The 72,089-nt window shown below is 45.7% G+C and overlaps 1 long non-coding RNA gene across 2 annotated transcripts; it reads right to left on the bottom strand.

Annotated features, from left to right (window-relative positions):
• Positions 1 to 41,893: 41,893 nt before the first annotated feature.
• On the bottom strand, positions 41,894 to 66,565 carry LOC139255447 (uncharacterized). Of its 2 annotated transcripts, XR_011592049.1 has the most exons (4): positions 66,232 to 66,565; positions 63,932 to 64,020; positions 52,349 to 52,495; positions 41,894 to 41,978 (listed from the first exon to the last, which is right to left on the bottom strand). It is a non-coding gene; the product is annotated as an uncharacterized lncRNA (long non-coding RNA). The 2 variants fall into 2 exon arrangements; XR_011592048.1 differs by lacking the exon at positions 41,894 to 41,978 and having other exon boundaries at positions 52,026 to 52,495.
• Between the last annotated feature and the right edge of the window lie 5,524 nt (positions 66,566 to 72,089).

Here is a 72,089-nt window from a genome sequence, read left to right as displayed (position 1 = left end):
TGATCTGGCCGAGGACTCAGCTCCACGGACTCGCCCGCTCCCCGTAACCGCTAATTCCCTTATTAGTTAAAAATGTATCTATCTGTGATTTGAATACATTCAATGAGCTAACCTCAACTGCTTCCTTGGGCAGAGAAGTGCACAGATTCACAACCCTTTGGGAGAACAAATTCCTTCTCAACTCGGTTTTAAATTGGCTCCCCCTTATTTTGAGGCTGTGCCCCTAGTTCTAGTCTCCCCGACCAGTGGAAACAACCTTTCTGCCTCTATCTTGTCTCTCCCTTTCATTCGTTTAAATGTTTCTTTCAGATCACCCCTCATCCTTCTGAACTCCAACGAATAAAGACCCAGTCTACGCAATCTATCATAATAAGATAACCCCCTCATCTCCGGAATCAGCCTATTAAATCTTCTCTGTACCCACTTCAAAGCAAGTATAGCCTTCCTAAGACAAGGTGATCAAAATTGCACGGAGTACTCCAGGTGCGTCCTGAACAATGCCCTATACAGTTGCAGCAGGACCTCCCTGCTTTTCTACTCCATCCCTCTCGCAATGAAGGCCAACATTCCATTCGCCTTCCTGATTACTTGCTGCACGTGCAAACTAACATTTTGGGATTCATGCACAAGGACCCCCAGGACCCTCTGCACCTCAGCATGTTGTAATTTCTCCCCATTCAAATAATATTCCTTTTTACTCTTGTTTTTCCCCAAGGTGGATGACCTCACATTTTCTGACATTGTGTTCCATCTGCCAAACCTTAGCCCATTCGCTTAACCGATCTAAATCTCTTTGCAGCCTCTCTGTGTCCTCTACACAATCCTCTTTCCCACTAATCTTTGTGTCATCTGCAAATTTTGTTGCACGACACTCTGTCCCCTCTTCCAGGTCATCTATGTATATTGTAAACAGTTGTGGTCCCAGCACCGATCCCTGTGGCACACCACTAACCACCGAATTCCAACCCGAAAAGGAGCCATTTATCTGGACTTTCTGCTTTCTGTTCGTTAGCCAATTCTCTATCCCTGCTAATAGATTTCCTATGACTTCAGGTATCTTTATCTTCTGCAGTAACCTTTTGTGTGGCACCTTTTCGAAAGCCTTTTGGAAATCTAAATACACCACATCCATCGGTACACCTCTATCCACCATGCCCGTTATATCCTCAAAGAATTCCAGTAAATTATTTAAACATGCTTTCCCCTTCCTGAATCCAAGTTGCGTCTGCTTGATTGCACTATTCCTATCTAGGTTCCCGCTATTTTTTCCTTCATGATAGCTTCAAACATTTTCCCCACTACAGATGTTAAACTAACTGGCCGAAAGTTACCTGCCTTTTGTCTGCCCCCTTTTTTAAACAGAGGCGTTACATTTGCTGCTTTTTAATTCACTGGTACCTCCCTAGAGTCCAGAGAATTTTGGTAGATTATAACGAATGCATCTGCTAGAACGTCCGCCATCTCTTTTAATACCCTGGGTTGAATTTCATCAGAATCAGGGGACTTGTCGACCTTGAGTCCGATTAGCCTGTCCAGCACTAGCCCCCGAGTGATAGTGATTATCTCAAGGTCCTTCCTTCCCACATTCCCGTGACCAGCAATTTTTGGCATGGTTTTTGTGTGTTCCACTGTGAAGACCGAAGCAAAATAATTGTTTGAGGTCTCAGCCATTTCCACATTTCCCATTATTAAATCCCCGTTCTCACCTTCTCAGGGTCCAGCATTTACTGTAGTCACTCTTTTCCGTTTTATATATCGGTAAAAGCTTTTACTAACTATTTTTATGTTTTGTGCCAGTTTACCTTCGTAATCTAGCTTTCCTTTCTTTATTGCTTTCTTCGTCATTCTTTGCTGTCGTTTAAAATTTTCCCAATCTGCTAATTTCCCACTAACCTTAGCCACCTTATACGCATTGGTTTTTATTTTGACACTCTCCTTTATTTCCTTGGTTATCCACGGTTGGTTATCCCTTCTCTTACCGCCCTTCTTTTTCACTGGAATATATTTTTGTTGAGCACTATGAAAGAGCTCCTTAAAATTCCTCCACTGTTCTTCAATTGTGCCACCGTTTAGTCTGTGTTCCAGTCAAATTCAGCCAACTCTGCCCTCATCCCACTATAGTCACTTTGGGTTAAGCATAGTACGCTCTTTTAGACACTACTTCCTCACCCTCAAACTGTATTACAAATTCAACCATACTGTGATCACTCATTCCGAGAGGATCTTGTACTGGGAGATCGTTTATTATTCCTGTCTCATTACACAGGACCAGATCTAAGATAGCTTGCTCCCTTTTACGTTCTGTAACATAATGTTCTAAGAAACAATCCCGTACGCATTCTATGAATTCCTCCTCAAGGCTACGCAGTGCGATTTGATTTGACCAATCGATATGTAGGTTAAAATCCCCCATGATTACTGCCGTTCCTTTTACACATGCCTCCATTATTTCCTTGGTTATTGCCCGCCCCACCATGAAGCTATTATTTGGGGGCCTATAAACTACGCCCACCAGTGACTTTTTCCCCTTATATCTCTAATATCTACCCACAATGATTCAACATTTAGTTAATTAGAGCCAATATCGTCTCTCACACCTGCCCTGATATCATTCTTTATTAACAGAGCTCCCCCACCTCGTTTCCCTTCTTGTCTATCCTTCCGAATTGTCAGATACCGCTGTATGTTTAATTCCCTGTTCTGGCCAACCTGCAACGTTTCTGTAATGGCCAATAAATCATACCCATTTATGATGATTTGTGCCGTCAAATCATTTACTTTATTTCAAAAGCTGCGTGCGGTTTGGTAGAGTGTTTTAATACTAGTTTTTAAATCAGGATTTTTAGTTTTGACACCTCCTGCAGCCTCTTTATATTCATACATATTGTCCCTTCCTATCACCTTGTCGTTTACACTTTCCCCAGTGCTACTCTGCTCTGTTGCCTCCTGCCTTTTGCATTTTTGGGGTCCTGTGATCTGAGATCTCACCCAATCTAACTAGCTCAGAGCCCTGTCCTGGGTTCCGAATACTCCTTGCATTGCGGCAACGAGATTTCATGCTTGCCTTTTGATTACACTTTGACCCTTTAGAATTTTGCTGTACATTAGTCTCCTGCAAACTGCAGGGTCCACGTCGCTTAATGGATAAGGCATCTACTTTGATGCAAACACTGATGTCATCAGAAAATTGCAACGTCAAACGCTGCCGTGGTCATTTTGGCAAAACTTGTTCATCTTTATAAAACCAAACCTCGTTCACACTCATTAACTAAAGGTGAGTTCCTCCCAAATAATGCACTTGACTTTATTAAAAGGCATTTTTTCATACTGTGTATATTGCTCACTGATTTTTGCAGATAGTGTCCAACAAACCAACAATTAATACCGATAAACTATTAATGTTTCCAGTTCGAACAACAGCTTCGCGTCAATCAGTGTAATAAAGGGCAGTGGAGGGAATTGTGATCAGATTCCAATGAGATCCCCGTTAGTCGATAAAAAAACAGCGCCTATCGAATCTCTGCGAGCAGGGTTTGTACCTGCGCAGGGAAACCCCCATTGGATTTCGAGTCCAACGATTTAACCACTCGGCCATTGCAGCTCCACAGTAGAGCTGCTTTAATAGTCGAATCGTCGGTGCAATTTATCAGAGAGACCGCCTGCATGTTTGCCCTATTGGATCTCCCAGACGATGTGAAAATTAAATCACAGAATCGCAGAATCTCACAGCAAAGAAGTAAAAATTTCGGTTAGAACTGGAAGCATTTACATTTCGGGAAAAACTGAACAGTCTGGGGAGCTTCTTTCTCGAAAAACAAGTGAGATATATTTTTAACATTATGAAGGTATTTGATCGAGTTGATGTGGAGAAAATGTTTGCTATTGTGCAGGAGTTCAGAACGGGAGGTCACCGGTAAATTCAGTGGACAATTCAAGAGCAAATTATTTACCAAAGAGTGTTTAGAATGTGGAAGATGCTACATAAGCAGTAGTTGAGGCGAATGGCACAGATTCATTTTATAGGGAAATTACCAAAGCACATGACTGAGAAAGCAATAGAACAATATGCTGATAGGATCAAGTGAAGTAGCGTAGTGTGCAGCATTAACTCTCGCAACACCAGTTAGGTGCAATTGTCTGTTTCTGTGATGCAATCTCGAAATAACGTTATGTAACACACATTTTAAACAACAACAACAACGTATATATAATTAGCACCTTGAAATTAGCGAAATGTCCAAGGCGCTTCACAAGAGTATTATGCGATACAAATTTGACACCGAGCCACTAAATACAAATTAGCGCAGGTGACTGAAAGATTGATCAACCAGGTATGCTTGATAATGAGGAAAAAAGCTGTACATTGCAGGTAGATATCAAAGAACTTGTCAGGGGTTTAATGGAATTCAACCCGAAGAAGTTTTAGATAATGCATTTGGGGAGTGCTTATAGGGAAAGCGAATAAACATTAAATGTTAGGCCACTGATGAGTGTAGAGGTGCAACTGACCTTGGAGTGCATGTCCACAGAATCCTTGACGGTAGCAGGGCAGGTCGATAAGATGCTTGTGAAGTATAAACAGAAAGGAAAAGGAGGCGGGGTGGCGTTGCTGGTTAAAGAAGAAATTAATGCAATGATAAGGAGCGACATTAGCTTGGATGATTTGGAAGCGGTATGGGGGGAGCTGCAGAATACCAAATGGCTGAAAACGCTAGTGGGAATTGTGTACAGACCTCCAAACAGTAGTAGTGAGGTTGGGGACAGCATCAAACAAGAAATAAGGGATGTGTGCAATAAAGTTACAGCAGTTAGCATGGGCGACTTTAATCTATATATTGATTGGGCTGACCAAACTGGTAGCAATGCGGTGGAGGAGGATTTCCTAGAGTATATTAGGGATGGTTTTCCAGACCAATATGTCGAGGAACCACCTAGAGAGCTGTCCATCGTGGACTAGGTGATGTGTAATGAGAAGGGACTAATTGTCAATCTTGTTGTGCGAGGCCCCTTGGGGAAGAATGACCATAACTTGGTAGAATTCTTTATAAGATGGAGTGTGACACAGTTAATTCAGAAACTAGTGACCTGAACTTTAGGAAAGGTAATTTCGATGGTATGAGGCGTGAATTGTCTAGAATCAGAGAGTTGTTAACCTTTGCAATTCCCTGCAGCAAAGAGTTGTTGATGCCAGTTCATTGGATATATTCAACAGGGAGATATTGTGGCCCTTAAGGCTAAAAGGATCAAGAGGTAGGGAGGAAACAGGAAAGCGGTACTGAGGGAATGTTCAGCCATGATCTTATTGAGTGTTGGTGCAGGCTCGAAGTGTCGAATGGCCTACTGCTGAAACTATTTTCCATGTTTATATGTTGAGAAGCAACACGGAATACTTGCCTTCATTAGATGAGCCATAGAATATAAGATCGGGGAAGTTACGCTTCAAATGTGTAAAACTGTAGTTGGGCCACAGCTAGATTATTGCATGTTTCTCTGGTCACCGCATTACAGGAATGATCAGACAGCACTCGTGAGCATACATGTTAGATTTAGGCGGATGGTGAATTTATCTCTGAGTAAACATTGCATCGGCTCGGTTTGTTTTCTTTGGAACAGAGGAGGCTACGGGGGTCCGTATTGAAGTGAATAAAACTATGAGTGTCCTAAATCGAGTGCATAGAAAGGATCTATTTCCCTTCGCAGAGTGGTCAACAACCAGGCGTCATAGATTTAAAGTAATTGGTAGGAGGTTTTCCGGAATTTGAGGTACACTGTTTTCACCCAGGGGTGGTTAGAGTCTGGAACCCACTCCTGAATGTGATTTAGAGGCAGAAGTCCTCACCACTTTTAAAAGTCCTTGAATGTGCACTTCAATTCCAGTAACCTAAAAGGCTATGGACTAAGAGCTGGAAAGTGGCATCAATCTGGATAGGTCGGAATTTAGTCGGAATTTAGGTCATGTTCTGGTGTTTCTTCGGCAGCTCAGTGCATTTTGCAGCAAATCAATACATCAGAGAAGGGAAACTGCGTTCCCTGCAATTCCTGCTACACAGTGGCTCCAATCCTACCGACTTTTCCATTGAGTACTCTTAGAACCTGAGTCTATTACACAGGAACAAGAGCAAGCCATCGAACCTGTTACAGAAGGACAGCAGAATTCCATTAGCCCCTCGAGCCAGTTGCAAAGGACAAGAGGAAGTAATTCAGAACCTTGGGCTTTTTATACAAGAATAGTAGAACGCCTTCGACCGCTCGTACCCGCTGCATAGATGACGAGTATGGACACTTTCCTGTTACACAGAAGGCTGGAGGCCATTCAGCCGCACCGCACTGTTGCACAGGGAAAGGAGAAGGCCATTAACGTCTCAAATCTGAGCCTTCGGAGAGGCAGAAGCCGATCAGTTCCTTGAGCTTGCTCTACAAGAAGAGTATAAGTCCACTTAGATCCTAGAATATAGAAACATAGAAAACGGGAGCAGTAATAGTCCATTCGGGCCTTCGAGTCTGCACCGCCATTGAATATGATCATTCCTAATCCTCTATCTCAACACCATATTCACGCTTTTCCCCCATATCACTTGATGTCTTTTGTGTCTAGAAATCTATCTCCCTCTTAAGTATATTCAGTGACTCGCCATTCACAGCCTTCTGTGGAAGGGAATTCCACAGCTGCACCACTCTCTGAATGAAAAGAGAATCTCGCCTTCTCCTTCCTAAATTTCCTACCCCGTATCCTGAGACTGTGACCCCTTGTTATAACCTTCCCAATCAGGTGAATCATCTTCTCCGCATCCAGTCTATTCAAACCTTTCAGAATGGTATACGTTTCAATGAGATCCTCTCTCATTATTCTAAACTCTACAGAATACAGGCCGAGTCGACCCCATCTTTGCTCATACGACAGTCCTGCCATCCCAATAATCCATCTGGTGAACCTTCGCTGCACTTCCTCTATGGCAAGTATATCCTTTCTTGGTTAACGAAACCAAGACTGCACACAATTCTCCAGGTGCGGTCTCACCAAGGCCCTGTAGAACTGTAGTAACACATCTTTACTCATTTACTCACATCCTCTTGGAATGAAGGCCAACATACCATCTGCCTCCTCACTGCTTGCTGCACCTGCATGTATGCTTTCAATAGACAATTTTACAAGGACACCAGGTCCCTCTGCCCATCGATCTTGTTTCCTGTCCATTAACCAATTTTCAATCCATGCTAGTAAATTACACCCAATCATATATGTTTTAATTTTGCACACTACATCTTACGTGGGACTTTATCAGAGGCCTTCTGAAAATCCAAATACACTATATCCACTGGTTTCCCTAAACTTTTCTTTCAGTTACATCCTCAAAAACTCGAGTAGGTTTGTCAAACATGATTTTCTTTTCATGAATTCATGTTGACTTTGTCTAATCCCTTTGGTATTATCTTAGTGTTCCGTTATAATATCCTTTACTATAGATTCTAGCATATTCCCTACAACTGGTGTTCGGCTCACCAGTTTGTAGTTCCTTATTTTCTCTCTCCCTCCATTTTTAAAGAGTGGGGTTACATTTGCCACCGTGCAAACTGCAGGAACTGTTCCATAATCTATAGATGTTTGGAAGTTGTCAACCAATGCATGCACTATTTCCATTGCAACCTCTTTTATTACTCTGGGATGCAGATCATCAGGCCCTGAGGATTTATCGGCCTTCATTCCCATTAGGTTCCTCAGCACTATTTTCTTACAAATAATCATGTCCGTTAATTCCTCATGCTCACGAGACCTTTGGTTCACAAGCATTTATGGGATGTTATTTATGTCCTCCGTGAAGACAGAACCGAAGTATTTATTTAATTGTCCTGCCATTTCCTTGTTCCACATTGCAAATTCACTAATCTTTTCCTTTTTACGAACTTGTAGAATCGACTGCAGCCGGTTTTTATGTTCCTTGCAAGTTCACTCTTATACTCTATTTCTCGCCTCTCAATCAATCTTTTCACACATTTTTGCTGAATTCCAAATTGTTCCCCATCCTCAGGGTTGTACTTTCTCTGGCAGCTTTGTATAACTCTTCTTTGAATCTAATACTATCCTTAATTTATTTTGTTAACCATGGTTGGGCCAGCATCCTTTTTGTTTACACCAGAAAGGAAAGGATAACTGCCGCAATTGATACATTCGTTCCTGAAATGATAGTCCTTGCCCATCCACCAACATGACGTTTATTGACTCTTCCCAATTTATCATACCCCATGCAATTCATTCCCCATGCATTCGTAGTTTCCTTTGCTTAAATTTAGGACCATAGATTCGGATTGGGCTACTTCACTTTCCATCTTAATAACGAGTTTAATCGAGTTATTGCCATTCTTCGCTAAAGGACCCCAGACAACTTGACTTTTAATTAACCCCTTCTCATTACACAAGACCCAATCTAGGATATTCTGTTCCCTAGTACGCTCCGCAAAATACTGGGCTAAAAAAACAACTTGTAAAAACGCCAGGAATTCATCAGCCACATTATTATTACTTTAATTTATATGTAGTTTAAAGTCACCTTCGATAATAGCAGTACCCTTGTTACATGCAGCTCTAATTTCCTGTTAATGTTATCCTCTACACTACCACAACTGTTTGGAGGTCTATGGACAACTCACACCAATCTTTTCTGGTCCTTCATTCTCCTTAGCGCCATCCAACTGAATCTACATCGTGTCTTTCTGAGCCGAATACCTTTCTCATTATTGCGCTGATATCATCCTTTACCAACAACGCAACAAAACCCGCTCTTCCTTTTTGCCTGTCCTTCCTAAATACCGGATAATGGCTGATATTCAGTTCCCAACCCTGGTCACCGTGCAACCATATGTCTATAATTGCAACGATATTGTATCTGTTTACATCTGTTTGCGCTGTTAATTCTTCTATCTTATTACAGATGCTTCGTCCATTCAGATACAATGCTTTTTAGAGATTATTAACATTATTAGAGATCATAAAATTTTTTTGCACTATAGCTCGATTTATCTTATCGCTTTTTTTCTTATCAGGATCCTATTTTTTAGTGCACTCTTTTGTTTGTATACTCTGTCCCTTCTTGACATAATGTGGTTACAACAATCACTTTCCGGCATTGCTTCATTTTCATTTCTCTTTAGCATTCTAGATTTCTCTTCATTGCGACCGTCCTCCCCAACGCCTCTCCTCCCCCACTCCACTCTCCCCTTAATAGAAGGTGTTGCATAGGATTAGGACGAGGCATTTCAGACACACCGACCTGTTATACAGAAACAGGTGGAGATTAATCAACCCCTAGAACCTGTTGCATAGGACGCGGGTGATGACATTCCGTCCCTCAAACTTTTGCACAGGAACAGCCTGAGTCATTCAGCCCCTCTAGCACATTACACAGCCGGAGGCCTGTGGCACTGGACTAGTAATCCAGTGAGAGAAAATCACAGTTCACCAAGAGAGTAGGACAAATTAAATTCATTTAAATACATCTAGAATTTTAAAAGACCATTGATGCAACACACCCATCTCGTTCAATAATCTCCTTTAGTGAAGGAAATCTGCAGTCCTTACTGGTCTGGGCCCAAATGTGGCTCCAGATCCAGAGCAACGTGGTTGGCTCTTTACGGCTCTCTGAAATTGCCTAGCGAGAAACTCATTTGCATAAGGTGGCTAACCATCACCTTCACAAGGGCAATTAGGGAAGGGCAACAAAGGCTGCCCTTGCAAGCATTGTCCACATACTAGAATGAATAAAAGAAACAATAGAATCTCTAGATTGTTACACAGGAAAAAGAAGAACCGCAAGAGAGGTCAGAGAATGTGGAGTCTGGAGACAACTAGATAAATGCAAACCAACTAACCTGTTGCACAGAAATAGTAGGAGGCAATTGAGCCTCTCCAGTCTGTTGCACAAGAACAGGAGAAGGCCATTAGCCACTTGCTAGCGTTGGCAACATGCTTGAAAGAATAAAATAAAAAAATAGATTGTTACATGGTTACAAGAAGAGTTGGAAAGTGAGATTAGGCGGGATAGCAATTTTCGGAACGTGCGGACACGCTGGGCCGAAGTAGCCTCCTTCCGTGCTGAAAGGTTCTAAGAGTCCATGACAAAACATTGCTTTCAAACATGATGATTCGGGTCTGACAGGGCATCCGTTTTAGACGGCGGAGGTTGATCCAGTGGCGATGAAAGTTCATCGACCTGAAACGTTCACTCTGTTTCTCTCTGCGCAGATTCTGCCTCATCTGCTGAGTGCTTCCAGATTTTTTTTAGCTCAGATTAGGCATCAACATTATTTTACTTTTGTATTGATGCACAATTTGGCGACTCTGTGGCGCAATGGATAGCACGTTAGATTTTTAATTCTTGGCATATTAAACATTCAAAGTTTTTGTGCTCGACTCCCACCAGAGTCAGGATTTGAGCCTGGGCCGCACAGTGAACTTTGCATCAAAGCAATACTTCAGAGAAGGCTAACTGTGGTCCCTGCACTTTCTGTTGCACAAGTGGCTCCAGTCCTTCCCAAGCATCATCTGAATATTTTGCACAGTAACAGATGCAAGCAATCGAGCCTGTTACACAGGGACAGGTGGAGGCTAATGAGTCACTTAACCATCAAACCAATTGCAAAGGTCAGGAGGAAGCCATTCAGCTGTGTGCGCCTGTTTTCAAGAAATGTCGAACTCCATTCGGTCGCTCGAACCTTTCGCATAGTTGACCAGAAGGCAATGCCAAACCAATGAAGCTGTTGAGCAGAAATAGGAGGATGCCATTGAGCCTCTCCAGTCTGTTGCACAAGGACAGGGGAAGGCCATTATCCCCTCGAGCTTGATGCATAGGACTAGCGGATGCCAGTCAGCTCCTTGAGACTTATCTATAAGAAGACTCGAAGTCCATTTAGCCATTCGAAAGGCTGAAGTTGAGGCATTTGCGACTCACGAACCTGTTATACAGGAACAGGAGGAGGCTAATCAATCTCCCGATCCTGTTGCGTAGGAACAGGGCACACCATTCCTTCCCTCAATCTGTTGCAAAGGAATAGGAGGTGTCATTCAGCCCCTTGAGCGCATTACACAGATGGAGGTCAATCATAGTAGCATGATGGTTATGTCACTGGACTAATAATCCAGAGAGACGAAATCATAGCCCACCACGAGAGTGGGAAAATTTAAATTCAATTAATTAAATCTGGAATTTTAAAAGTATCAATAATGATGACCATTGTAACAAATTCCTAATCTGGTTCACTTGTCTCCTTTCGGTAAAAGAATTATGCCGTCCTTACCGGTCTGGGCCTACATGGGACTCCAAACGTACAGCAATGTCGTTGGCTCTTAACTGACCTCTGAAATGGCCTGGCGAGCCAGTCGGTTGCGTAAAGTGACTCACCAACAATTTCACAAGGGCAGATGGAGATGGGCAACAAATCCGGCCCTTGCTAGCGATGTCGACAAGCTTGAATGAATAAAATAAAAAAAAAATAGATTGTTATATCGGAACAAGAAATGCCTCAAGCCAGGTCAGAGAATGCGGAGTCAGGTGACAACGAGCAGAAAGGATAGCTAGCTAACTTCAAGACAGAAATCAAAGAATATGTGTAAAAGTTAGCGTTTCTTAGCCGCAGAAGGTGTAGTGGTGTTCCACAAGGATCGGTGCTGGGACCACTGTTGTTCAAAATTTATATTAAAGATTTAGATTTTGGAATCAAAAAAAACATTTCTAAATGTGCGGGTGACACCAAATTAGGAGAGATAGTCAATACGGAGGAACACTGCAACAACTTACAAGAGGACATTAATAAACTTGCAGAATGGGCATATAATTGGCAATGAATTTCAAACCATATAAATATGAGGTGTTACATTTAAGTAGGAGACTTAACGAGGTCACTTATTAATGGAAGTTGCCAGTCTGGGTGGTGCACAGGAACAAAGAGATCTCGGAGTACAAAATACAAAAACTCAAATAAAATAACGGCATAATTTAGCAAGGCCATAAAAAGCAAACCAAACACGCTGATTTATTTCTAGACATACAGAATTGAAAAGTAGCGACATTATGCTAAACCTGTATTTAACCTTCATTAGATCACGCTTAGAGAACTACGTACAGTTCTGGTCGCCATATTATAAAAAGGACATAGAGGCATTTCAGAGGATGCAGAGAAGATTTACAAGGATGATACAAGAACAGCCAGCGTATACAAATCAGGAAAGGATGAACAGGCAGTGTCTCTTTTCTCTTGAAAAAGGAAGGCTGAGGCGTGACATGATACAGACATTTAAAATTATGAAAGATTTTGAGGGAGTGGATACAGTTAGAATGTTTCAACTTGTGAGGATCAGAATAACTAGACGCTCTCAATATAAGATAGTCACCATGAAATAAAAATAGGGAATTCAGAACAAACTTATTTAGCCAAAGAGTGGTGATATTGTGGAACTCGGTAACACAGGGAGTGGTTGAAGAGAATAGTATGGAAGTATTTATGAAGGGGCTAGACAGGCATAGGAGAGAGAAGGGAATAGAGCATTAGGCTGTTGAGGAATGTTGAGTGGAGGCTCCAGTGGAGCATAAAAGACTGGCTGAGGTGAATGGCCTGTTTCAGTGCTGTATATCCGATGTAATCCAATGCTTGACATGAGTGTACTTGCCTCCATTCCAGCCACCACCTCAATGAGACCCCAATACTGTGCGAGGTAGAAAACGCCATAAGGCAGCTAAAAAATAACAAGGCTACGGGGGCTGACGGAATCATTGCTGAGGCACTAAAGTATGATGGTGAGGCACTGCTGGCGCGAATACCTGACCTTCTTTCTCTCATCTGGATGGAGGAAAGCATGCCGGGAGATCTTAGTGATTCAGTGATCATGAACATTTTTAATAAAGCAATAAGTCCGACTGCAGCAACTAAAGGGGAATCTCCCTGCTATCAGCCACTTGGAAAGCCGTCGCTCGCCTCCTCCTCAACTGACTTCTCCCTGTGGCCGAGGAGCTCCTCACGGAGTTGCAGAGCGGATTTCGTCCCCTCCGGGGAACAACGGACATGATTTGTTGCAGCACGAAAGCTGCATGAAACATGAAGGTAACATGGCCTTCTTCGACCTTACAAATGCTTTCCCCACTCAACCACGAGAGCTGAAGCAGCGTCCTCCTCCGTTTCAGACGCCACCAAAAGTACTTCACCATCCTCCGCCTGCTCCACGATGACATGCAGGCCGTGATCCTTACCAACGGATCCATCACAGACGCAATCCACTTCCGGATCGGGGGTCAAGCAGTCTGCGTCAATGCTCCAACCCTCTTCTCATTCTTCCTCGCTGCCATGCTCCACCTCACAGTCCACAAGCTCCCCGCTGGAGTGAAACTAAACTACAGAACCAGGGGAAACCTGTTCATCCTTCGCCATCCCTAGGGAAAGTCCAAGACCATCCCAACCACTGTCGTGAGCTACAGTACGCAGATGACGCCTGCGTCTGTGCTAACACAGAGGCTGAACTCCAGGACACAGTCGAGGTATTTACTGAGGCACACGAAAGCATGGCGCTTGCGCTAAACATCAGTAAGACAAAGGTCCTCCACCAACCAGTCCTCGCTGCACAGCACTGCCCCCCAGTCATCAACTTCCATGGTCCGGCCCTGGACAACGTGGACCAATTCATTATTTCGGGCGCCTCCTATCAACAATAGCTGGCATTGATGACAAGTTCCAACAACGTCTCCAGTGCGCCAGTGCAGCCTTCGGCCGCCTGTGGAAAAGTGTGTTTGAAGACCAGAACTTCAATACTTTCATCAAGCTCATGGTCGACAGGCCGTAGTAATACCCGCCCTCCTGTACTGCTCAGAGATGTGGAACATGTATAGTAGACACCGCACGTCGCTGGAGAAATACCACCAACGATTTGTCCGAAAGATCCTACAAATCGCCTGGGAGGACAAACGCTCCAAATTTAATAGCCTCGTCCAGGCCAACATACCCAGCATTGTAGCACTGATATCACATGATCAGCTCCGTTGGGCAGGCCACAAAGTTCGCATGCCAGACACGAGACACCCAAAGCAAGCGCTCTGCTCGCAACTCGTCCACTGCCAACGAGCCAAAGGTGGGCAGTGGAAACGTTACAAGGACACACTCAAAGCCTCCCTGATAAAGTGTGACATTCCCACTGACACTTGGGAGTCACTGGCCCATGACCGCCCTAAGTGGAGCAAGTGCATCCGGGTAGGCACTGAGCTGCTCGAGTCTCATCCCCGAGAGCATGCAGGCATCAAGCGCAGGCAGCAGAAAGAGCGTGCAGCAAACCAGACTCCCCGCCCACCCTTTACCTCAAACACTGTCTGTCCCACTTGTGACAGAGACTGTGGTTCTCGTATTAGACTGTACAGCCACCTACCAACTCATGCTAAGAGTGGAAGCAAGTCTTCCACGATTCCGAGGGACTGCCTATGATGATGTGAGCCTATTGCACAGGAAGAAGCCTTTCAGTACCTTGAACCTTGTACGCAGGAGCAGGCTATTCATCCCCTCATACATGTTAAATAGTAACAGGTGGCCACCATTCAACTTTTCAAGCGTTTTAAATAAGAACAGGATGTGGGTCATTCAGCACTTTCCAGACAGTTTTATAGTTGTAGGAAAAGGCAATTCTGCCCCTCGAATCCGTTGCATAGGAACAGGAGGTTGTCATTAAGCCCATAGATGCTGATACACTAGAAAAACAGGAGGACATTCAATCTCCCGAGCCGGTTACATAGGAACAGGAGAAGAATATGCAACCCACAGAGGCTGGTTAATCAGGAACAGGAGGAGTTCATTCACTCCCTCAAGCTTGGTAGACAAGACAGCAGGAGGGCATTCAGCCACTCGAGCTTGTTACACAAGAATAGGAGGAGGCCATTCATCCACTTGAGCCTATGACACTGGAACGGGTAGAGGCGATTCAGTCCTTCGAGCCTGTGGCAGTGGAACCAGAGGACGTAATTCAGCCCCCATAAATTGTTGCACAGAAGCACACTATTCGGCACCTCAAAACACTTGCATTGGAATAGAGGGGATGATTAAACGCTGTTCAGCCTTTTAGACATCAACAGGATACATAGAAACATACAAAAATAGAAAATGGATGCAGGAGTAGGACATTCGGCCCTTCGAGCCTGCACCACCATTCATTAGATGATGGCTGATCATGCAAAATCAGTACACAATTCCTGCTTTCTCTCCATACCACTTGATCCCTTTAGCAGTAAGTGGCACATCTTACTCCCTTTTGAATATATCTAACGAACTGGCAACAACAACTTTCTGTGATAGAGAATTCCACAGGTTCACAATTCTCTGAGTGAATAAGTTTCTCCTCATCTCAGTCCTAAATGGCTTATCCCTTATCCTTCCACTCTGATCCCTAGTTCTGGATTTTCCTAACATCAGGAACATTCTTCCTGCATTTAACCTGACCAATCCCGTCAGAATTGTATCTGTTTCTATGCAATCCCCTCTCATTCTACTAAATTCCAGTTAATATAAGCCAGTCGATCCAGGAGGAGGCGATTCAAGCCCTCGACCCTTGTATTTAGGAAACGGAGCAGGCCATTCAGCCACTCAAGTCTGTTACATCGGAGCTGAAGGAAGCTATTCACCCCCTTGACCCAGTTGCACAAGTAAAGGATGAAGTTAAGAGTACGGTTGCACAGTGGTTATGTTACTGGTTTAGAAATTCAGAGGCATGTGTACACATTCAACCATGGCAGGTGTGGAATTTTAATTGAATTCATTAAATACATCTGGAATTAAAATGACGTTATCCTGTCCTTCTTCGTCAACTCTATCAACCTAATGTTCTATTCCCTTCTCCCTCATATGCGTATCTCAATTTTCCTCGCCGCCATGCTCCACCTCACAATCAACAAGCTCCCCATTTAAACTCAGGACGAGTCGGAAGCTGTTTAAACAACGCCGCCTCCAGGGCAGGTACAAGATCGCCCCTACCTCTGTCATTGAGCTGCAATGTGCGGACGCTGCCTGCGTCTGTGCACATTCAGTGGCTGTACTCCAGGGTATAATCACTGTATTCCCTGAGGCATATGAAAGCATGGGCCTTACGCTGAACATCCGTAAGACAAAATTCCTTCACCAGCCTGACATCGCCGCACAGCACTGCCCTCCAATCATCAAGGCCCAATGCACAGCGCTGGATAACGTGGACCATTTCACATATCTCGGCAGCCTCTTATAAATAAAGGCATATGTGAATGCAGAGATTCAGCATCGACTCCAGTGCGCCTGAACAGCCTTCGGCCGCCTGCGGAAAGAAGTGTTTAAGATCAGATCTTAACAAATCTACTACCAAACTCATGGTTCATAGGGCTGTAGAAATACCCGCCCTCCTGTATCGGTCTGAGGCATGCACGATGTACAGAAGGCACCTCAAGTCGCTGGAGATATATCACCAACGATGTCTCCGCTAGATCGTGAAAATCTCCGGGGACGACAGGCACACCAACATCAGTGCCCTCGACCAGGCTGAAATCCACAGTATTGAAGCACTGCCCACACTCGATCAGTTTCGCTGTGCAGACCACATAGTACGCATGCCAGATACGAGCTCCCAAAGCAAATGCTTTAGGCGGAGCTCCTTCATGGTTACCGAGCCAAAGGAGGACAACATAAACGTTATAAGGAAATCCTCAAAGCCTCCCTGTTAAACTGTGACATCTGACAACTGGGAGATCCTGGCCGCAGATCGCCCGAGGTGGAGAAAGTCCATCCGGGAGGGCGTTGAGCTCTTTAAGGCTTGACGCAAGGTGCATGAGGAGCCCAGGCGCACCCAGCGGAAGGAGCGCGCAGCAATCCAGCCCAACCGACCCCTTCCCGGTCGAATGTCTGTCCCACCTGTGACAGAGTCTGTGGATCTCGCATCGGAATGTTCAGCCATGAAAGAACTCACTTTGGGAGTGGAAGCAACTCCTCCTCAATTTCGAGGGACTGCCTATGATGATGGGGGAATTTTAGGATTTAGCAAAGTAGACTAATATATGGTTAAATATGTCTGTGCTGTCAGTCCCGGATCATTCTGTGTCTCTTTAAATGGATATGCTGTCAGTTCAGTTCATTCTTTGTCAGTATAAAAGGGATGAGCTGTCTGTCCAGGATCATTCTGTGCATGTGTCTGCTTAATATTAGTCTGATTACAGCTATGAAGACCGAATTTCTAAGGTGATATATTTGAAAGCGAAATGGTTTTCCTTGCGTAGGATTGAACCCAGTTGACAGCGCATCTGTTGAATAATTCAAAATGTTTTTATATTTGAGTAAAACCCTTTCTCTAATCATAGCTGAAGCTCTGAAAAAGCTCCCAATTCTCTCCACAACAAAGTGACCAGCTGTGGACACATTGCCGAATGGATAAGGCATCCGCGTTCAGTTTTAATCGTGATGTTGTCAGAAGATTGCAGGTGCGGGTTGTGCTCGGTTGTTTAACTGACCGGGCAAAACTTATTCTTCTGTGTTCCGAATCTCCCCAAAAAGCGACCAATTCTGACAGTTACTCAACTGAAGTTATGGAAACGCCTGCTTACCGAGACTGATTCTGCGTTTTCCACATTGTCGATCTGGGGGCATCCGCAAGGCATGCGACGAATTAAGAAATTAAGCATGAGTAGAAAGGGTCGGTCATTCTGCCCTTCGAGCCTGCTCCGCAATGAAATCACCTCCTATTCTTCTAAACTCTGTAGAATATAGGCCGAGTATTCACAACCTCTCCTCATGGAACATAACATTGCGGTTTCGTGTCTGTTGAGGTCGGTTTGCCCAGTGGCTTCCAACGTGGAAAGGAACTGTTTTTACCCGACCATTTCTAACAGTCTCTGACCTTACGTAAGGAATTTAGCGAAATTAATTTGCTCATAGAAGCTGACTGTCAGTTTTTCACATTGTTGATCGGAGTGCACGGGCAGGTCTTGTGGTAAAGTGAAATGTCGTGCACGTTTTCTCTTTGAATGTCATTTCTTTAAAAATCTTTGTCAGTTCACTCCAGACGAATGATCTGAAGGAAGAAGTGAGGAAAAGTTCCATCACCGCTCCGGATCCCTGTTCCACCTTCATTCAAGAAGTGAAGAATTCCAATAGTCAGTGTTCATTTTAACAAGACGTGAACAATGCTGGGACAGAGACCAGTGGTTTTCAGGAGATGTGGATTCAATGCCTATTGTATGTAAGTTTCAGTCAAATTTTGGGAAGATTCATCAGCATCAGAAGTTTACAATAAATGAGCACAACGGTTTAGGCGCCAATCGCCTTAACGTCCCGTCTACTGTCTAAGACAACTCAGCGACTCAACCTGGTGCTGTTAGCCTTCGTTCAATCAAAAATATATAGATTAAGAAACAATTATTTATTAATTTAAATCATATCAATTTCAACTTTTTGCAATAAAATTGTAAATGTATTTATTTTCTTATTATGATAAATATTTATATGTTTTAAATTGTCTTTTTGTCTAGGTTGATTTTAATTCCCTCCCTCCTTCCTGCCTGTCTATCACCTGTGGCTTCAACAACCGTCCCAGCCCCGCGTGGTCCTGAGACCCACGCTCACTCACGCACAGCACAATTGCCTTCAGGAATGATAGAAACCCCACGTTATTCTTTTAAAAGGCAACTGCTGTCCGTCAAGGGCTTTTATACAGCTGTGTAAGAGGGATGTGCTTCCTGTTCAGGATCATTGGGTGTCTGTTTAAACGGGATGGTTGTCAATTCAGGTTCATCAATTGCCCCTTGAATATGTATTTTCTCATAATCCGATTCATCCTGTATATTTTAAAAGGAGTGTGATTTCAGCTGCGATAACTGAATTGTTAAAGTGTTGTGTTTCAAGCTACATTGACGTTGCCTGAGTCCGTGGGTATCCATATAGCAGCGCATCGATTCATTACTCGAAATATGCTCATGTTTTCCGAAATCCACTCCTTGACATCACCCTTGTCCCAAATTTGCTCCCAATATAAAAAACAACAAATTTTCCTCCGATGGCAGCGGCCGCGTGGCATAATGGATAAGGAGTGTGACTTCGATGGTAACTGTGATATTATCAGAAGATTGCAGGTTTGAGTCCTGCTGCGGTCAACCAACTCGCCGCATGAAATGTTATATTTTTTTTTGATTCTGCCTCAAAACCAACCATCTCGGACAGTCACTCACCTGAAGTAAAGGAAGGCTGTTTGCTTTAAGAAGCTAATGGCACATATTCATCACTGTCGATCTGGTTGCACGGGCAGAACAAGCGGTGAAGTAGACTTTCGTGCACATTATTTCTGTTTGAATGCAAAAAGTAGGGGTTGGATGTCTGACTTTGCAGTAAGTAGGAGACGAGGTGACTGAGAGGTTCAGGCGATGGACTGCTGATCCAATCTGCCCTCAGCTTCGTCGTTATTGTGTTAAACATTTGACCCCTCGTTTTCTTTGTTCAATCACATTTAACCTCATTGCCAAATTCAACTTTTACTGACAAGGACGCATCTCGTTGGTAAAGTAATGGCTCAAAAAATAATCTATTCATCAAAGGGAAAACATGAGCAGGACTATGGAGAGGGGGACTCATTAGATAGATCTCTGAGATTCAGCAAATGCACGATGGGCCAAATAGCAAACTAACGTCAGAATATGAGAGCTACGTCCTTCATTGTCTAAGGCTCGTTGGTCTAGGGGTATGATTCTTGCTTAGGTATTTAAATAATTGAAATGCAAGAGATCCCGGACGAGCCCTGCCAACTTTTAGTCAAAAAAATACTTCTCAGCTGGTTTACATGTGAGAAAACTGACATGTTTCAAATTAAAACGTTTGATTTCGCTCCGTTGTTCCCACAGAGTCCAAAATCCTGGAGATTCCCAGGAGCAAAGTGAAACTCACCGAACTGAGTAACATTAAAGTATCTCAGATGTACTCGGCTCTGTGTCTCATTGGACAACCTAAACCCGGGTTTGATTCCGGCCAATACTTGATCAGTATATCTTCCTTTCTGCACGCATGAGCTCACCTCCATTGGGATAAGCGTACATTCAGCATCAATCTCAACTTCAACGTGAAACAGACTCTGCCCTGAATATGGGTGCGTGCTGTTTCTCTGGCGCTACAAAGATGTGAGAAGCTGGCTTTGGAATTAGTCCCTTGGCTGGCGAATTTAAACCGTACAGGAAATCAATCCGGGGTGGCCAAGCTGCCTGGTCTGATTAAAAGGCATTCACACGCTGCATTTCAGGCATGTTATAGTGTTCTGGCCTCAACTTTCGGTTCAACGTATCGGATCATAAGCACCGCTCCCATTGTCTGGTAATTGTCTGCTGTTCCCACTAACACCTCCTCTGGTCCATCCTTTGTTACTTTATTGCCCGCTTACCACCCACTATGCCTTTTGTCATTGTGCCATTTATTATTGAATGCCTCCTACGCTCCACTGTATCACAGACATTCCCTTTTGTCCTTCCTCGCTGCCTATTTTTTTCCAGGCGCTTTTTTCGTGGAAAACATCTGTAAACTTTACATTTTTCTTAAAATATCGGAATGATCATCTGACTGAACGTGAGCCCTGGATCTTCATCCACATAATGTTCACGGCCTGCTGAGTTTTACAGGTTTCTTTGTTTTTGTTCATTGTGTTTCTGTATCCCTTTTAAGGTGATGTGCTGGTCTGTCCGGGGTCATTCTCTGTCTCTCCAAAATGGTATGCTATCAGTACCGGATCATTATGTATCTGTTTAAAAGGGATTTAATGTCTGTCCCGGATTTCAAATTTCAATTTTCAAAAACTGCCTTTGGAGGGTGCAGGATTTTCAGTTTGTTGGTGTGTTTGTGTAAGTGAGGGAGTGCGTGCAAACGTTCTGTGCGATCTTACTGTGCATTCCATGTAATGAGAGAAAAAATGCATTAAATGCAACTTGAAGCCACACTGATTTGATTCAACACGCATTCGATGACTGCCTGACAGGAGAAGAATCTGCTGTGGGATTTTGCTATTCGACATCTGAAAGAAGGCAAATCACATAAGTTAGAAACATAGCGATTTTAGCGAGAGCTTGCGGATGGGCTGTGTGACATGATGACCTCCTTCCCCCTTATTTTCAAATACAAATCAAATCAAGACAAGACAAGACACGACTGACTGACTGACTGACTTTGTTTATATATATATATATATGTATGAATATTTATATATGCGTATATTTATATACATTCCCTACTTTTTAACTTTCACAATAAATGTGCTTTTTCTGCTCTGCCTGCACTGGGCTCTATTACATTTGACCTCTTTCACAGCACACGCAGCTGCTGTCAGGTCCAGCAGAAAGGCACTCGCGACTTTAAAAGATCGCATTTGTTGCCCACATCTTCCATCGTGGCTTGTCTTCCACCATGGGCTTACTATATTTGGGTATTTTCTGACTACACGCCCGGATTTCCAATGGAGTTCATGCTGACACACAGCCTTCTTTCAATCAAAAATATATAGATTAAGAAACAATTATTTATTTATTTAAATCAAATCAAATTCAATTTTTTGCAATAAAATTGTCAATTTATTTAATTTCTGATTATGATAAATATATATATGTTTTAAATTGTCTTTTTGTCTGGGTTGGTTTTACTTCCCTCCCTCCTTCCTGCCTGTCTAGGAATGAGAGAAATCCCACTTTATTCTTTTAAAAGGGAACTGCTGTCCATGAAGGGCCATTCTACAGCTGTGTAGGAGGGATGTGCTTCCCGTGCAGGATCATTCGGTGTCTGTTCAAACGGGATGGTTGTCATTTCCGTTTCATCAATTGCCCCTATAAGATGTATTTTCTCATTATCCGGATCATCCTGTATATTTTAAAAGGAGTGTGATTTCAGCTGCGATAACCGAATTGTTAAACTGTTGAGTTTCAAGCTACATTGACGTTGCCTGTGTCCGTGCGCATCCATATCGCAGCGCATCTGTTCATTACTCGAAATATGCTCATATTTTCCTAAATCCACTCCTTGACATCACCCTTGTCCCAAATTTGCTCTTAATATAAAAAACAACAAATTTTGTGCCGACGGCAGCGGCCGTGTGGCCTAATGCATAAGGCGTCTGACTTCGATTGTCTCCGCGATGTTATCAGAAGATTGCAACTATTTACAATCTATATTAGCGACAGGGAAGAATGAACTGAGTGTAATGTAGCCAAGTTTGCTGACGATAAAACGATGGGAGGAAAAGCAATGTGTGAGGAGGACACAAAAAACCTGCAAAAGGACAAAGGCAGGCTAAGTGAGTGGGCAAACATTTGGCAGATAGAGTATAATGTTTGAAAGTGTGAGATCATGCACTTTTGCAGAAAATGCAAGAGCAAATTATTATTTAATTGGAGAAAGATTGCAAAGTGATGCAATACAGCGGGACCCGAGGGTTCTTGCATGAAACACAAAAGAATAGTATGCAAGTACAGCAAGTGATCAGGTAGGCCAATGGTATCTTGGCCTTTATTGCAAAGGGGATGGAGTATAAAAGCAGGGAAGTCTTGCGACAGCTATGTAAGTTATTGGTGAGGCCACACTAGGAATACTGCGTGCAGTTTTGTTTTCCATATTAATGAAAGAATATACTTGCTTTGGAGGCAGTTCAGAGAAACATCACTGGATTGATTCCGGAGATGAGGGGGTTGACTTATGAGGAAAGTTTGAGCTGGCCGGGCCTTAACTCTTTGGAATTCACAAAGAATGAGAGGTGATCATATTGAAGAGTATAAGATATGAGGGAGCTTGTCAAAGTGAATGCAGAGAGGATCTTTCCACTGATGGGAGAGACTAGAATTAGAGGGCATGATCTTCGAATAAGTGGCCACCAATTTAAAACAGAGATCAGCACAGTTCGGATATAATTCCAGCCTCTTTTCTCTTTGAATGTCATTTCTTAAAACATCTTTGTCAGTTCACTCCAGAAGAATGATCTGAAGGAAGAAGTGAGGAAAAGTTCCATCTCCCATCCGGATCTCTGTTCCTCCTTCATTCAAGAAGTGAAGAATTCCAATAGTCAGTGTACATTTTAACATGACGTGAACAATGCTGGGGCAGAGACCAGTGGTTTTATAGAGATTTGGATTCAAAGCCTATTGTATGTAAGTTTCAGTCAAATTCTGAGATGATTCATCAGCATCAAAAGTTTACCACAATAAATGAGCACAATGGTTTAGGCGGCCATCGCCTTAACATTTCGTCTACTGTCTGAGACAACTCAGCTCTTCAATCTGGTACTGTTAATCTCCGACCAGAAATACTTTGCTAGAATGTCCCGCTCACTTTAAAAGTCCTGCCCCTGCACCCAGATTCACAAAGTTCAAAATGCAGAATCAGATTCTGCAAGCAAAATGCCTTCCTGAATGCTATAAACTACCTCATCGAATGAAGCCTTTTACTCTGATCAGACAGGCTGGCGACGCCGGTTTGATTCCCAGTCATTACAGAATCCTCTACAGATAGACTACATTGGGCGTACTGTGTGCGAATCTGGTCGCCATATTATTTACAAAATTGATATAATGGAACTGAAGAGGATAAAGAGAGGATTTACAAGGAGTATACATGAAATGCGAGGATATATATCAGCAAAGGATGAACAGGCCGCGTCTCTTTTCGCTTGAAAAGTGAAGTCTGAGGGTGACCTAATAGAGGTCTGCTCGACGTGAAAGGGTTTGATAGGTTAAATGCACAGAAAGAGAGTTTCCACATGTGGGGAGAACCGTCACTGGAGGATATCATATAAGATCGTTACCAACAAATCCAATAAAGAATTCACAAGAAACTTATTTATCAGAGATTGAGAATGTGGAACTCACTATCACAGGGATTTGTTGAAGTAAGTAGGATATAATCATTTAAGGGACAGTTAGATTAGTATATATACGAAAAAGGAATATAGTGTTATTCTGATGAGAGGATGTCCAGTGGATCATAAAGGTGGGAATCGATTGGTTGGGTCGAATGGCCTGCTCCTGCTCTGTATATCCTAAATAATCGTATGCATTCGGCACACATGATACTAATTCAAAGGCCAGCTCCTTACTACCTTTCAGCACTAGAGAATGGGCACTGACTAAAATACAGTGCAGAGGATTTTTCAAGATTATTTTGAGATTGACGCTGAATTAAAATATATCCAAATTCAGGCGAGTTCCTGCGTGCTGAATGGAACACGGGTGTCAGACGCCAAGTCGACACAGCGCCGCATACACGGGGAAACATTTAACTTTACTCAGTTGATTAGTTTTCTTTAGTTGCTCACGTGAAGCTCTGAGATTTCGGAAAATGTGGGGAAAATGGAGCAAATTCATAAGTTTATATTTACATTTATCTAAAAGCCATCGAGGCTCGGTTATTAATTTGAGAAATTTCATGAGTTGAGTGCAACATTCTTGGTAGAAAAATATGAATTTGGACATGAGCTTCATGGTAAAAGTACAATGAAAAAAACAGAGGCATGAAACATTCCACAAAAAAACTACGAGAATGGGATCCGAACCAACACGTGCAGAGTATAAGGGATTAGTAGTACATCGACTTAACCACACGGCCACCTCGTCTGAGGCCTACATGTGATCTGCCCTTCGGTTTCCTGTTTTTTGCATCCAAACATATATACCCTGCGACAAAGTCCAGTTCACCACTTGTATGGCCCGAGCATCCAGGTCGACAAAGTTCAAAGTCTACAATCAGCTTCTGTAAGCAAAAGCCCTTCCAATACTTCAGGTGAGGGAGTATCAGAAATGGCCAGTTTTGAGACAGTTTCACAGCAGAATAGAAAAGGTACTACCCGGTGAGTTATACGGCCCCGACAGGATATTGGTTAGCACCAAAGTCAGATGCCTTATCCATTGAGCCATATCCCACTGCCGTTGCCAGAAGATGTGTTGTATTTGGAACATAAGAACATAAGAAATAGGAGCAGGAGTAGGCTATTTGGCCCTGCTCTGCTATTCAATAAGATGATGGCTGATCTGATAATGGAATCAGCTCCACTTCCCTGTCTGCACTCCATAACCCTTTACCCAATTATTGTTCAAAAAGCTTTCTATTTCCGCTTTAAATATATTCAGACCAAGCCTCCACAGCGCTCTGGGGCATTGTTTAACAAAACTCAGAGAGATGAAATGTTTCCTCATCTCAGTTTTAAATCGGCGGCACATTATTTTAAGACTATATCCCCTTGTTTTATTTTCTCCTATGAGTGGAAATATCCTCTCTGCATCCACCTAGTCGAGCTCCCTAACGATCTTATACGTTTCAATCAGATCACCTCGCATTCTTCAGAACTCCAATGTGTATAGGGCCAATCTACCAAACCTATCCTCAAATCAACGCCCTCATCTCCGGAATGAACCTCGTGAACCTTCTCTGAGCAGCCTCCAATGCAAGTATAACCTTCCTTAAATACGGAGAACAAAACTATACGCAGTACTCCACGTGGTGGCCTGTACAGTTCTAGCAGGACTTCATTGTTTTTATACTCTATCTCCCTTGCAATCAATACCAACAAGCTATATGCCTTCCTGATTACTTACTGTAACTGAATAATAACGTTTTTGTGTTTAATGCATAAGGACCCCCAGGTCTCCCTTTATTGCATCACGTTGCAACGTTTCTCCAGTTAAATTGTGGGCCATGAAATGCCGTTTTGGCCTTCCCATGGAATTTTTGTGAAAAAATACGCATCTACATTAAGCTGTTGACCACGTTCGACTTTCTTGAGGACTCCTTCGACTGTGCTTCGCAGCGTGTGCACGGCCTAGAGCTGGAGTCACATGGCTTTGGGCAGCCAATCAGGTGAGATATCATAGTAATAGGAGTTCCGCAGGATCCTATGCTCCTGTTACTATGATTGTGATAGAGCCTGAAACAATAAAAACACAGCCCCAAACAGCTAAAACACTTATTACAAAAATAATTACAATACTTCCATTTAAATTAAAGTTAATAATATCTTTAAAAAATTCACGATTTTTTAACATTTTCTTTAACAAACTTACCGTTGTGGGGAGGGCTTTTAATTATAAAATGTTTTAATAACTTTATTTTTATATGTTTTTGTGTTTTTTTAAAATACTTGCGCCTGTAAAAGTCGGCTATGCGCCTGCTTTTTCAGGCGCAAGCTTTTTGAGGACATTACTAAGAATAAATATCGGAAATTTCCACCCACAAGTGTCCTTGCTCCAGAGATACGGCCATCTAACAAGTCAGAAACTTGCACACTGAAAACCGGCATTTCCGATGCCTTCCCGGGTCCATAGGAACTCCGTACAGAAGCGGGGAAGCCGGAATTTCAGGACCAATATTTGCTTTTCTATTATTTCTGCCAAAGTTGATAACCTCACATGTTCCCACATTATAATCAATCTGCCTAATTATTGCCCAGTCACTTAGCCTGTCTATATCCCTTTGAAGATATTTTTTGTGCTGCACACGATTTGCTTTCCCACCCATCTTTGTTTCATCTGCAAACTTGGCTACTTTACACTCGGTCCCTTCATCCAAGTAATTAATATAGATTTTAAATAGTTGAGGACCCAGCACAAATCTCTGCGGCACCTCATTAGTCACTATTTCCCATCCGGAAAATGACCCGTTTATCCTGACACTCTGATTTCTGTTCGTAAGCCAATCCTCTGTCCATGCTAATATATTACCGCCAACCCCATGAGCGTTTATCTTGTGCAGTAATCCCTTATGTGGCATTTTATAGAATGCCTTCTGGAAATCCAAATGCACCACATCCACTTGTTCCCCCTTACCCACTCTGCTCGATATATCGTCAAAGATTTGCAGGATATTTGTCAAACATGACTTCCCTTTCATAAAACAATGTTGACTCTGCTTGATTCAATCATGTTTTATCAAATGTCCTGCTACTGCTTCCTTAATAATGGACTTCAGCTTTTTCCCAACGACAGATGTTAGTCTAACTGGTTTATAGTTTCCTGCTTTGCGTCTGCCTTTTTATTTAAATAGGGGCTTTACGTTTGTGGTATTCCAATCCTCTGGGACGAACCCAGAATCGAGGGAATTTTGGTAGATTACAACCAAACCATCCAGTATCTCTGCTGCCTTTTCTCTTAAGACCCTAGGATATAAGCCATCAGATTCAGGGGACTTGTCCGCTTTTAGTCCCATTATTTTACCTCTGATTACTTCATTCGTGATAATGATAGTATTAAGTGCCTCCCTCCCTATAGCCCATGGATAATCCACTCTTGGGATGTTTTTTTGTCACTTCTACCGTGAGAACTGATACAAAATATTTGTTCAAAGTCTCTGCCATTTCCCTGTTCTCCATTATTAAATCCCCATTCTCATCCTCCAGGAGACCAACATTTACTTTAGCCACTCTTTTCCTTTTTATACACCTGTAAAAACTCTTACTATCTAATTTTATATTTCGTGTAAGTTAACATTCATAATCTATCCACTTTTAATCATATTTTTAGTAGTTCTTGGTTGGATTTTAAAAATGTCCCAATCCTCTGGACTCACACGAGTGGATGATTGGGGGAGTGAGACGTAACAGGTGGCCTAAAAGTTACAGCAAAATAATTCAGAAGAATTGCAGCTCAAATGAACTCCAATCAGAGAGGATTACGAGCAAATGTCTCCACCTACTGATACACTACGAGTAGGGCTCTAACCTACTCGGGAACAATTCCATTAAATTCCAAATCCAACGATTTAAGCACATTACCACTGCAGATAGCACGTTGCATTTTTAAACACACACCGATTGAAGCAGCACTGACAGCACAACCATTTTAAACAGACAAAGACCAATCCGAGACTGACAGTACAACTTGATGTCGCTGTATTACGCAGTAGAAAGCGGGATAGGCTGAATCACTTTAGGCGGAAAATAAACTGCACTCCCTGCTTGTCTCACTAATCAGCTCGGTGGTCAAGGGGTATAATTGTCTCTTAGATAGAAAAATAATGGAACCCTTACTAATGGATGTTGGAGCGTATTTTTGGACATATACGTGACTAGTATATGGGACCAAACGTTTGTTTTATTTTCCCCTTTAATGAATTTTGTAAGGGACAATACTGATGCAATATGCTTTATATAAAAAACACAGTTAGACATTAAGGTATGCTGGCCTTGAGTTATGGAGATAGGAAAGTGTGATAATGAATGACTGGAGAGATAATTAAGTGGGATGTTTGTCTATACCGTGTACCTTTCAGGTGTATTCATTAGAATGTCTAAATCTCCACCATCTTTAATGCCTTTCCCTGGAGGGTGTATGAATGTTGAGCATTTGCCCTGCCCACATGCATAACACTGAACTTATCTAAGTTATACATAATTTTCCAGTTGTTAGTGTTAGTTTTTATCAGAAGAATCACTCAACACTCAGAGCCGGTTCCAACGCCAGTGCGGCCTTTATTTACACCAGCGGGGAGGAAATCACAAGACTGAGTCCAGGCTTCTCTCCGCTGAACAAAGGGTTTCATGGACCTTTATAGGTTTTACAACAGTTTACTACAGTTACATACAACAGTTTAATACAGTTACATTAGACCAATAGCGTTAGTCTCTAAACGTAAAGTGGCTCATGTGTTGCCAAGAGATGTGTTGCGAAGGGGTGTGTTGCCAGGGATGACTCATGTGTCTTGTAACATGGCCTGGGCTTCTCTTATCTTACTGTCCTTGGATGCTGGAATTGGGTAGCCTCCTTATCCCCATCCTGCTACAGAGGCGTATTGTTACGAGAACATTTGGTCCTGAGGCCTTGCTGATTAGAGACACCTGCAGAGCTTGCATGCTGGTCCTGTGTGTGGGAAACAACAAGTATCAGTCTCCAGGAATGCAGTCTATTTCAGCTAACAGAAATCCCTTGAGGCTTCACTGGTTACCATTTTATGGTACAAGTTACATGTTTCATATTTAATTCTAACCTTATCCTACAGGTGCCGTTGCCCGAGGGTGCCTAATACCTACAACACAGTCATGAGGCCAGTGTCCCAACACTTCAACATCTGCCTGAATCAGACGAGCCACTTCTACAGTTCGAGCACTCGCACAGATCTTGGTAGCATTTCAAAATTGTGCCCCAACCCCAAAATCCAGATCATTAATAAAAATAGGGAAAAGCAATGGTCCCAACACTGATCCCTGCAGGACACCACTGGTGACTGCTCTCCAAACAGATCCAAAACCATCAAAAACTGCTCTTTACCGACATCCTGCCGGCCAGTTCTGTATCCACTTCAATATATTTCACTAATACCAGAGACTCCGATCTTAGAGAAGCCTCTTGTGCGATACCTTATCAAAAGGTTTTTGGAAATCTAAGCAGACAATGTCTACTGGGCTTCCCTCATCCACCAACATTGTAACTTCTTCAAAAAATACAATTAGAGTTGTGAGACATGAACTCTTTATGAAGCCATGATGGCTTTCCCTAATATGTCCCTCCCTATACAAGTATTCATATATTGCATCGCTGATGATTCTTTCCAGCATCTTACCTATTACTGATATTAAACTGATGGGCCTATAGTTACCCAGGTCTGCCTTGTCACATTGTTTTAAAAATGGGGACTACTTTAGCCTCCTTCCTATCTGTAAGGCCCATTCCAGAGTGCAGTGAGCTATTAAACATACAGGCCAGGGGCTCACACAGCACATGTCCCATCTCCCGGAGGGGCTCACACAGCACATGTCCCATCTCCCGGAGGACCCTCACACAGCACATGTCCCATCTCCCGGAGGACCCTCACACAGCACATGTCCCATCTCCCACAGGGGCTCACACAGCACATGTCCCATCTCCCGGAGGGGCTCACACAGCACATGTTCCATCTCCCGGAGGACCCTCACACAGCACATGTCCCATCTCCTGGAGGACCATCACACAGCACATGTCCCATCTCCCGGAGGACCCTCACACAGCACATGTCCCATCTCCCGGAGGGGCTCACACAGCACATGTCCCATCTCCCGGAGGGGCTCACACAGCACATGTCCCATCTCCCGGAGGACCCTCACACAGCACATGTCCCACCTCCCGGAGGACCCTCACACAGCACATGTCCCATCTCCCGGAGGGGCTCACACAGCACATGTCCCATCTCCCGGAGGACCCTCACACAGCACATGTCCCATCTCCCGGAGGACACTCACTCAGCACATGTCCCATCTCCCGGAGGACCCTCACTCAGCACATGTCCCATCTCCCGGAGGACCCTCACTCAGCACATGTCCCATCACCCGGAGGGGCTCACACAGCACATGTCCCATCTCCCGGAGGACCCTCACAAAGCACATGTCCCATCTCCCGGAGGACCCTCACACAGCACATGTCCCATCTCCTGGAGGACCCTCACACAACACATGTCCCATCTCCCGGAGGGCCCTCACACAGCACATGTCCCATCTCCTGGAGGGGCTCACACAGCACATGTCCCATCTCCTGGAGGGTCTCACACAGCACATGTCCCATCTCCTGGAGAACCCTCACACAGCACATGTCCCATCTCCCGGAGGACCCTCACTCAGCACATGTCCCATCTCCCGGAGGGGCTCACACAGCACATGTACCATCTCCCGGAGGGGCTCACACAGCACATCCCCATCTTCCGGAGGACCCTCACACAGCACATGTCCCATCTCCCGGAGGACCCTCACACAGCACATGTCCCATCTCCCCAAGGACCCTCACACAGCACATGTCCCATCTCCCGGAGGACCCTCACACAGCACATGTCCCATCTCCCGGAGGACCCTCACACAGCACATGTCCCATCTCCCGGAGAATCCTCACACAGCACATGTCCTATCTCACGGAGGATCCTCACACAGCACATGTCCCACCTCCTGGAGGACCCTCACACAGCACATGTCCCATCTCCCGGAGGACCCTCACACAGCACATGTCCCATCTCCCGGAGGGGCTCACACAGCGCATGTCCCATCTCCCGGAGGACCCTCACACATTACATGTCCCATCTCCCGGAGGACCCTCACACAACACATGTCCCATCTCCCGGAGGACCCTCACAAAGCACATGTCCCATCTCCCGGAGGACCCTCACACAGCACTTGTCCCATCTCCCGGAGGACCCTCACACAGCACATGTCCCATCTCCCGGAGGACCCTCACACAGCACATGTCCCATTTCCCGGAGGACCCTCACACAGCACATGTCCCATCTCCCGGAGCGTTTACCACAGCACATGTCCCATCTCCCGGAGGGGCTCACACAGCACATGTCCCATCTCCCGGAGGACCCTCACACAGCACATGTCCCATCTCCCGGAGGACCCTCACACAGCACAAGTTCCATCTCCCGGAGGACCCTCACACAGCACATGTCCCATCTCCCGGAGGACCCTCACACAGCACATGTCCCATCTCCCGGAGGACCCTCACACAGCACATGTTCCATCTCCCGGAGTACCCTCACACAGCACATGTCCCATCTCCCGGAGGGGATCACACAGCACATCTCCCATCTCCCGGAGGACACTCACACAGCACATTTCCCATCTCGCGGAGGACCCACACACAGCACATGTCCCATCTCCCGGAGGACCCTCACATAGGACATGTCCCATCTCCCGGAGGACCCTCACACAGCACATGTTCCATCTCCCGGAGGACACTCACACAGCGCATGTCCCATCTCCCGGAGGGGCTCACACAGCACATGTCCCATCTCCCAGAGGACCCTCACACAGCACATGTCCCTTCTCCCGGAGGGCCCTCACACAGCACATGTCCCATCTCCCGGATGATCCTCACACAGCACATGTCCCATCTCCCGGAGGACCCTCACACAGCACATGCCCCTTCTCCCGGAGGGCCCTCACACAGCACATGTCCCATCTCCCGGATGATCCTCACACAGCACATGTCCCATCTCCCGGAGGACCCTCACACAGCACATGTCCCAACTCCCGGAGGACCCTCACACAGCACATGTCCCATCTCCCGGAGGACCCTCACACAGCACATGTCCCATCTCCCGGAGGACCCTAACACAGCACATGTCCCATCTCCCGGAGGACCCTCACACAGCACATGTCCCATCTCCCGGAGGATCCTCACACAGCACATGTTCCATCTCCCGGAGGACCCTCACACAGCACATGTCCCATCTCCCGGAGGACCCTCACACAGCACATGTCCCATCTCCCGGAGGACCCTCACACAGCACATGTCCCATCTCCCGGAGGATCCTCACACGGCACATGTTCCATCTCCCGGAGGACCCTCACACAGCACATGTCCCATCTCCCGGAGGATCCTCACACAGCACATGTCCCATCTCCCGGAGGATTCTCACACAGCACATGTCCCATCTCCCGGAGGATCCTCACACAGCACATGTCCCATCTCCCGGAGGGGCTCACACTGCACATGTCCCATCTCCCGGAGGATCCTCACACAGCACATGTCCCATCTCCCGGAGGGGCTCACACAGCACATATCCCATCTCCCGGAGGACCCTCACACAGCACATGTCGCATCTCCCGGAGGACCCTCACATAGCACATGTCCCATCTCCCGGAGGGGCTCACACAGCACATGTCCCATCTCCCGGAGGACCCTCACACAACACAAGTCCCATCTCCCGGAGGACCCTCACACAACACAAGTCCCATCTCCCGGAGGACCCTCACACAACACAAGTCCCATCTCCCGGAGGACCATCACACAGCACATGTCCCATCTCCCGGAGGACCCTCACACAGCACATGTCCTATCTCCCGGAGGACCCTCACACAACACAAGTCCCATCTCCCGGAGGACCCTCACACACCACATGTCCTATCTCCCGGAGGACCCTCACATAACACAAGTCCCATCTCCCGGAGGACCCTCACACAGCACATGTCCTATCTCCCGGAGGACCCTCACACAGCACATGTCCCATCTCCCGGAGGACCCTCACACAGCACATGTCCCATCTCCCGGAGGACCCTCACACAGCACATGTCCCATCTCCCGGAGGACCCTCACACAGCACATGTCCCATCTCCCGGAGGACCCTCACACAGCACATGTCCCATCTCCCGGAGGACCCTCACACAGCACATGTCCCATCTCCCGGAGGCCCTCACACAGCACATGTCCCATCTCCCGGATGACCCTCACACAGCACATGTCCTATCTCCCGGAGGACCCTCACACAACACAAGTCCCATCTCCCGGAGGACCATCACACACCCATGTCCCATTTCCTGGAGGACCCTCACACAACACATGTCCCATCTCCTGGAGGACCATCACACAGCACATGTCCCATCTCCTGGAGGACCCTCACACAGCACATGTCCCATCTCCCGGATGATCCTCACACAGCACATGTCCCATCTCCCGGAGGACCCTCACACAGCACATGTCCCATCTCCCGGAGGGACTCACACAGCACATGTCCCATCTCCCGGAGGAACCTCACACAACACAAGTCCCATCTCCCGGAGGGGCTCACACAGCACATGTCCTATCTCCCGGAGGACCCTCACACAGCACATGTCCCATCTCCCGGAGAACCCTCACACAGCACATGTCCCATGTCCCGGAGGACCTTCGGCTGGCTACTCTATGTATTTTTAAGTTCTTACTTTTTTTCTAAAGCAATATTCTTATCTATATTAATGTTACTGAGGAAAACTAGTGTTATTAAATTCTAATATTTTTGCATGATCTTCAAGGGTGAAGACTCATCAAAGTGCTCATTAATATTTCTGCCATACTCAGTGAGTCCTTTGTAACCTGTCCTTGAACACCCTTCAGTGGCCCAACACAGTCTTTGATAGTTCTCTGACTCTTTACATAAATAAAAAAGGCTCTTCCCATGACTGCCACAGTTGCCTACAATTCTTTTTTCCAAATAACCTTTTTGCTGATCGAATAGCCGCTTCCGTTTTCTTTGTATTCAACGCTATTTATTTGTGTGTTAAATTTCTTTAATTTATAGAGACATTTCTGTTTACATGTTATTTGTCTTTGCCCAGAGCCAGTCAGCCACCTTGGCTTTTTCTTACCACATTTGCACCTTTAGATTTTGGCTTCGTTAGTTTTCCACATTTTAATTCTGAAATACGTTCCATTTATATTCAACATCGGTCACATCACCACCGAGTAGGGTTGGCCAATTTACCTGTTGCAAGTCGTCTGCCATTTTGGAGAAGTTTGCCCTTCTGAAATGCGGTGCGAGTTGCAGGTTCTCAGTCACTTTGGTTCTCCTGGCCAATTGGGACCCTACAATGTGATTACTGTTGCCCAGATGTTCCCCCACACGGAGACCTGATAGAAAGTCAGGCTCACTACTAAACACCACATCCAATATATAATTTTCCCAAGTTACTTCATTAACATGTTGAGTCAGGAAACATTCCTGTATATTTTCAATAAAGAAGAACAGAAGAAATAGGAGCAGGAGTAGGCCATAAGGCCCCTTGATCCTGCTCCTCCGTTCAATAAGATCATGGCTGATCCGATCATGGACTCAGCTCCACTTCCCTGCCCGCTCCCCATAACCCCTTAACCACTTATCGTTTAAATAAATTTAAGACAGAAATAGACAGTTTCTTAATGTCCTAACTTCCACAGCTCTCTGAGGCAACGAATTCCACAGATTCACAACCCTTTGAGAGCAGAAATTTCTCGTCATCTCAGTTCTAAATGGGCGGCCCCTTATTCTAAGATCAAGCCATCTAGTTATAGTCTCCCCCATCAGTGGAAACATCTTCTCTGCATCCACCTTGTCAAGCCCTGTCATAATCTTATATGTTTCTATTAGATCACCTCTCATTCATAGAAATATTGAAAATCGGTGCAGGAGTAGGCCATTCGGCCCTTCGAGCCTGCACCACCATTCAATAAGATCATGGCTGATCACTCCCTCAGTATCCCTTTCCTGCTTTCTCTCCATACCCCTTGATCCCTTTAGCCGCAAGGGCCATATCTAACTCCCTCTTGAATATATCCAATGAACTGGCATCAACAACTGTCTGCGGCAGGGAATTCCACAGGTTAACAACTCAATGAGTGAAGAAGTTTCTCCTCATCTCAGTCCTAAATGGCCTACCCCTTATCCTAAGACTGTGTCCCCTGGTTCTGGACTTCCCCAACATTGGGAACATTCTTCCCGCATCTATCCTGTCCTGTCAGAATCTTTATGTTTCTATGAGATCCCCTCTCATCCTTCTAAATTCCAATGTATAAAGGCCCAGGTGATTCAGTCTCTCCTCATTTGTCAGTCCTGCCATCCCGGGAATCAGTCTGGTGAATCTTCGCTGCACTCCCTCAATAGCAAGAATGTCCTTCCTCAGATTAGGAGACCAAAGCTGAACACAATATTCCAGGTGAGGCCTCATCAAGGCCCTGTATAACTGCTCCTATACTCAAATCCCCTACCTATGAAGGCCAACATTCCATTTGTCTTCTTCACCACCTGCTGAACCTGCATGCCAACTTTCAATGAGTGATGAACCATGACACCCAGGTCTCGTTGCACCTCCCCTTTTCCTAATCTGCCACCATTCAAATAATATTGTCATCGCGTTTTTGCCCCCAAAGTGGATAACCTCACATTTATCCACATTATACTGCATCTGCCATGCATTGGCCCACTTACCTAACCTGTCCAAGTCAACCTGCAGTCTTTTAGCGTCCCGCTCACCGCTCACACTGCCACCCACTTTAGTGTCATCTGCAAACTTGGAGATATTACATTCAATTCCTTCATCCAAATCATTGATGTATGTTGTAAAGAGCTGGGATCCCAGCATTGAGCCCTGCGGCACTCCACTGGTCACTGCCTGCCATTTAGAAAGGGACCCGTTTATCCCGACTCTCTGCTTCCTGTCTGCCAACCAGTTCTCTATCCACGTCAGTATATTACCCCCAATACCATGTGCTTTAATTTTGCACACCAATCTCTTGTGTGGGACCTTGTCAAAAACCTTTTGAAAGGCCAAATACATGACTTCCACTGGTTCTCCTTGTCCACTCTGCTAGTTACATCCTCAAAAAATTGCAGAAGATTTGTCAAGCATGATTTCCCCTTCATAAATCCATGCTGACTTGGACCGATCCTGTCACTGTGTTCCAAATGTGCTGCTATTTAATCTTGAATAATTGATTCCAACAATTTCCCCACTACTGATGTCAGGCTAACCAGTCTATAATTACCAGCTTTCCCTCTCCCTTCCTTTTTAAAAAGTGTTGTTACATTAGCTACCCTCCAGTCCATAGGAACTGATCCAAAGTCGATAGACTGTTGGAAAATGATCACCAATGAATCTACTATTTCTAGGGCCACTTCCTTAAGTACTCTGGGTTGCAGACTATCAGGCCCCGGGGATTTATCGGACTTCAATCCGATCAATTTCCCTAACACAATGTCCAACCTAATATGGATATCCTTCAGTTCTCACTGGCACTCTGTCCCCTAGTACTTCCAGAAGGTTATTTGTGTCTTCCTTCATGAAGACAGAACCGAATTATTTGTTCAATTGGTTTGCCATTTCTTTGTTCCTCATTATAAATTCACCTGAATCCGACTGCAAGGGACCTACGTTTGTCGTCACTAATCTTTTTCTCTTCACATATCTATATAAGCTTTTGCAGTCAGTTTTTATGTTCCCAGCAAGATTCTTCTCATACTCAATTTCCCCCCTCTTAATAATACCCTTTGTCCTCCTCTGCTGAATTCAAAATTTCTCCCAGTCCTCAGGTTTGCTGCTTTTTCTGGCCAATTTATAAGCCGCTATCTTGGATTTAACACTATCCTTAATTTCCTTTGTTAGCCACGGTTGAGCCACCTTCCCAGTTTTATTTCTACTCCAGACAGGGATGTACAATTGCTGAAGTTCATCCAGTGATCTTTAAATGTTTACCATTGCTTATCTACCGTCAACCCTTTAAGTATCATGTGCCAGACTATTCGAGCCAATTCACACATCAAACCATCAAAGTTACCTTTCCTTAAGTTCAGGACCTTAGTTTCTGAATTAAGTGTGTCACTCTCCATCATAATGAAGAATTCTACCATATTATGGTCACTCTTCCCCAAGGGGCCTCGCCCACAAGATTGCTAATTAGTCCCTTCTCATTACATGTCACCCAGTCTAGGATGGTCAGCTCCCTCGTTGGTTCCTCGACATATTGGTCTCGAAAACTATCCCTAATGCACTCCAGGAAATCCTCCTCCACCGCATTGCTACCAGTTTGTTAGCCCAATCAATATGTAGATTAATGTCACTCATGATAACTGCTGTACCTTTATTGCATGCATCCCTAATTTCTTGTTTGAAGCTGTCCCCAACCTCACTACTATTGTTTGGTGGTCTGTACACAATTCCCTCTAGTGTTTTCTGCCTTTCCGTATTCCGTAGCTCCACCCATACCGATTCCACATCATCGAAGCAAATGTCCTTTCTTACTATTGCATTAATTTCCTCTTTACTTAACAATGCCACCCTGCCTCCTTTTCCTTTCTGTCTACCCTTCCTAAATGTTGAATACCCTTGGATGTTGAGTTCCCAGCCTTGGTCACCCTGGAGCCATGTCTCCGTGATGCCAATTACATCATACCAGTTAATTGCTATCTGCACAGTAAATTTGTCCACCTTATTCCGAATACTCCTCGCATTGAGGCACAGAGCCTTCAGGCTAGTCTTTCAAACACACTTTGTCCCTTCAGAATTTTGCTGTAATGTGGCCCTTTTTGCCTTAGGTTTCTCTGCCCTCCACTTTTACTTTTCTTCTTTCTATCTATCTTTTGCTTCTGCCCCCATTCCACTTCTCTGTCTCCCTGCATAGGTTCCCATCCCCCTGCCATATTAATTTAACTCCTCCCCAACAGCATGAGCAAACACTTCCCCTGTGACATTGGTTCCAGCCCTGCCCAGGTGCAAACCGTCCAATTTGTACTGGTCCCATCTCCTCCAGAACCGGTTCCAATGTCCCAGGAATTTGAATCCCTCCCTTTTGTACCACTCCTCAAGCCACATATTCATCTGAGCTTTTCTGAGATTCCTACTCTGACTAGCACGTGGCATGTGGCACTGGTAGCAATCTTGAGATTACTACTTTTGAGGGAGCATTATTCTGTATTTAACCCATGTTGTACCTGTACAGGGAGTGTTTGATGGGACAATGTAGAGGGAGCTTTATTCTGTATCTATCCCATGTTGAACATGTACTGGAAGTATTTGATGGGTTAGTGTAGAGGAAGCCTTACTATGTTTGTAACCCATGTGGTAGGTGTCCTGAGATTGTTTCATGGGACATTGTAGAGGGAGCTTCACTCAGCATGTAACCTCTGCTGTATGTGTTTGGGAATGTTTGATGGGACAGTGTAGAGAGAGCTTTACTCTGCACCTAACCCATGCTGTACCTGCCCTGGGAGTGTTTGATGGGACAGTGTAGAGGGAGCTTTACTCTGTATCTAACCCCCTGTACCTGCCCTGGGAGTGTTTGATGGGACAGTGTAGAGGGAGCTTTACTCTGTATCTAACCCCCTGTACCTGTCCTGGGAGTGTTTGATGGGATAATGTAGAGGGAGCTTTACTCTGTATCTAACCCTTGATGTACCTGTCCTGGTAATTGGACCGTGCAGAGGGAGCTTTACTCTGTATCCAACCCATGCTGTATTTGCCCCTGGGAGTGTTTAGTTGGACAGTGCAGAAGGAGCTTTCCTCTATATCCAACGCGTGGTGTACCTGCCTGAGTGTTTGATGGGACAGTGTAGAGGGAGCTTTACTCTGTATCTAACCCGTGTTGTACCTGCCTGGGAGTGTTTGATGGGACAGTGTAGAGGGAGTTTTACTCTGTATATAACCAGTGCTGTACCTGCTCTGGGAGTGGTGAAGTGAACCTAGCTGTGTCCATTCTCATTCTTGTTGAAGATGTTGGATCTTCTCCCCATGTTTGGACCTTCAGCCATGGTGATGACAGACGTTCCCAGGTTCTGATGCTCTATAATAAATATATTAATAGGAGGGTTAGAGGGAAATATTAAAATGGGTAGGAGGACATTGCCTTGGTAAACATGATACCCAGTCCCTCCTCCCCCACCAGTACAACAGCGGTTTGCTCTGGGATCGAGCATTTCCCGAGTGTTACGATGATCTCTCCACATCAGGTGTGACACAGACAGCTGCCCAGTAAATCCAGTGAGTCCCACTGATCTCCACAACCCAGTTCCAGACGGGCTCCCGTTGGCCGAGACTCCGCACTGGGAGCGACCATTGGTGAGATTTATTCACAGTGTAGGCCCAAACCATTATTCCCAAGGTAGGGAATATTCAGCAGGGAAATGTGGAGCGGGTGATCATTGATGAATTAAATGATCCTTCATTCAGTTTTACTTGGTCTGGCATAAGAACATAAGAAATAGGAGGAGCAGGCCATCTGGCCCCTCAAGCCTCCTCCGCCATTTAATGGTGGTATTGTATTATTTTTATTCACAGATGTGTGTTTAATATTTTTGAGTTGGGATATTAATTTATGGCATTTTATGACTATTATATCTATCCAAATACACAGCATATAGCTGGGTGTAATTCCTCTGGTGTCGATGGGCAGTGATATTGTCCGTGTGTTCAGGGAGATGTGAACTGGTTGCTGCTTCTATTTAAATATATTGACCATATCTCCTGGTGTCAGCACCTGACTAATGAACTCCACTGGGCGGGCCACATTGTTCACATGCCTGACACAAGACTCCCAAAGCAAGCGCTCTGCTCGGAACTCCTTCACGGCAAACGAGCCCAAGGTGGACGGAGGAAACGTTTCAAGGACACCCTCAAAGCGTCCTTGATGAAATGCAACATTACCATCGACACCTGGGAGTCCCTGGCCAAAGACCACCCTCAGTGGAGGAAGTGCATCCGGGAGGATGTTGAGCACCTCGAGTCTCGTTGCTAAGAGCATGCAGAAATCAAGCTCAGGTAGCAGAAGGAGCGTGCGGCAAACCAGTCTCACCCACCCCTTCCCTCAACCACTGTCTGTCCCACCTGTGACAGAGATTGTGGTTCTCGTATTGGACTCACTTTTAGAGTGGAAGCAAGTTTTCCTCGATTCTAACGGACTGCCTGCGATGATGAAGAATGAGCACTTTAGGGGGTGAGGACATTTCCCACTGTCCCACTGATAACATAATGTAGAATGAATTGTGTACCTTCAGTCAGGGGATACATAAAATTGATTTGTTTCATTATCTTTAGGTGTTTTACAATCTCAAAACACCATAAATATATCATTGGTAGAATTAGCTGATGTTTTGCAATCACAATTCTCCACTTGTGCGTGTGCAGACACACGCTCATGCACGTTAACTCTCAGCATCCTATCCTCTCCCCACTGTGGAAATGCAAGCGATTCAGTCTCGGATCAGGAATTTCTCCAAACAGTTGTTGAAGTTATTCTCTGGCATTAATTTGTGAGGTGTTAGGAAATGAGCAACAGGGTTTTGGATGAGTGCAAGTTTGCGGAGGGTGTAAGAAGGGAGGCCGGCCAGGAGAATGATGGAATATTCAAGTCTAGAGGTAGCAAAGGCAGAGATAAGGTTTTCAGCAATAGATGGTTCACCTGCTGTTGTTCCTCAGTCTGCAACCCCTGTTCACTTCCAGCTGCAGACCTTTTTCTGTCACTCCATCATTTACCCGAGATCAAATTATGCGAGACAGAAAATTAGATAAATATTGATAAAGTGACGTGGATTGGGACTCTCTCTGACCTTTCTCCCCAGTCCATCCTCAGGACCAGTGTTTATCTGAGTCAATGGGACTCTCTCTGATCTTTCTCCAGTCCCCCAGGACCAGTGTTTATCTGAGTCAATGGGACTCTCTCTGATCTTTCTCCACAGTCTATCCCCAGGACCAGTTTTTATCTGAGTCAATGGGACTCTCTCTGATCTTTCTCCAGTCCCGCAGGACCAGTGTTTATCTGAGTCAATGGGACTCTCTCTGATCTTTCTCCCCAGTCTATCCCCAGGACCAGTGTTTATCTGAGTCAATGGGACTCACTCTGACCTTTCTCCCCAGTCTATCCCCAGGACCAGTGTTTATCTGAGTCAATGGGACTCTCTCTGACGTTTCTCCCCAGTCTATCCCCAGGACCAGTGTTTATCTGAGTCAATGGGACTCTCTGATCTTTCTCCCCAGACCCCCAGGACCAGTGTTTATCTGAGTCAATGGGACTCTCTCTGACGTTTCTCCCCAGTCTATCCCCAGGACCAGTGTTTATCTGAGTCAATGGGACTCTCTGATCTTTCTCCCCAGACCCCCAGGACCAGTGTTTATCTGAGTCAATGGGACTCTCTCTGACCTTTCTCCCCAGACCTCCAGGACCAGTGTTTATCTGAGTCAATGGGACTCTCTCTGACCTTTCTCCCCAGTCTATCCCCAGGACCAGTGTTTATCTGAGTCAATGGGTCTCTCTCTGACCTTTCTCCCCAGTCTATCCCCAGGACCAGTGTTTATCTGAGTCAATGGGACTCTCTGACCTTTCTCCCCAGTCTATCCCCAGGACCAGTGTTTATCTGAGTCAATGGGACTCTCTCTAACCTTTCTCCCCAGACCCCCAGGACCAGAGTGTATCTGAGTCAATGGGACTCTCTCTGACCTTTCTCCCCAGTCTATTCCCAGCAGCAGTGTGTATCTGAGTCAATGGGACTGTCGCTGACCTTTCTCCCCAGTCCCCCAGGACCAGTGTGTATCTGAGTTAATGGGACTCTCTCTGACCTTTCTCCCCAGTCTATCCCCACGGACCAGGGTGTATCTGAATCAATGGGACTCTCTCTTACCTTTCGCCCCTATCGATGTATGAAAGCTCTTTGAATCAATAGTTTTCTCTCACAATCCTGGGCTGGTTCACCTGGTGTTGTTCCTCAGTCTACAATCCCTGTTAGGTCCACAGCTGGAATTTTCTCAAGCACTCCTACATTCACCGGGACATCTAATCAGGACAGAAAATGAGAACAATATTATCGGTGTGAAATAGAGTGCGATGTTAACCTACCTTGTAGTTACTGGTCGAAACAAAACATTCAAGTAAAAATAATTCCATATTCCGCGGTTGGAGACTCCTCATATACTGGCCGTGCATTTTCCAGGAGTAGGTCACATATTAAAGATAGAAACATAGAAAATAGGTGCAGGAGCAGGCCATTCAGCCGTACTAGCCTGCACCGCCATTCAATAAGATCATGGCTGATCATTGAACCTCAGTACCCCACCCCTGCCTTCTCTCCATACCCATTGATCCCTTTAGCCCTAAGGGCCACATGGAACTCCCTTTTGAAGATATTTAGTGAACTGGCCTCAACAACTCTCTGTGGTAGAGAATTCCACAGGTTCACCACTCTCTGGGTGAAGAAGTTTATCTTCATCTCGGTCCTAAATGGCTTACCCCTTATCCTTAGACTATGTCCCCTGGTTCTGGACTCCCCAACATCGGGAACATTCTTCCTGAATCTACCCTGTCCAATTCCATCAGAATTTTATGTTTCTATGAGATCGCCTCTCATTTTTCAAAATTCCAGTGAGGATAAGCCTAGCCGATCCAGTCTTTCCTCATATGTCAGTCCTGCCATCCCCGGACTCAGTCTGGTGAACCTTCGCTGCACTCCCTCAATAGCAAGAATGACCTTCCTCAGATTAGGAGACTAAAACTGATCACAATATTCCAGGTGTGGTCTCACCAAGGCCCTGGACAACTGCAGTAAGACCTCCCTGCTCCTATACTCAAATCCTCTCGCTATGAAGGCCAGCATGCTTTCTCCGCTATCTACAATCACTGCCCATTCCTTTATATTCCTGGCTGAAGCCCATCCAGGACACACCCGCCCAGTCTCCACCTGCCTGCCTGTCCCTCGTGTTTTGCTTTCTCTCAGTGACACCTCAGGCAGAGAAAGAGCTGACAGACAAAATATTCAGCTCAGACACTCAGCAACTTCCCTGGAGCGTTGGCCAGCTTTAATGACACTGATTAACAAGGGGTTTCTCCCTCCCCCTCCCACTGTCTGGGGCTCTCTCTGTGTCCGGAGAGACAACAATGGACATCCAACTCGCTCTCAATTCCTGTCTGAGAGAGGGACCGCTCACTGTGTGTCAGGTCACAGCCCCGCCCACACAACGCGAGGGACATGGTCCCGCCCACCATGTGAGGGGTCAGGGCCCCACCCACATAGCCGCTGAGCCCAGCAGCGGGAATGCTGCAATGTAAGAGAATAAAGAGAGAAGGTGCTGGGAGCAGTCAGCCTGAGAGCTCAGGCAGTGTGTGTGGGGGGAGAGAGAGAGAGAATGGAGCTGAGGAAAGATCATTGTCATTGGCCTGACATTCAGGGCCACGGGCCTTTACCTGCTGCTGGGGGCAGTGCAGCTGAAAGATTGAGTGACAATATACAGCACTGTTTCCTGACACAACATGTTAATGCAGTCACTGGGGAAAACCAGAGATTGGATCTGGTGTTTAGTAGTGAGCCTGACCTGGGATCAGGCCTCTGTGTGGGGAACATCTGGGCAACACTGATCACATTATACCGTCCCGATTGGCCGGGAGAACCAAAGGGACTGAGACCCTGCGACACGGACCGCATTTCAGGGCAAACTTCTCCAAACTGGCAGAGGATTGTAACAGGTAAATTGGTCAACCCTCCTCGGTGGTGATGTGACCGATGTTGGATATAAATGGAAAGGTTTTAAGAACAAGTTTAAAAATGTGATTAACAAACGTAGTCAAAATTAAAAGACAGAAATGTGGTAAGAAAAAGCCGAGGTGGCCGACTGGCTCTGTACAAAGATGTAAACAGAAAAGTTTCCATAAATTAAATAATTTAACCTTAAATAAATAGGGGGAATACAAGGAACAACTAAAGAAAACGAAGGCTGCTGTTCAATCAGGAAAAAGTCTCTGGGAATAAAAGGATTGTAGACAACTGGCCGTCATGGGCAGAGCTTTTTCAGTTATGTGCAGAGTCTGAGAACTATCAAAGTCTGTATTGGGCCACTTTAGGGTGTTCAAGGACAGGTTACACAGGACTCACTAAGTATGGTGGGAATATTAGTGAGTACTTTGCATCAGTCTTCACCCTTTAACATCATCTCAAATATTAGAATTTACTAACAATACTTTTATCAGTAACATTAACATAGATAAGCATATTGTTTTAGAAAACATTCAGAACTTAAAAAGAGATAGAGCAGCCGAACTGGAGGATATCCATTCAAGGGTCCACCGGGAGATGGGACATGTGCTGTGTGAGGGTCCTCCGGGAGATGGGACATGTGCTGTGTGAGGGTCCTCCGGGAGATGGGACCTGTGCTGTGTGAGGGTCCTCCGGGAGATGGGACATGTGCAGTGTGAGGGTCCTCTGGGTGATGGGACTTGTGTTGTGCGAGCCCCTGGCATGTATGTTTAATAGCTCACTCTGAAATAGTTCCTACAGATTGGAAGGATGCTAATGAAGTCCCCATTTTAATAAAAATGTGACAAGGCAGACCCGGGTAACCAGAGGCCCATCAGATTAATATCAGTAATAGGTAAGATGATTGAAAGAATCATAAGGGATGCAATATATGAATACTTGGATCGGGAGGGACATATTAGGGACACCACAACCCATTATAAAGAGTTCATGTCTCACAACTCGAATTATATTTTTTGTCTACTTAGATTTCCAAAAACCTTTTGACAAGGTACCACACAAGAGGCTTCTCTATAATATCGGAGCCTCTGGTACTGATAATATATTGAGCTGGATACAGAACTGGCCGGCAGGATGTAGGTAAAGAGCAGTTTTTGATGGATTTGGATCTGTTTGGAGACCAGTCACCAGTGGTGTCCTGCAGGGATCAGTTTTGGGACTGTTGCTTTTCCCTATTTTTATTAATGATCTGGATTTTGGGGTTGGGGCACAATTTTGAAATGATACCAAGATCTGTGCGAGTGCTCGAACTGTAGAAGAGGCTCGTCTGATTCAGGCAGATCTTGAAGTGTTGGGACACTGGCCTCATGACTGGAAAATTATGTATAACTTAGATAAGTTCAGTGTTATGCATTTGGGCAGGGCAAATGCTCAACATTCATACACCCCCCAGGGAAAGGCATTAAAGATGGTGGAGATAGAAAGAGATTTCAACATTCTAGTGAATACATCCTTAAAGGTACACGAGCAATGCAGTGCAGCGACAGTTAGAGCAAATAGGGTGTTGGAGTATATCCATAGGACAATTCAGTATAAGACAAGGAGTACTGTTTTGTCTGAGTACAAGACCTTAGTCAGGCCACACTTGGAATACTGTGTCCAGTTTTGGTCTCCTCACATGGTGGGTGATATTGAGGTTCTGGAAAGGGTCACTCGACTAGAAACATAGAAACATAGAAAATAGGTGCAGGAGCAGGCCATTCAGCCCTTCTAGCCTGCACCGCCATTCAATGAGTTCATGGCTGAACATGAAACTTCAGTACCCCCTTCCTGCTTTCTCGCCATAACCCTTGATCCCCCGAGTAGTAAGGACTTCATCTAACTCCCTTTTGAATATATTTAGTGAATTGGCCTCAACTACTTTCTGTGGTAGAGAATTCCACAGGTTCACCACTCTCTGGGTGAAGACGTTTCTCCTCATCTCGGTCCTAAATGGCTTATCCCTTATTTTCAGACTGTGACGCCTGGTTCTGGACTTCCCCATCATTGGAAACATTCTTCCTGCATCTAACCTGTCTAAACCCGTCAGAATTTTAAACGTTTCTATGAGGTCCCCTCTCATTCTTCTGAACTCCAGTGAATACAAGCTCAGTTGATCCAGTCTTTCTTGATAGGTCAGTCCCGCCATCCCGGGAATCAGTCTGGTGAATCTTCGCTGCACTCCCTCAATAGCAAGAATGTCCTTCCTCAAGTTAGGAGACCAAAACTGTACACAATACTCCAGGTGTGGCCTCACCAAGGCCCTGTACAATTGTAGCAACACCTCCCTGCCCCTGTACTCAAATCCCCTCGCTATGAAGGCCAACATGCCATTTGCTTTCTTAACCGCCTGCTGTACCTGCATGCTAACCTTCAATGACTGATGTACCATGACACCCAGGTCTCGTTGGACCTTCCCTTTTCCTAATCTGTCACCATTCAGATAATAGTCTGTCCCTCTCTTTTTACCACCAAAGTGGATAACCTCACATTTATCCACATTATACTTCATCTGCCATGCATTTGCCCACTCACCTAACCTATCCAAGTCAGTCTGCAGCCTAATAGCATCCTCCTCGCAGCTCACACTGCCACCCAACTTAGTGTCATCCGCAAATTTGGAGATACATCATTTAATCCCCTCGTCTAAATCATTAATGTACAATGTAAACAGCTGGGGCCCCAGCACAGAACCTTGCGGCACCCCACTAGTCACTGCCTGCCATTCTGAAAAGTACCCGTTTACTCCTACTCTTTGCTTCCTGTCTGACAACCAGTTCTCAATCCACGTCAGCACACTACCCCCAATCCCATGTGCTTTAACTTTGCACATTAATCTCTTGTGTGAGACCTTGTCGAAAGCCTTCTGAAAGTCCAAATATACCACATCAACTGGGTCTCCTTTGTCCACTTTACTGGAAACATCCTCAAAAAATTCCAGAAGATTTGTCAAGCATGATTTCCCTTTCACAAATCCATGCTGACTTGGACCTATCATGTCACCATTTTCCAGATGCACTGCTATGACATCCTTAATAATTGATTCCATCATTTTACCCACTACTGAGGTCAGGCTGACCGGTCTATAATTGCATGTTTTCTCTCTCCCTCCTTTTTTAAAAAGTGGGGTTACATTGGCTACCCTCCACTCCATAGGAACTGATCCAGAGTCAATGGAATGTTGGAAAATGACTGTCAATGCATCCGCTATTTCCAAGGCCACCTCCTTAAGTACTCTGGGATGCAGTCCATCAGGCCCTGGAATTTATCGGCCTTCAATCTCATCAATTTCCCCAACACAATTTCCCGACTAATAATATATTTCCCTCAGTTCCCCCTCCTTACTAGACTCTCTGACCACTTTTATATCCGGAAGGTTGTTTGTATCCTCCTTAGTTATTACCGAACCAAAGTACTTGTTCAATTGGTCTGCCATTTCTTTGTTCCCCGTTATGACTTCCCCTGATTCTGACTGCAGGGGACCTACGTTTGTCTTTACTAACCTTTTTCTCTTTACATACCTATAGAAACTTTTGCAATCCGCCTTAATGTTCCCTGCAAGCTTCTTCTTGTAGTCCATTTTCCCTGCTCTAATCAAACCCTTTGTCCTCCTCTGCTGAGTTCTAAATTTCTCCCAGTCCCCAGGTTCGCTGCTATTTCTGGCCAATTTGTATGCCACTTCCTTGGCTTTAATACTATCCCTGATTTCCCTCGATAGCCACGGTTGAGCCACCTTCCCTTTTTTATTTTTACGCCAGACAGGAATGTACAATTGTTGTAATTCATCCATGCGGTCTCTAAATGTCTGCCATTGCCCATCCACAGTCAACCCCTTAAGTATCATTCGCCAATCTATCCTAGCCAATTCGCGCCTCATACCTTCAAAGTTACCCTTCTTTAAGTTCTGGACCATGGTCTCTGAATTTACTGTTTCATTCTCCATCCTAATGCAGAATTCTACCATATTATGGTCACTCTTCCCCAAGGGGCCTCGCACAATGAGATTGCTAATTAATCCTCTCTCATTATACAACACCCAGTCTAAGATGGCCTCCCAACATATTGGTCTAGAAAACCATCCCTTATGCACTCGAGGAAATCCTCCTCCACTTTATTACTTCCAGTTTGGCTAGCCCAATCTATGTGCATATTAAAGTCACCCATTATAACTGCTGCACCTTTATTGCATGCACCCCTAATTTCATGTTTGATGCCCTCCCCAACATCCCTATTACTGTTTGGTGGTCTGTACACAACTCCTCCTAACGTTTTTTGCCCTTTGGTGTTCTGCAGCTCTACCCATATAGATTCCACATCATCCAAGCTAATGTCTTTCCTAACTATTGCATTAATCTCTTTAACCAGCAATGCTACCCCACCTCCTTTTCCTTTTATTCTATCCTTCCTGAATGTTGAATACCCCTGAATGTTGAGTTCCCAGCCCTGATCATCCTGGAGCCACGTCTCCGTAATCCCAATCACATCATATTTGTTCACATCTATTTGCACAGTTAATTTATCCAGCTTATTGCGGATACTCCTTGCATTAAGACACAAAGCCTTCAGGCTTGTTTTTTTTAACACCCTTTGTCCTTTTAGAATTTTGCTGTACAGTGGCCCTTTTTGTTCTTTGCCTTGGGTTTCTCTGCCCTCCACTTTTCCTCATCTCCTTTCTGTCTTTTGCTTTTGCCTCCTTTGTGTTTCCCTCTGTCTCCCTGCATTGGTTCCCATCCCCCTGCCATATTAGTTTAACTCCTCCACAACAGCACTAGCAAACCCTCCCACTAGGACATTGGTTCCGGTCCTGCCCAGGTGCACTCAGCCTGTTCTCAATGGGCCTCTGGGTTACACAATGCCTGATCTCACTGCGTCCAGTGTGTAAACCGTGGCCCAGTGAGATCAGACAGTATGGAACCCAGGGGCCCAGTGAGAACAGAACGTTTGTAATCCGGGGGCCCAGTGAGTTCAGACAGTGATCTGGGTAAAACAAATTGTCCTAGGTTTTTTTTTAAATCTGTATTTTTGCCTCTCCCAGGAGATCACATGGACTCGGGTGGAGTGGAGTGTATACGCTGTGATATATTGCAATTTTGTGGGACAGGCTTGATGGACCAGATGGTGTTTACCTCTCCGTCATTTTTCGTATGTATTAAAATGCTTCCTCTGCACTGTCCCATCGAACACTACCAGGGCAGGTACAGCACGGCTTAGACACAGAATAAATCTCAGGCCCCAAATTAGAGCCCACAGGCCCCGTGCTGACATGCCAGGGTGAGCGGGGTCACTGGCCGCCATCTTGCACAGGGCGGGATCAGGGCGCATGCGTGGCCATCTTGGTTTGGGAACAGAGAGTGGGCGGGACTTCAGAGTCTCTGTTCCCAACTGGGTCCGAGTGCCCGGGAGATGGAACATTTTGGGCAACACACTTTTCATCATCTTAAAATCAGAGACTGGTTACAACATGGAAGGAGGCCATGCCGGCTGCCTGCAAGAGCTTCTACTAATCCCACACTAGCTACTCTGTCCAGACCCCTCATGATTTTGAACACCTCTGTCAAATCTCCTCTCAATCTTCTCTGTTCTGAGAACCCCAACTTCTCCAGACTATCCACGTAACTGAAGTCCCTCATCCCTGGAATCATTCTTGTAAAACTTTTCTGCACGCTCTCAAAAGGCCTTTGTATACTTACTAAAATGCGGAAGCCAGAATTGCTCCAGTTCAGTCAACAAGCTCCCCGCTGGAATGGAACTAAACTACAGAAACAGTGGCAACCTGTTCAACCTTCGTTGTCTCCAGGCCAGGTCCAAGACCACTCCAATCTCTGTCGTTGAGCTACCGTATGCGGACAATACCTGCGTCTGTGAACATACAGAGGCTGAACTTCAAGTCATATTCAACGTATTTACTGAGGCGTTCCAAAGCATGGGCCTTACACTAAACATCTGTAAGCCCGAGGTCCTCTACCAGTCTGTCCTCGCCGCACAGCACTCCATCCACCCACCCTCCGCAGTCATCAAAATCTATGGCGCGGCCCTGGACAATGTGGACCATTTCCCATACCTCGGGAACCTCTTATCAACAAGACCAGACATTGACGACAAGATTCAACACCGCATCCAGTGCAGCCTTCAGCCGCTTGAGGAAAAGAGTGTTTGAAGACCACGCCCTCAAATCTACCACTAAGCTCATGGTCTACAGGGCTGTAGTAATACCCACCCTCAGAGACATGGACTATGTACAGTAGACACCTCAAATTGCTGGAGAAATAACACCACTGAGGTCTCCGCAAGATCCTACAAATTCCCTGGGAGGACAGATGCACCAATGTTGGTGTCGTCGGCCAGGCCAACATCCACAGCATTGATGCACGGACCACATTTCATCATCTCCGCTGCACAGGCCACATTGTTCGCATGCCAGACACGAGATTCCCAAAGCAAGCACTCTACTCAGATCTTCTTCACAGCAAACGAGCCAAAGGTGGGCAGAGGAAACGTTACAGGGTCACCCTCAAAGCCTCCCTGATAAAGTACAACATCCCCATCGACACCTAGGAGTCCCTGGCTAAAGACCGCCCGAAGTGGAGGAAGTGCATCCGGGAGGGCGTTGATCACCTCGAGTCTCATCGTCGAGAGCATGCAGAAATCAACCGCAGGCATCAGAAAGAGCGTGCAGCAAACCTGTCCCACCCACCCCTTCCCTCAACGACTATCTGTCCCACCTGTGACAGGGACTGTGGCTTCGTATTGGACTATTCAGCCACCTAAGGACTCATTTTTAGAGTGGAAACATGTCTTCCTCGATCCGAGGGACTGCCTATGATGATGATGATGAACCAGAATTGGACACAATACTCCAGTTGAGGGCGAACCAGAGTTTTACGTGGGTTCAACATAATATCCACACTTCTGTACTCGATACCTCTATTCATGAAGCCTAGGATCCTGTCAGTCTTTGTAACCACTTTCTCAACCTGTGCTGCCACCTTCAGTGATTGGTGCACATATACTCCTGGGTCTCTCTGTTCACACACCCCTTTACAATTGTACCCTTTAGTTTATATTTCCTCTCCTCTTTCTTCCTGCCAAAATGTATCATTTTTGAACTTTTCTACGTTAAGTTTCATCTGCCACATGTCTGCCCATTCCACCAGTCTGTCACACTTTCTGAAGTCTATCACCATCCTCCTCACTGTTCCATGGGCTTCGATTTTGCTGGTATTGGTAACACGCCTGGGATCAGTAAACACAAAACCCAGTCTGTTAATCACTTTCAGCTACTGGACTTAGCATGTACCCCACAGCATCTCTTCTACCTTCAATATGTGAATAGAGCATCACGCCTGTAAACCTGGTTTAAGTTTATATCCACTCAGCAAATCTATTAAAGAAAAGCCTGTCGGCCAATGAGACACTGTTAAGGTGCCAGTGTGCTGCTGGTTTGATTGGCATGTTGCCTGTAATGGACTCTGTATTTTGGTCTCTGTATTTAAGGAAGGATAGACCTGCATTGGAGGTAGTTCAGAGAAGGTTCACTAGGTTGTTTCGGAGATGAGGGGATTGACTTATAAAGATAGCTTGAGTAGATTGGGCCTAAACACATTGGAGTTCAGAAGAATGAGATGATTTTATCAAAATATAAGATAATGAGGAGGCTTGATAGGTGGATGCAGAGAGGATATTTCCACTTACACGGGGAACTAAAACTAGGGGACATCGTCTTAGAATAATGGGCCACCCAATTAAAACTGAGACAAGGAATTTCTTCTCTGAGGGTTGTAAATCTGTGGAATTCTCTGCCAAGGAGAGGTGTGGAGGCTGGGTCTTTGAATATATTTAAGGCGGAGATAGACAGATTTTTGAGCGATAAGAGAGTAAAGGGTTATGGGGAGTGGGCAGGGAAGTGGAACTGAGTCCATGATCAGATCAGCCATGATCTTATTGAATGGCGGAGCAGGCCCGAGGGGCCAAATGGCCTACTCCTGCTACTATTTCTTATGATCTAACTGAACATTTCTCCCAGTCTAACCTTGTCTGTAATGAAATATGTGTCTTTTAATAAGCCTCAAGTCCTTGCTCATGTCTGCTGCAGATTCCAGAGTTGATTCCAGAGATGAGGGGATTGACTTATGGTTGAGTAGGTTGGGCCAATACACATTGGAGTTGAGATGAATGAGATCTGTGTGTGGCCCTGAAGGACTGTGTCCAGGCTGAAATTCTGATCTCCCCGTAAGATCCTCCCCACAGATTGTCCTTTCTCAGCTCCAGCCAGGTGATGCTAAACACTCAGGTGGGAAAGACAAAAATCCACAGCAATGTGTTGAAAGCAAAACTAATTTATGTGTCTTTATCCCAAATATTAAACTCCAGTCGATTTCAGGAGTTATTAACATCAGTGTTACAGGAGTTATAAACCCCAACTGTCAGAATGATCACGATTCAGTCCGGGATGTGAATAACAGCAGAATCCAACCCCTGCAGTCACTTGTGAACTCGCTAATGTCTCAGCAGGTTGCCTGACAGAGAGAATCCCTTGTCACACTCAGAGCAGGTGAATGGTCTCTCCCCACTGTGAACTCGCTGGTGTCTCAGCAGGTCGGATGATCGAATGAATCCCTTCCCACACACAGAGCACGTGTACCATTTCTCCCCACTGTGAACGGGTCCTTCTGCTTCCATGGTCAAAAGCTGATGATATTCCAGTCCCGATGTACCGAGTGACTCTGTCAGATCTTGAGGTGATGTTTGGTTTGAGCTTCCAGTCTACAAATCCTCCCCTTTTAACACCCTGTAAAGTGAATTTCAAACAGGAAAAGTGAGTGTGAGAGAGAACCCACAAAAACACAAAGGCAGGTTGTGAAATTGAGCTGAATGAGTCTGTGTGGGGCCGGCACGAGAAAAAAGTGACAATGAAAGCCGCCGGATTGTCGTAAAAACACATCTGGATCACTGCTGTCCTTCAGGGAAGGGAACACACCTCCCTCGACAGACCCACATGGGAAATTGTTGGTCCCACTGGACCCAGAAGTACTGGAGGAGAAACCCAGCAGCTTCTCCCCCTCTCCATCCAGCTCAAACTGGTGTAACAAACAAACCCACACAGGAGGCCAGTGAGTGACTTCCACATCCAGCGCCCACCTGATACAGAGCGGCTGGGAATTGCTGGGCCTGCTGTATAAATGTAAGTTGTTGTTTTCCTGGTGTGGAGGAGGGGCTGGGCCCGGTGGCTCTGACTCGGGGCCCGAGAGCCGCGCCCGGCGCCGCCCGGGGCCCGAGAGCCACACTCGGTGTTGCCCGGGGCCCGAGAGCCACGCCCGGCGCCGCCCGGGGCCCGAAAGCCGCGCTCGGTGTTGCCCAGGGCCCGAGATCCACGCCCGGCGCCGCCCGGGGCCCGAGAGCCGCGCTCGGTGTTGCCCGAGGCCCGAGAGCCACGCCCGGCGCCGCCCGGGGCCCGAGAGCCGCGCTCGGTGTTGCCCAGGGCCCGAGAGCCACGCCCGGCGCCGCCCGGGGCCCGAGAGCCGCACTCGGTGTTGCCCAGGGCCCGAGAGCCACGCCCGGCGCCGCCCGGGGCCCGAGAGCCGCGCTCGGTGTTGCCCAGGGCCCGAGAGCCACGCCCGGCGCCGCCCGGGACCCGAGAGCCGCACTCGGTGTTGCCCGGGGACCGAGAGCCGCACTAGGTGTTGCCCGGGGCCCGAGAGCCGCACTCGGTGTTGCCCGGGGCCCGAGAGCCGCACTCGGTGTTGCCCGGGGCCCGAGTGCCGCGCTCGGTGTTGCCCGGGGCCCGAGAGCCACGCCCGGCGCCGCCCGGGGCCCGAGAGCCGCACTCGTTGTTGCCCGGGGACTGAGAGCCACACTCGGTGTTGCCCGGGGCCCGAGAGCCACACTCGGTGTTGCCCGGGGCCCGAGAGCCGCGCTCGGTGTTGCCCGGGGCCCGAGAGCCGCGCTCGGTGTTGCCCGGGGCCCGAGTGCCGCGCTCGGTGTTGCCCGGGGACTGAGAGCCACACTCGGTGTTGCCCGGGGCCCGAGTGCCGCGCTCGGTGTTACCCGGGGACCGAGAGCCACACTCGGTGTTGCCCGGGGACTGAGAGCCACACTCGGTTTTGCCCGGGGACCGAGAGCCGCACTAGGTGTTGCCCGGGGCCCGAGAGCCGCATTCGGTGTTGCCCGGGGCCCGAGTGCCGCGCTCGGTGTTACCCGGGGACCGAGAGCCACACTCGGTGTTGCCCGGGGACTGAGAGCCACACTCGGTGTTGCCCGGGGACCGAGAGCCGCACTCGGTGTTGCCCGGGGACTGAGAGCCGCACTCGGTGTTGCCCGGGGCCCGAGAGCCACACTCGGTGTTGCCCGGGGCCCGAGAGCCGCACTCGGTGTTGCCCAGGGTCCGAGAGCTGCGCTCGGTGTTGCCCGGGGCCCGAGAGCCGCGCTCGGTGTTGCCCAGGGCCCGGGAGCCGCGCTCGGTGTTGCCCGGGGCCCGAGAACCGCGCTCGGTTAAAAAGGAGGCAGACAAAAAGCAGGAAACTATAGCCCAGTTACCCGAACATCTGTGGTTGGGAAAATGTTGAAGAGTTCATTCTTAAAGAAGCATTAGCATCACATTTGGAAAAACATAATTCGGTCAGGCAGAGTCAGCATGGATTTATGACGGGGAAGTTAAGTTTGACAAATTTGCTAGAATTCTTTGAGCATGTAACGAACATAGAAACATAGAAAAATAGGTGCAGGAGTAGGCCATTCGGCCCTTCGAGCCTGCACCACCATTCAATATCATGGCTGATCATTCCTTCAGTACCCCTTTCCTGCTTTCTCTCCATACCTCTTGATCCCCGAAACCGGAACAGCCATATCTAACTCCCTCTTGAATATATCCAGTGAACTGGCCTCAACAACTCTCTGCGGCAGGGAATTCCACAGGTTAACAACTCACTGAGTGAAGAAGTTTCTCCTCATCTCAGTCCTAAATGGCCTACCCCTTATCCGAAATGCAATGATTATTTTCATTTTCGGTGTTATTCAAAACAGGTGGAAATACACAGCAAATCAAAACTTAAAAAAATTAGACGAAAATATGCAATAGTAGCCAACTAAATCAGTTCTCTATTCGGCAATGGCATACGTCATCAAACTCCTTCGCTGCTTGTACCATGTTGAAAAAAATTCTGAAATGAAATATTTTTGTCCTCAAATATCAGTCTATTTTTAAACAGTTTGCGAAAGTTATAATTTTATCTCATCTCAAAATCACTAATCCATCATTCAGACCAGGCCTGGACATTTGGAAGAAATGCATTCTTTCTATTTTTGTCTTGTACAATACCAAACATTCAGGAATTCATTTTTCACATTTGTTTGGTCAGTTTCTGCTCAACACTGTCAGAGGTGCTTTCAATGAATTATGTTCCACTTCACATCATGGGCCAGGGTGGATAAAGTGGGTGTGGTGTATTTGGACTTCCAGAAGGCATTTGACAAGGTGCCACATAAAAGGTTACTGCACAAGATAAAAGTTCACGGGGCTGGGGGGAATATATTAGCACGGATAGAGGATTGGCGAACTAACAGACAACAGAGAGTCTGGGTAAATGGTTCATTCTCGGGTTGGCAATCAGTAATGAGTGGGGTGCCGCAGGCATCAGTGCTGGGACCCCAACTATTTACAATCTATATTAACGACTTGGAAGAAGGGACCGAGGGGCCACTGTACAGCAAAATTCTAAAAGGACAAAGTGTGTTAAAAAAACAAGCCTGAAGGCTTTGTGTCTTAATGCAAGGAGTATCCATAATAAGGTGGATGAATTAACTGTGCAAATAGATGTTAACAGATATGATGTGATTGGGATTACAGAGACGTGGCTCCAGGATGATCAGGGCTGGGAACTCAACATCCAGGGGTATGCAACATTCAGGAAGGATAGAATAAAAGGAAAAGGAGGTGGGGTAGCATTGCTGGTTAAAGAGGGGATTAATGCAACAGTTATGAAGGTCATCAGCTTGGATGATGTGGAATCTATATGGGTAGAGCTGCAGAACAACAAAAGGCAAAAAACTTTAGTGGGTGTTATGTACAGACCTCCAAACAGTAGTAATGATGTTGGGGAGGGCATCAAACAGGAAATTAGGGGTGCATGCAATAAAGGTGCAGCAGTTATAATGGGTGACTTTAATATGCACATAGATTGGGCTAACCAAACTGCAAGCAATACAGTGGAGGAGGATTTCCTGGAGTGCAGAAGGGATGGTTTTCTAGACCAATATGTCAAGGAACCAACTAGGGGGGAGGCCATCTTAGACTGGATGTTGTGTAATGAGAGAGGATTAATTAGGAATCTCGTTGTGCGAGGCCCCTTGGGGAAGAGTGACCATAATATGGTGGAATTCTACATTAGGATGGAGAATGAAACCGTTAATTTAGAGACCATGGTCCAGAACTTAAAGAAGGGTAACTTTGAAGGTATGAGCCGTGAATTGACTAGGATAGATTGGCGAATGATACTTAAGGAGTTGACTGTGGATGGGCAATGGCAGACATTTAGAGACCGCATGGATGAACTACAACAATTGTACATTCCTGTCTGGCGGAAAAAGAAAAAAAGGGAAGGTGGCTCAACCGTGGCTATCAAGGGAAATCAGGGATAGTATTAAAGCCAAGGAAGTGGCATACAAATTGGCCAGAAATAGCAGTGAACCTGGGAACTGGGAGAAATTTAGAACTCAGCAGAGGAGGACAAAGGGTTTGATTAGGGCAGGAAAAATGGAGTACGAGAAGAAGCTTGCAGGGAACATTAAGACGGATTGCAAAAGTTTCTATAGATATGTAAAGAGATAAAGGTTAGTAGAGATAAAGGTTAGTAAAGACAAACGTAGGTCCCCTGCAGTCAGAATCAGGGGAAGTCATAACGGGGAACAAAGAAATGGCACACCAATTGAACAAGTACTTTGGTTCGGTATACATGAAGGAGGACACAAACAGTCTTCCGGATATAAATGGGGTCAGAGGGTCTAGTAAGAAGGAGGAACTGAGGGAAATCCTTATTTGTCGGGAAATTGTGTTGGAGAAATTGATGGGATTGAAGGCCGATAAATCCCCAGGGCCTGATGATCTGCATCCCAGAGTACTTAAGGAGGTGGCCCTGGAAATAGCGGATGCATTGACAGTCATTTTCCAACATTCCATTAACTCTGGATCAGTTCCTATGGAGTGGAGGGTAGCCAATGTAACCCCACTTTTTAAAAAAGGAGGGAGAGAGAAAACAGTGAATTATAGAATGGTCAGCCTGACATCGTAGTGGGTAAAATGATGGAATCAATTATTATGGATGTCATAGCAGCGCATTTGGAAAGAGGTGACATGATAGGTCCAAGTCAGCATGGATTTGTGAAAGGGAAATCATGCTTGACAAATCTTCTGGAATTTTTTGAGGATGTTTCCAGTAGAGTGGACAAGGGAGAACCAGTTGATGTGGTATATTTGGACTTTCTGAAGGGTTTCGACAAGGTCCCACACAAGAGATTAATGTGCAAAGTTAAAGCACATGGGATTGGGGGTAGTGTGCTGACATGGATTGAGAACTGGTTGTCAGACAGGAAGCAAAGAGTAGGAGTAAATGGGTACATTTCAGAATGGTAGGCAGTGACTAGTGGGGTACTGCAAGGTTCTGTGCTGGGGCCCCAGCTGTTTACACTGTACATTAATGATTTAGAGGGGATTAAATGTAGTATCTCCAAATTTGCGGATGACACTAAGTTGGGTGGCAGTGTGAGCTGCGAGGAGGATGCTATGAGGCTGCAGAGCAACTTGGATAGGTTTGGTGAGTGGGCAAATGCATGGCAGATGAAGTATAATGTGGATAAATGTGAGGTTATCCACTTTGGTGGTAAAAAGAGAGAGACAGACTATTATCTGAATGGTGACAGATTAGGAAAATGGGAGATGCGACGAGACCCGAGTGTCATGGTACATCAGTCATTGAAGGTTTGCATGCAGGTACAGCAGGCGGTTAAGAAAGCAAATGGCATGTTGGCCTTCATAGCGAGGGGATTTGAGTACAGGGGCAGAGAGGTGTTGCTACAGTTGTACAGGGCCTTGGTGTGGCCACACCTGGAGTATTGTGTGCAGTTTTGGTCTCCTAACTTGAGGAAGGACATTCTTGCTATTGAGGGAGTGCAGTGAAGGTTCACCAGACTGATTCCCTGGATGGTGGGACTGACCTATTAAGAAAGACTGGATCAACTGGGCTTGTATTCACTGGAGTTCAGAAGAATGAGAGGGGACCTCATAGAAATGTTTAAAATTCTGATGGGTTTAGACAGGTTAGATGCAGGAAGACTGTTCCGAATGGTGGGGATGTCCAGAACCAGGGGTCACAGTCTAAGGATAAGGGGTAAGCCATTTAGGACTGAGATGAGGAGAAACTTCTTCACCCAGAGAGTGGTGAACCTGTGGAATTCTCTCCCACAGAAAGTTATTGAGGCCAGTTCACTAAATATATTCAAAAAGGAGTTAGATGAAGTCCTTACTACTAGGGGAATCAAGGGGTATGGCGAGAAAGCAGGAATGGGGTACTGAAGTTGCATGTTCAGCCATGAACTCATTGAATGGTGGTGCAGGCTAGAAGGGCCGAATGGCCTACTCCTGCACCTATTTTCTTTGTTTCTATGTAAGTAGCCAAGTTTGCTAATGATACAAAGATGGGAGGAAAAGCAATGTGTGAGGAGGACACAAAAAATCTGCCAAAGGACACAGATAGGCTCAGTAAGTGGGCAATAATTTGGCAGATGGAGTATAATGTTGGATAGTGTGAAGTGATGCACTATGGCTGAAAAAAATCAAAGATCAAGTTATTATTTGAATGGAGAAAGATTGCAAAGTGCTGCAGTCCAACGGGACCTGGGGGTACTTGTGCATGAAACACAAAAGGTTAGAATGCAGGTACAGCACGTGATCAGGAAGGCCAATGCAATCTTTTCCTTTATTGCAAAGGGGCTGGAGTATAAAAGCAGGGAAGTCTTGCTACATTTACACAGGGTATTGGTGAGGCCACACCTGGAATACTGCGTGCAGTTTTGGTTTCCATATTTATGAAAGGATATACTTGCTTTGCAGGAAGTTGAGAGAAGGTTCAGTTGGTTGATTCCAGAGATGAGGGGCTTGACTTATGAGAAAATGTTGAGGAGGTTGGGCCTCTACTCATTGAATTCAGAAGAATGAATGAAAGGTGATTTCTCGAAACGTATAAGATTATGAGGGGGCTTGACAGCGTAGTCGCAGAGAGGATGTTTTCACTGATAGGGGAGACTAGAACTAGGGGGCATAAACTTAAAATAAGGGCCCCCCCCATTTAAAACTGAGAGGAGGAGGAATTTTTTTCTCTCAGAGGGTTGTAAACCTGTGGAATTCGCTGCCTCAGAGATCTGCGTAAGCTGGGACATTGAATATATTTAAGACAGAGATAGACAGTGTCTTAACCGATAAGGGAAGAAGGGGTTATGGGGAGCGGGCAGGGAAGTGGTCCTGAGTCCATGATCGGATCAGCCATGATGGTATTAAATGGCGGAGCAGGCTCGAGGGGCCGTATGGCCTACTCCTGATCCTACTTCTTATGTTCTTATTTTCTTAGATAGTGGGTGTCTGGTATGGGTGTGTGGATTTGACTCTATCTGGCCACCTCTGGTATGTGGATGAGGGTTTTACTCCGCATGTTAGTTTCTGATACGAGAGGTGGATTTTATCCTGTACCTGTCAATTTCTGGTCATTGCCTGTGGGTTTCATTCTGTATCAAAAAGGGCCACATTACAACATAATTCTAAAAGGACAAAGAGTGTTAAAAAAACAAGCCTGAAGGCTCTGAGTCTCAAAGCGAGAAGCATTTGTAATAAGGTGGATGAATTAACTGCACAGAATGCTGTTAACGGATATGATGTCATTGGGATTACAGAGACATGGCTTCAGAGTAACCAAAGCTGGGAACATAACATCCAGGGGTATTCAATATTCAGGAAGAATAGCCAGAAAGGAAAAGGAGGTGGGGTAGCGTTAGTGGTTAAAGAGGAGGTTAATGCAATAGTAAGGAAGGACATTGGCTGGGATAATGTGGAATCTATATGGGTAGAGCTGTGAAACATCAAAGGGCAAAAAATGTTAGTTGGGGTTATGTACAGACCACCAAACAGTCGTAGGGAGGTTGGGGATGGCATCAAACAGGAAATTAAGGACGCGTGCAATAAGGGTACAGCAGTTATCATGGGTGACTTTAACCTACATATTGATTGGGCTAACCAAACTTGTAGCAATACTGTGGTGGAAAATTTCCTAGAGTGTATAAGGGATGGTTTTCTAGACCAATATGTCGAGGAACCTATGAGAGAGCAGGCCATCCTAGACTGGGTTTTGTGTAACGAGAGAGGATTAATTAGCAATCTGGTCTTGCATGGCTCCTTGGGGAAGAGTGACCATAATATGGTAGAATTCTTCATTAAGATGGAGAGCAACCCAGTTAACTCAGAGACTAGGGTCCGGAACTTAAAGGAAACTTCGATGGTATGAGGGGTGATTTGGATAGGATAAACTGGCGAATGATACTTAAAGGGTTGACGGTGGATAGGCAATGGCAGACATTTAAAGATCACTTGGATGAATTACAACTATTGTACATCCCTGTCTGGCGTAAAAAATAAAACAGGAACGGTGGCTCAACCGTGGCTAACAAGGGAAATTAGGGACAGTGTTAAATCCAAGGAAGAGGCATAGAAATTGGCCTGAAAAAGCAGCAAACCTGAGGACTGGAAGAAATTTAGAATTCAGCAGAGGAGGACTAAGGGTGTAATTAGGAGGGGGAAAATAGAATATGAGAGTAAGCTTGCAGGGAACATAAAAACTGACTGCAAAAGCTTCTATAGATATGTGAAGAGAAAAAGATTAGTGAAGTCTAATGTCGGCCCCTTGCAGTCAGAATCAGGCGAATTCATAATGGGGAACAAGGAAATGGCAGACCAACTGAACAAATACTTTGGTTCTGTCTTCACTGAGGAAGACACGAATAACCTCCCAAAAATATGAGGGGATCGAGGGTCTAGCGGGAAGGAGGAACTGAGGGAAATCCTTATTAGTCAGGAAATGCTTGGAGGGAAACTGATGGGATTTGAAGGCCAATAAATCCCCAGGGTCTGACAGTCTGCATCCCAGAGTAGTTAAAGAAGTGGCCCTCGAAATAATGGATGCATTGGTGGTCATTTTTCAAAATTCCATGGACTCTGGATCAGTTACTATGGATTGGAGGGTAGCTAATGTAACCCCACTTTTTAAAAAAGGAGGGAGAGAGAAAACAGGGAATTATAGACCGGTTAGCCTGACATCAGTGGTGGGGAAAATGCTGGAATCAATTATTGAAGATGTAATAGCAGAGCATTTGGAAAGTAGTGACAGGATCGCTCCAAGTCAGCATGGATTTATGAAAGGGAAATCATGCTTGACAAATCTTCTAGAGGTTTTTGAGGATGTAACTAGTAGAGTGGATAAGGGAGAACCAGTGGATTTGGTGTATTTGGAATTTCAAAAGGCTTTTGACAAGGTCCCACACCAGAGATTAGTGTGCAAAATTAAAGCACATGGGATTGGGTGTAATGTACTGACGTGGAGGCAGAACTGGTTGGCAGACAGGACGCAAAGAGTGGGAATAAACAGATCCTTTTCAGAATGGCAGGCAGTGACTAGTGGGGTGCCACAAGGTTCAGTGCTGGGACCCCAGCTATTTACAATATATATTAATGATTTAGACGATGGAATTGAAAGTAATATCTCCAAGTTTGCAGATGACACTAAGCTGGGTGGCAGTGTGAGCTGTGAGGAGAATGCGAAGAGGCTGAAGGGTGAATTGGACAGGTTAGGTGAGTGGGCAATTGCATGGCAGATGCAGGAAAATGTGGATAAATGAGAGGTTATTCACTTTGGTGGCAAAAACAGGAAGGCAGATTATTACCTGAATGGTGACAGATTAGTAAAAGGGGAGGTTCAAAGATACCTGGGTGTCATGGTACATCAGTCACTGAAGGTAGGCATGCAGGTCCAGCAGGCAGTAAAGAAAGCAACTGGCATTCTGGCCTTCATAGCGAGAGGATTTGAGTGTAGGAGCAGGGAGGTGTTACTGCAGTTGTGCAGGGCCTTGGTGAGACCACACCTTGAGTATGATGTGCAGTTTTGGTCTCTTAATCTGAGCAAGGACGTGCTTGCTATTGAGGGAGTGCAGTGAAGGTTCACCAGACTAATTTCCAGCATGGCAGGACTGACATATGAAGAAAGACTGGATCGGCTAGGCTTACACTCACTGGAATTTAGAAGAATGAGAGGGGATCTCATAGAAACATATAAAATTATGACAGGACTGGACAGGTTAGATGCAGGAAGAATGTTCCTGATTTTGGGAAAGTCCTGAACCAGGGGTCACAGTCTAAGGATAAGGGGTAAGTCATGTCGGACTGAAATGAGGAGAAACTTTTTCACCCAGAGAGTGGTAAACCTGTGCAATTCTCTATCACAGAAAGTTGTGGAGTCCAGTTCGTTGGATATATTCAAGAGGGAGTTAGATGTGGCCCTGAGGGCTAAGGGGATCAAGGGATAGGGAGAGAAAGCGGGAGTGAGGTACTGAAGTTGCATGATCAACCATGATTATATTGAATGGCGGTGCAGGCTCGAAGGGCCAAATGGCCTGCTCCTGCACCTATTTTCTATGTTTCTTTCCATTCTTGGTGTGTGATGTGTATTTTGCGCTGTATCTATCCATCTGTTATGTGAATGTGAGCTCTACTCCATACCCGTCATTCTCCAGTATGTTAGTATTGTTTTACTGTGTACCACCAATTCCTGATAGAGTATTCGTTTTACTTTTTAACTGTCAATTTGTGTTATGGAGGTGAGTGTTTATGTTGACTCGGTCGGTCTCTGGTAAATGAGTCTGAGTTTTACTCTATATCTATCTGTCTCTGCTATGAGTGTGGTCCTTTCTCTGTATCTCTCCATTTCTGTTATGGGAATCTGGGTTTTATTCTGTACCTGTCACGTTCTGACATGTGATTGTGGGCCTCACTCTATAACTGCCAGTTTCTGCTTAATTGTGAGTGGGCTTTCCTTTGTACCTGTCAGTTTCTGGAATGAAAGAGAGGTCTTTACCCTGTACCTGTCAATTACTGGTTCATGAGTCTGGGCATGTCACTGTATGTCAATTTGTGTTATGGGAATATGGATTGTAATATGTCAGCCTCTGATATGTGAGTGTGGGTTTTATACTGTATCACTCAGTCTCTGATATGTGAGTGTGGGTTTTATACCATATCACTCAGTCTCTGATATTCAAGTGTGTGTATTTTTCTGTAACTGTCAGGTTTTGTTGTGTGTTCAGGTATAATCTGTGCTTCTCAGTTTCTGCTATGTTCGACTGTACCTATTTGTTCCTGCTACTTGATTGTGTTTTAGACAGTACCTGTCAGTTCCTGCTATGTGAGTGTGGAATTTACTATGTATCAGCTAATCTCTAGTATGTGAACGTGAGAATTAATTTTACTTTTAACCTGTATTTCTCTGATATGTGAATAAAGATTTTGCCTTCTCTGTCATTTTTTCTGATGTGTGTGTGTGGGTTTTACTCTGCCCCGATCAGTTTCTGAGATGCAAGTAACAATTTTACTTACTGCCTTTCAGTTTTCCGACATGTGCACATGGGATTTACACTTTACCTGTCAATCTCTGGTATGCAAGTGGGGATTTTATTCTGTTACTGTCACTTTCATATATGTGGGTGTGTGTATCTGTCAGTCTATGCTACGGGAATGTGGGTTTTATTCTGCACCTGTCATCTTCTGGTATGTTCGGGGGGTTTAAATACTGAATCCGTCAGATTCTGAAACATGAATATGGCTTTTGCTCTGTAACCATCAGCTTCTGATATGCGAGTGTGGTTTATACATTCCATTGGACATTTTTTCTGATAGATGATTGTCTTTTATTCTCTACCTGCCAGTTTCTGGCAAGTGAGTGTGTATGTTTAATGTACCTGTCAGTGTGATCTGTTTCAATGGTGAAACAGCATGTGATTCTACTGATCCATGTGGCTGTAAGATTCACAATGTAACTCTGCCACTTCGGATCACTGTGGGACTGACAGCTTCTGCTGTCTGTGACAATAGGATTGAGGCCAGTTCTGTGTCTCTGCACTCTGTGAGTGATAATCTACTTACTGTGTGTGAGAAGGAGCTGCCTGCACTGTTCCTTGTGTTCTGGGTGGAGGAAAGCTCACATTTGTTCTGGCTGGTTGAAGAATTTTGCTCTGAGAATAATAATACGAGAACATTATTAGTTCTAAGAGATGGATGCGGGGGAGAATATGAGGGAGCGACAATGTATCTCTCAACCACCAGCAACATGGTTCTGGAGAACTCAGCTCACCGAAACAATATAACTGGTCTTTAAAATATCTTCTCTCACACTCCTCTCCTGGTGCCTGCAATAGATGCACTTTGCGAAACTCCCCACATCCTCACTGACAGGTGTGTTTCCACTGCTCACTGTCCAAGAACTACAGACACGGTGAGATTGGAACTGAATCAGGAACATTCACGACTGGTTTAGGGAAAGAAAGCAGCAATGATTTGAAAGAGCGACTGGTTTACTTTCTCTGTTACCTTACACTGTCCACACACAGCCCGAGAATGGCCTCTCCCTTCCCCCACTCACACCACACACTGACACTGATTCTTGGTCCACTCTGCCTCTTACACACAGCCCCCGACTCCCCCTGAACTCCCCCCGGACTCAATGCCGATTTCTGAGCCCATCTGCGGACACACTCCCAAAGCGCTGCGCTGCTGTAAGGAGGCTACTGCTCGCTGCCTTACCCCGGGGCCGTGGTGTCTCCAATCCCGGCTGTTTTAAACCATCTTCTTCTGCTCACTGAGTGAATGGCGATCACAGGCAGGGCTGGGGGAGGGGAGGACACATGTGCTCTTCTGCTCACTGGGAACGACACAGAGGGTGGGGCTGAACCGCGCATGCGCAGCTCTCTGCAATAATTCAATCTGTAAAAATCAAAGTGCACTTTTCCCAATTTACTTTTATCAGAATCTGAGCAAAGGAACTGGGCCTGGGGGGAAAGGACAGAGAATGATTAAAGCTGCAAGCCTTGTCCCTTGGAGATGCTCAATTTGGGATCATTCCGTGCAGGGTGTTTCTCTCCATGAGCCCGTCTTCACAAAGCAATTCTGCAGAAACATCAGAGGGACGAGGGAGTGGGAGTGTTTGCTGGGACCGTGCCGGAGTTAATATCTGACAGAAACAGTCCAAGATTAGTTTAATTAGAGTAAAACACTCGGTCACTGAGAGTAATACCAAAGTGGATAATCAAGGGGCTATAGTGAGGGAAGAACTTAATACAATAACGATTCATAATGAAGTAGTACTCGGTAAAATAATGGGACTAAAGGCAGACAAGTCACCTTGCCCTGATGGTTTACATCGTAGGATCTTAAGAGAAGTGGCTGCAGAGATAGTGGACACATTAGTTGTAATCTACCAAAATTCCCTGGATTCTGGGGCAGTCCCAACAGATTGGAAAACCGAAAATGTAACGCCTATATTTAAAAAAGGAGGCAGACAAAAAGCAGGAAACTATAGACCAGTTAGCCTAACATCTGTCATTGGGAAAATGCTGGAGACCATTATTAAGGAAGCAGTAGTGGGACATTTGGAAAAGCATGATTCAATCAAGCAGAGTCAGTATGGCTTCATGAAAGGGAAATCATGTTTGACAAATTTGCTGGAGTTCTTTGAGGATATAATGAGTCGGATGGATAATGCGGAACCAGTGGATGTGGTGTATTTAGATTCCCAGAAGGCATTTGATAAGGTGGGACATAAGAGATTACTGCACAAGATAAAAGCACACTGGGTTGGGGGCAGTATATTAGCATGGATAGAGGATAGGTTAACTAACAGAAAACAGAGAGTCGGGATAAATGGGTCTTTTTCTGGTTGGCAAATGGTGACTAGTGGGGTGCCGCAGGAATCGGTGCTAGGTCCTCAACTATTTACAATCTATATTAATGACTTGGATAAAAGAACCAAGTGTAATATAGCCAAGTTTGCTGATGATACAAAGATGGGTGGGAAAGCAAATTGAGGACAAACAAAATTTGCAAAGGGATATAGACAGGGTAAATGAGTGGGCAAAAATTTGTCAGATGGAGTATAATATGGGAAAATGTGAGGTTATCCACGTTGGCAGAAATAATAGAAAAGCAAATTATAATTTAAATGGAGAAAAATTGCAAAGTGCTACAGGACAGAGAGACCTGAGGGTGTTTGTGCATAAAACACAAAAAGTTAGTCTGCAGGTTCAGGAAGTAGTCAGGAAGGTAAATGTAATGTTGGCCTTTATTGTCAGGGGGAGAGAATAAAAAGCAGAGAAGTCCTGCTCCAAGTGTACAGGGTATTGGTGGGACCACACCTGGAACACTGTGTGTTTAAGGAAGGATATACTTACACTGGAGGCTGTTCAGAGGTTGATTCCGGCGAGGAGGGGGTTCTCTGATGAGGACAGGTTGAGAAGGTTGGGACGATGCACTTTGGAGATCAGAACAATGAGAGAAATCCGAGGTGTGAGAATAAAATAACTCAGCTCTTACTTTACCAAGATGGCCGCGCATGCGCTTTGCTGCTCACTGAACCAAGATGGCGGAGGACTGACCCTGCCTTCCTGTACAAAGATGGCCGTCGTTACCCTGGGCCTGTGACCGGGAGAAAGCCTCGAGGCTGCAGCCGCCGATATTCCGGTTGTTATTCCGGGCTTCCGGCGGGCACCAGGTGCTTCTGAAGCCTCCCCGGCTCCCCGCTGGTCCTTTATTCCCCTCCGCCCCGCGGAGTAGGAGCTGTTTGGCGGAACACATTTCACCACAGCCGCTCCGCCATTACACGCACCGCGCATGCTCCAAATACAGCCAGGTCCCGCGCCTGCGCACTGGGCACCTGTAGTCTGGGCTCGGCACATTCTCCATTTCGAGGAATGCTGGGTAAATACCCAAGACCACCTCAGTGACTGGGACAGGATATCCTGGGCCCCCATTGGGCACTGAACATGTTCATTCTGGCCCTCAGTCATTGTTCCTGCTGCTCTGTATAACCCTGTCCCTGAGCTGGACAGTAATGTTCTGTCTCAGGATTGTTTCAAACACCCTGTGTCCAATATTGGATTTCTCCACAAAAATAGACTCATTAATGTTCCCGTCCCTTCCATTCTGGGACTTTTCTTACTCTAGATTATTTCACTTCTCACGTAATTCATCTTTTCCCACATCAAATCCCAAACTTGTTTCATTTGAGTATCCGGCTTGTGGATGTCTCAGACTGAACCGGCGTGTCTCACTTTACACTCATTTAACGTTCCTTTCAACCAACCCTTGAAAGAACTATCTTGCGTAAGATTGTAAATCTGTTATTTTCTGTATTTAACGATTGTTGAATGTGGTTAATAGATCTCCACACATACTGCATGTGATCAACTTTGAAATGTTCTGACCTTTGTAATTGCCTTTGCTAATTTTGATGGGTTAGTTGATTACAATTACTTGTTACTAACATACCTTGCAGTATTTCTTGCATCAAAATAATTGTTTAAATACTTCCTTTATCAGGTCTTTAGCTTCCCCACTGATCTCTGTTTCTTCTTGTGGGGGAATCGAGAACTAGGTGGCAAAGTCTGAGCGTAAGGGGGCGCCTATTTAAAATGGAAATGAAGAGGAATTTCTTCTCTCAGAGGGTCGTGAATCTTTGAAATTATCTACCCCAAAGAACAGTGGAGTCTGGGTCACTGAAAATATTTTAGTTGCAGATAGAGTGAATTTTGAAAGATAGTGAAACAAGGTTTATGGAGAGAGGGCAGGGGAATGGAATTGAGGCCAAGATCAGATCAGCCAAGTTCTTATTGAATGGCGGGGTGGGCTGAAGGGGCCAGATGGCTACTGCTGCCCCTATTTCTTATGTTCTTAGCCTTGGTTAAGGGCTGGGTTTAGATGTAAGTTTAGTGGTTGTGGTTTGTGGTTATTTGTTAGGATTGGGATTAGTGATTCAGATAGTCAATAGGATATTCGGCTTAGGATATAATGATTAACTTAGAAAGCACTATTGGCAATGTAAGTGTTACTGGACATGCTCTTTTCCATTTCATGTTTTTAAACTCACAGAGCCGAGTCACAAAACAGCCTCACAATGTGTTCATTCAAGGAACCTTCTTTCCAGCGCAAGCCTGGATTCCTCGCTTCTTTCTGTCAACAACACATCGTTATCTCTATATTTCTCATGGAAAAATAAATTAGTGACATTAGATTTGTGAATTTTGGAACAATAACAGATAGATACAAATGTTGCACTGGTTACATCTAATAATCAACCTGCCTAAAAAGGACTTCTGACGATAATCTGTCACCAGGCCTCACCAGTCACCGTCTGATTCCTCCATCGTCTCTTCATTCATTATCCACCTCTCCCACTAGAGCTGCTTTCACCGGCATGACCATTCTCCATACTGAGGCTCTCACATTACCAAGCAGAGCATAATCACCGGCACGGACTGGTTAGTCTGAATGGCTCATTTCTATGTCATTCTGTAATTTTGTAGTCTCATTGTCAGTGGTCCCTCGATTTGATGATTCATTGTAACTGTTCCCTGGATTTGGTGCCTCAATGTAAGGGGTCCACGGATTTAATGTCTCAGTGTAAGTGGTCCCTGGATTTGATGCCCCAGTACAAGTGGTCCCCTGATTTGGAGTCACAATGCAAGTGGTTCCTCGATTTAGTGTTTTAATGTAAGTGGTCCCTGGATGTTGTCATGTATTCAACTATCATTGCAATACATTTATAAGCTGACCTAAGTTGTACACCTTGAGAACATTGACCATAAAGGGGTGAACTTGTGGCAGACACTCCTAACCTGGACTTTCAGGTATAAAAGGGGAAACTCCACCCACCTTCATTGCTTGAGGTCTTGGTAATAAAGGGAACTGGTCACAGAGTGACCTTCTCTCAAGTATGGGCCTCGTATCCATTTATACTGTATAGTAAGGACATATCATTGGCGACGAGAAACTGGGATTTAAACCACGTGAGCATAGCCACGGGTAGCACAGAAGAGAGGTACTGTGTTGGCGATGATTGGAACGACTTTGTGAGACTACAGCAAAGTTTTGTCACTAAGGAATGGTTGGGACAAGATTCGGCCGACGAACGCAGAGCTCATCTCCTGACGGTTTGTGGATCCAGAACGTACTCCCTGATGAAGGCCCTTCTAGCACCAGAGAAGCTGGGGACAAGACGTTCGAAGAGCTCAGTAAGTTGATCGGGGAACACCTTAAACCTGCAAGCAGCATGCACATAGCGAGACACCAGTTTTACATGCACTGGCGGTGAGAAGGGAAAAGCGTTCCTGACTTCATGGCAGATCTCCGGCGACTGGCGAGTGTATGTAAGTTCACAGATACAGGCAGAGCGGAGATGATGCGAGACTTTTTTATTGAGGGCATCGGGCATGCTGGAGTTTTCAGGAACCTGATTGAGACCAAAGACTTGACCTTGGAAGCGGCGGCTCTGATAGCCCAGACATTTATCTCAGGGGAGGAAGAGACCAGAATGATGTATGACAAAAATCTTGGCTCAAATGCGGCAAACGACCAGGGAGTCAACATTGTTAACGCGGCACACAGTTCTCCAGGCAGACAAGGGCAATCGGACATGCCCCAGCGTGCAGTCGAACCCAAAAAGGGAATTCAACAGAGACAATGGCAAGCTGACCGGTGATTCATACGATTGCAACGGACAATGCGGCCAGTAATGGGGCCATCAACACCTGTTAATGGTACACTTAAGGAGAGTTACAGAGACAGTCAGAGACGATCGACTGGTAATGGACCTTTTGTTTCAAACAACGGGTCCTCCAGCTCATGCTGGAGGTGTGGAGCCAAATACCCAGCCAGAGCCCGCAGGTATCAGCAATATACCTGCAGAAACTGCAACGTCAGCGGTCATTTGGCGCGTATGTGCAGGAAGCCTGTAGCCAGGTTAATGTACGAGGAGGACGGGCCCGATGTAAGCTCTACGAGGCCAAATAAATACTGGGGAAAATCACTGGAAGCTGAAGTTCAGCGAGTTCATGTGGAGCACATATACAGTTCATTTACCAAGACGCCACCGATAATGATGAAAGTGCTCCTCAATTGCATCCCAGTATTAATGGAGCTAGACACGGCGGCCAGCCAGTCCTTGATGAGTATCAACCAGTTTGAAAGATTGTGGGTGTCCAAGGCCAGGAGGCCAAAATTATTGCCGATTGATGCACAGCTACGGAGATCATTAGGAGAACAGGTTGCCACTCTGGATTGTCCTGGGGGACGGTCCCACACTACTGGGGAGGAGTTGGCTTGCTGTCATGAACTGGAAATGGGACGATGTCAATGCATTTCTTCTATGGAGCGAGTATCATGCTCACAGGTCCTGGACAAATTCGACTCATTATTTCAACCCGGCATCGGCACTTTCATAGGGGCTAAGGGAGTGATTCACATAAACCCGGACGCCAGGCCGGTACCCCACAAGGCCAGAGCGGTGCCGTACGTGATGTGGGAAAAAATAGAATGCAAATTAGACCCCCTGCTGAGGGAAGGCATCATCTTGCCAGTTGAATTCAGTGACTGTGCGAGCCCGATTGTGCCGGTGCTCAAGGCGGATGAGTCGATCAGGATATTTGGCGCTTACAAGGCCAACATCAATCGGGTGTCACTCCAAGACCAGTACCCGCTACAAAGAGCGGAGGACCGCTTTGCGACACTATCCGCTGGAAAAACTTTTTCAAAATTGGACCTGACCTCATCTCACATGACCCGGGAGGTGGCGAGTGAGTCGAAAAGGCTGACCACCATCACGACACACAAGGGGTTGTTTGAGTATAACAGATGTCCGTTCGGGATTCGTTCAGCCACCGTGATCTTTCAGCAAAATATGGAAAGCCTCCTCAAGTCGATTCCAAGGACGATGGTTTTTCAGGACGACATCCTCATCACGGGTCGCGATGCTGAAGAACACCTCCACGACCTGGATGAGGTGCTACGCAGACTGGACCGGGTAGGGCTGTGACTGAAAAAGGCAAAGTGCGTATTCTTAGCTCCAGAGGTAGAATTCCTGGGGAGGAGGGTAGCAGCAAATGGGATCAGACCTACTGTGTCCAAAACGGAAGCGATCCAGAGATGACCCATACCCCGTAACACGACGGAGCTGCATTCATTTCTGGGGCTCCTGAAATATTTTGGGAATTTTCTTCCCAAATTGAGCATGCTGATAGAGCCGCTACACGTGCTCCCACGCAAAGGTCGTGATTGGGTCTGGGGCAACAGCCAGGAAAGTTGCTTTTGTTAGAGCACACAACTGCTCCAACAAACTGTTAACATTACATGGCCCATGCTCTACCTGCTTCTCTCTGGAAAGAGAGAAGACTGCCTGGAAGTATCCCAGACTGAGGAAATTCAGAATCACGGTCACCTTCACAGCTAGTAGCAGCGCTGTCCTTGTCATGGAGTGAGGCTGCAGGTTTGGTTACAAGAGTTGGCAGAGTTCTGTGAACACCTCCGTTGTAAAGAGCAGACACCTCCCACACTGCTTCTGCCTCAGGCTGACGTAAAAGAATTGCTCTTGGAAGGCCCTAGTTTGGCAGGAAATTTGAGCTGGAGACAGATCATAAATCCCTAACATCCCTTTTGGCCAACAACAAGGCCATAAATGCGAATGCGTCGGCCCGCATACAGAGGTGGGCACTTACGTTCGCTGCCTATGACTACACAATTCAGCATAGGCAGTGCACTGAACACTGTGCCGACGCACTCAGCAAGCTCCCACTTGCCACCACTGAGGGGACAACTGAGCATGATGCTGAGATGGTCATAGCTGTTGAAGCTTTCGAAAGCGAAGTTTCACCTGTGACAGCCCGTCAGATTAAAGTCTGGCCAAATAAAGACCCGCTACTGTCTTTTTAGTTAAGAAATGTGTCCTGAATGGGGACTGGGCAGCCACGTACAGGACATGCCCTGAGAAATTTAAACCGTTTCATAGGCACAAGGATGAATTCTAGATTCAGGCCGCTTGCCTACTATGGGGAAACCGAGTAGTCATGTCCCAGAGGGGCAGAGAGGTGTTTATCAGAGAACTACACAATGAACACCCGGGCATTATCATGATGCAGGCAATTGTCAGGTCACACATTTGGTGGACAGGAATAGATGCAGACCTGGAACTTTGTGTTCGCAGGTGCAACACGTGTGCTCAGCTGGTCAACGCACCGAGGGAAGCCGCCCTTAGCCCCTG

Source organism: Pristiophorus japonicus, unplaced genomic scaffold (assembly GCF_044704955.1).
Source record: "Pristiophorus japonicus isolate sPriJap1 unplaced genomic scaffold, sPriJap1.hap1 HAP1_SCAFFOLD_61, whole genome shotgun sequence".
In the NCBI taxonomy this organism is placed as follows: Eukaryota; Metazoa; Chordata; class Chondrichthyes; family Pristiophoridae; genus Pristiophorus; species Pristiophorus japonicus.
Note: the sequence above shows the minus strand (reverse complement) of the source record. Positions and strands in the feature narration are given on the sequence as shown.